The sequence below is a fragment of the Castanea sativa genome, chromosome 7 (assembly GCF_040712315.1).
Source record: "Castanea sativa cultivar Marrone di Chiusa Pesio chromosome 7, ASM4071231v1".
Classification (NCBI taxonomy): Eukaryota; Viridiplantae; Streptophyta; class Magnoliopsida; order Fagales; family Fagaceae; genus Castanea; species Castanea sativa.
In genome coordinates, this window is record NC_134019.1 from 39,979,080 (window position 1) to 40,051,168 (window position 72,089).

The 72,089-nt window shown below is 35.7% G+C and overlaps 1 protein-coding gene and 3 pseudogenes across 2 annotated transcripts; 2 read left to right on the top strand and 2 right to left on the bottom strand.

Annotated features, from left to right (window-relative positions):
- Positions 1-2,671: 2,671 nt before the first annotated feature.
- Positions 2,672-8,475, top strand: LOC142605369 (protein XAP5 CIRCADIAN TIMEKEEPER-like). Of its 2 annotated transcripts, XM_075776835.1 has the most exons (12): positions 2,674-2,936; positions 3,819-3,884; positions 4,388-4,452; positions 4,578-4,690; positions 5,562-5,640; positions 5,741-5,817; positions 5,905-5,966; positions 6,125-6,256; positions 6,364-6,417; positions 7,077-7,142; positions 7,527-7,601; positions 7,908-8,475. In XM_075776835.1, the coding sequence occupies exons 1-12, from the start codon at positions 2,766-2,768 to the stop codon at positions 7,956-7,958; spliced, it is 1,011 nt and encodes a 336-aa protein (XP_075632950.1). In that variant the 5' UTR covers positions 2,674-2,765; the 3' UTR covers positions 7,959-8,475. The 2 variants fall into 2 exon arrangements, with proteins under 2 accessions (XP_075632951.1, XP_075632950.1); XM_075776836.1 differs by lacking the exons at positions 7,077-7,142; positions 7,527-7,601; positions 7,908-8,475 and adding an exon at positions 6,922-7,070 and having other exon boundaries at positions 2,672-2,936.
- Positions 8,476-9,953: 1,478 nt separating this feature from the next.
- LOC142644450 (putative disease resistance RPP8-like protein 2) lies at positions 9,954-12,850 on the bottom strand (annotated as a pseudogene).
- Positions 12,851-13,886: 1,036 nt separating this feature from the next.
- LOC142644451 (putative disease resistance protein At1g50180) lies at positions 13,887-16,975 on the bottom strand (annotated as a pseudogene).
- A 3,741-nt stretch (positions 16,976-20,716) lies between these two features.
- On the top strand, positions 20,717-45,052 carry LOC142644452 (protein XAP5 CIRCADIAN TIMEKEEPER-like; annotated as a pseudogene).
- The last annotated feature ends 27,037 nt before the right edge of the window (positions 45,053-72,089 follow it).

The following is a 72,089-nucleotide window of genomic DNA, read 5'->3' on the forward strand; positions in this document are numbered from 1 at the left end:
TTTTTTTCTTCAAAAAAAAAAAAAAAAAAAAAAACAAACATGAGATGAGATTAAGGGAAATCGGGTATTGAAAAAAAAAGTTAAGTTTTTTTTTTATAAATATTTTATGCAAAGAAAAAAACAGTTAAGTCTTGGTAAAGGAAGGAAAAAAAAAAACTGAAAGAAAGAAAAGTGAAAACCTGGAGTAATGCTTGGAGTTAAAGGTGGGAGTTAAATATTCCCTATTTTGTAGGCAAAGTTATAGGTGAGAGTTAAAGATGTATTTTTACTATGTTATCCTCAAGTTTTATATCTACATAAATTTAGGTTGCAAGGGTATTTTTTGGGGAAAAAAATCTGGTCCAAATAGGGAGAAGCCGCTTAAATAATAGTGTAGATATCTATTCATTTTTAGTATTAGTACTGAATTCACTCCAATGTTTGTAGGCATATCTAATCTATCCCTTTTTTTCCCAGTGAAGAATAGAAAATGAATACTATATATATATATATATATATATATATATATATATATATAAAATCCAATACCAAACAGCATCAAAAAAATGAAGAAAGAGAGTAACAGTAAGTAAATTGTACAGTGGCTTCGATATAGAAGTAGAAGAAGGGTTTGATAATTCAGGGGTCGGTGGCTTTTCTTCCTTGAGTTTAGTCCTTGAACGCAATGGGTAACGTTGAAGCTTCAGTTTCCCCAATCCTGCAATGTCTCCTTAAACAAACATACAACACCACAACCTTAGTACCCAAAAAAAAAATACTGAGAAAGAGAGAGGGTGTTGTTGTTGAATACCAAGAAGTGGAGTCTGGGTTTGTTCCTTGACTGGGTCTTCCATGGCTATGGCTCTATGGCTGTTGGGTGTCTCTGCTTTTCAGATATTTTTATTCTTTCTATTTTTGGGCACAGAGAAAAAAAATACAGGATTCTTTCGGAGAAAACTGAAGCAACTACACAACACTCAAAATCAAATGACTTAAAATTTTTTTTTGAGGAATAAATCTGACCGAGTGGATTTTATATAGAGGCTTTTTTTTGGTTAAGTTAATCATTTTCATTTATCATTAGCCTCATCACACGCGCTTCGCGTGTGCGATGAGGCTTTTTTTTTTAGTGGTCATAGCAAAAAAAAATCTATGTTTTTTAATTTTATATATATATATATAATTTTTATTTTAAGAATCTAATTTATAAATAGATAAAGAAATTTGAACATAAAACTTGATTGTGTATTTCTTGAGTTTTGTCCTTATGATTGCACGAATCTGGAGTCATCTTCTCCATAGGCTCCTTTTTAATGATTTCCATCAATTCATTTGTTTCAAATTGACAAAACTTTTTGTCAGGTAAAACATGTTAAACGATCACCATAATTCATGACGAAAAATATAGCTTTTGAGAAGAAGAAGAAATAACCGCTGCATGCCCAACAAACACGAATAGAACATATAACTGCAGTAGATACAAACCATTTTGACAGTCCCGCTTCTCAGAAATCTTAGGAATAGCAAAGGACTCTAACATTGCAAATTTCTGTGTAGCCGATCAAGTTGAGAAAAAGTACGATCGTTTCGAGGGAAAAAAATATTCGGTACCAAATAAATAGCAGTTGGTTATAAAAAAATCTAATGATTGAGAGATATGTGCAAAATAACTCTGTCAGCATTCCACCACGATGTTAGTGGGTGGTTAAATAAATTTGAAAATCAACAGAAGAGTGACCCTATTTTTTAGGCAATGTTTTAGTGGAAGTTAGGGTTGTATTTTTACCAGATTATCCTTTAGTTTTGTCTCTACTTAAACATAGGGATGTAGGGGTATTTTAGAACAAAAAAAAAATTCCGATCTAAACAGGGGAAGCTCCTTAAATAGTAGTATAGATAGATACGTGCAAAATAACTCTATCAGCATTCCACCATGATATTAGTGGGTGGTTAAATAAATTTGAAAATCAACAGAAGAGTGACCCTATTTTTTAGGCAATATTTAAGTGAAAGTTAGGGTTGTATTTTTACCAGATTGTATAAAAAAAAAAGTGATCCTATTTTGTAGGGAGTTAGTGAGTAGAAGTAGGAATTTAAATCAACCTAAAAGTATGAGTTTAGTAGAAGCAGGAAGACATTTCAACGTAGAAGTAAAAATTTATTATTTTTGTCAAGAGAGGTATTTTTTACCGTAAAAAAAGTAATAACTAACTTTCTTTTGTCAATTTATTATTTTGATCCTATTTTTAAGATGTTAGTTAATTAATTTAAGGGTATTTTTTACAGGAAAAAAAATAATAACTAACTTTCTAAATCCTCTTAATATATACAGATATATACAGATATATGGCATTATGGATGTAACATTTATGATATCACTAGTTTCTAAAAACAAAAAACAAAAACAAAAATTGTAACATTCCTCTCATAATATGAACCGGGTTTTTGCTCTCTTATGAATGAGGATATTGTACACAAAAATTATGCAAAATAATATATTATATTATGAATTCATATTATTTATTGCTCAAGTCATTGTTTTCCCAACTATTAAATTAAAAAAATAATAAAACTAAAAAGAAAATCAAGAAAATAAACCGTAGCTAAAAGACGATCCAAATAATATCCCTACACCGGGCTGTACTTTATCACACCACACCATCCCCTATATATATATGCTAAACACCGAGGCGGTTCTCATTCGCTCTCAATTTTCTCAACACAAAAGCAAAAACAGAGTATTTTTGAGAGTCAGAAAAGCGAATAGCTCAAAAAGAGGGAAAAAAATGTCGGGTATGGGAGACGGGTACGTGGGCACGGCCCAAGACGCCGTGAGGATCCGAAAGCTCGAGAAGCAGAGAGAAGCCGAGCGCCGCAAAATCCAAGAGCTCAAAGACAAGTCCGCCTCCTCCAAAGGCCAGCCAGGTCTCCTCCAGTTCGGCAAAAGTCGTGCCGAGGTCCGTCTCTTTTTTGTTTTTCTTTTTAGGGTTTCTCAGTTTCCTCAATTTTCACTTTTCTAGGGTTTCTATTTGCTGTGCCATATACAATTTTTACTTCAAATGCAATTATAAATTGAAAATTTTGACATGATTATATGATTATTTGAAGCTTGTGCTCGTAAATTTAGGGTTCGAATTCAGAACCTCATGCTCGTAAATTCGTATAATCATGGACACGACACGGGACACTGTGAAACCACAATTGTTGAAAAATTAGGAATCTAGGGATTCAACAATATGGCTAAATTTATTTCAAGTTTTCGAAAATTTTTATTTATAAGTAGTAATTTTTGTTGAACAAAAGGATCGAGTACACGGGGAGTGTACTCAATGAATAACATGGCTAGAAATGATATGTTCTCGAAGCCAATATCCACTCGAACAACATTCTGAAAACTTAGAGCTTCAAGTGTGAAATAGTCCGTTCACACCCCTCAACATAACGAGGAAGTGCTTGCAGAATGTGTCTTGTGGTGTCTGACCCGTCAGGGGTTTTGAAGTGTCTGTGCTTCCTATGATAAAATTATCGCTTAAGTTGTAGGTCTAATACTTCCTCTCAAACTCACTCCCCTAAAACCCAACATGTGGGATCTTTAAGGTAGATTGTAGACAAGGTTTGAAACCAGACCACCTTTAAGGTAAGGTGGAGACAACGTTTGAACTTAGACCACATGTTTTGATACTATGATAAATTATTACTTATACCAAAACTTTAAGTTGTTAGAAAATGATGAACTTAATAATTTAATCATTATTCTAACAAAATTTTTCTTTTGATTTTTTTGTTTAGGTTATTGTAAGCTAACTAATGTCTTTTTTTCTTTTGAATGGGTGTATCAGATTCTTGAAACTGCGTTTAAGAAGGAAACCGTGGGTTTGGTGACAAGAGAGGAGTATGTTGAGAAGGTATTGTGATATATATATATATATATATATATATATATAGAAATATAAATTTATATATAAATGGTAACTGCACATGCAGTTGATGGGTTTTGAACCCATGACCTCATTATCCAACTTGCTTGTACAAGTGGAGGAGTTGTCATTTGTGCTAGAGCTCATTGGCGGTATTGTGATATACGAATTAAGATCCTTTAGGGTTATTAGGGTAACTCCTCCATATAGTTCTTAAAATTTGCCCATCCATTTTGAAATGAGTGGATTGAATTTTGCTACATCATCAATAACCTAAATAGATACCAAAATGATGATAGCCAACATTTGTTTAAATGTTGATGATGTGGCAAAATTCAACCTACGAATTTCTAAATAGATGAATAGGATTTTAGGAAAATCATATTGGAGTTACTCTAACAACTCTATAAGATCCTAATCGTTGTGATACACACGAGTAGTTTTGTTTATGTTGATGAATGCGATTGAGGAGATGTGTACTTTTATTGTAGAGAATTAATATTCGGACCAAAATTGAAGAGGAAGAGAAGGAGAAGCTTCAGAAGCAGCAGCAAGAGTGAGTTTGAATCTTATGGCTTTTGTGTTAAATTTGTGAAAGTTTGTGTATTTTTTACTAGGGCCCTTTTGTGTTTGTGAGTTGTGTGATATTTAGTTTTTTGGTGGTGTTCCTTATTGTTACAGGGAGGAGGAGCTTCAATTAAAAAAGCGTAAACAGAGGAAGATAAAGGGGAATTCTCGGTTATCGTTTACTGATGATATCGAGAATGGTAGTGAAGAGGAGGAGGATGAGAATGGTAATATTCGCTGACTTTAAAACTGAAGTATTATTGTTCTTTGATACGAGAAATTGCTACCCATAATTATAAAATTTTACTTATTATCTTTATGCCACTACATTATGGTAATCAAGGGCTTTGTAGAATTTAGCTAGCTTCCAGTAGTTTCCCTCCCATCCCTTTTAATTCTGATGCTTAAATCTTGATCATCATTCTTGTGAAGTTGTGCTGCATTATATTCCCTGGGTTGGTTCTTAATTAAATATTTTTAAAAATTGCATAGTTTACTGAAGCAGAGTACTTCTCTTCTATTTGACCATGTTGAAGTTTAGGTGCCAGTAGTCTTTCTTCAGCAAGTTCAGGTTCTCATTGAATTATATTCCATTTCATAGGATTCATGAGGAATTCACTTGTTGAATAAGGTTGATGGGGATGGGCCTACCTTTTTTACAAAAATCATGAAAAGTGCTAGTTATTTAGATGGTTTACTTGTTGCCTATTCACATTGTTTCATTTGTTGAAAAGAGATCTAGTGAACCACTGATGCATAGTCAAATCTGAATCTGCATGTGATCACTCAGCTGTGAATTGTTCCTTGATGAAGCGAATGCATCAAATCTGTTGGAGTTTATATCCCGGGGAACACAAAATATCTAGAAATTCTGAATAAGCATGTAAAAAGTTTTATATTTTTAAACTCTTGATTGTTGTCATGAACGTTGTTGACTTTCAATTTCAATTCAGATCCTCAATATTGAAGTTATGTCTAAGAGATGTTTGAATGTATTTTCCTTCTGAAAATTAGAACTTGGATGGATGCCAAGCGTTAGGAATTTTATTTCTGGTTCTCTTTATTTTTCCTATAATTTTACTTTGATTTTTTTTGCAGAAACTTCACAATCAAAGAAATTTCGACATGGCAAATATGGTAAAGATCCAACAGTGGAGACTAGCTTTCTGCCTGACAGGTGTGGTATCTCTCTCTCCTCCTTCCCCCTAGCTCTCTCTCTCCCTCTGTGGTTTTGGTACTAACGTGTGATCTTAGAGGTGATGAGGATACGCTTTCAGTGAGAGGGAGGCAGAGGAGCAAGCTGAACGTGAAAGGCTGCAGAGACGGTGGTTTCTTGAGCAGGAGCAGATTCGAAGTAATTATGTGTTCTGATACCTGATAAAATTAACGTGAATGCATGAAAACTAAGTTCCTACTGAATCAAGCTTTTTGTGTATTTCAGATGAGCCTCTTCAAATTACTTACAGCTACTGGGATGGAGCTGGGCATAGGCGGGTGCTTCAGGTGTGTAGTGGTTACCTGAACTGCATATTATTAAAACTGCTTGTAGTTCTCTCTTTCTCAAATTTTTTAGGTGATTGATGTTAGTGTACCCTAAAGAAAAAAGAAATGAGAGAGAGATCATAATATTCTTCTTCCTGGCCCGTTTTCTAATCATTTAGGTACGGAAGGGCGATACCATAGGAGAGTTCCTTCGGGCTGTACAGCAGCAACTTGCACCTGAATTTCGAGAAATTAGGACAACCTCAGTGGAGAATTTGCTTTATGTGAAAGAAGATCTTATCATTCCCCATGGAAGATACTATTGAAAACAAGAATTTAGTTATGGCGGTGATATTCTGCTGCTGAACAAGTACTAACTAATTCGATTCCATTTGTTCCCATGATTTTGTAATTGCAGCAGCATAGTTTCTATGAGCTAATCGTGAACAAGGCTAGGGGCAAAAGTGGACCGGTATCAACTTTTTCAAATTTACTCCTCTTTTAATTTGTTGTGTGTTCTTATTTTCCTGTTTTGGTTTTTGGAATTAAAAGTGGGGTTGGGGGGGGGGGGGAGGGGGACCCTGTGTTCGCACATGCTATCTTGCTGGTTGTTTTACCCACGTTTCAACTAGTAACTGAATTAACCAAGGAGAAAAATAAGAGAAGAGTATTTTGTATTCTGTTTGAGTATCTTGCAAATATAATTTTACTCGCTTATGCCTTATTTTGGGTTTTATAGTGGGTTTCAGCTTGCAACACTTGGTTTGTGTTAGATTCACACTTTCATGACAACCTAACAAGTGAAAAGTAATGGTGTTGTGTGCTTTTGGAAGTCTTACATTCTTGTTTTCTAAGATTTAAGGAAAATAAAGTTTTATGCAGCAGTATATGACTGATAAATGAGAAGATTTTGTAAGATGGTGGATTTTTAGTTGCCAGTCAGGTTTTGTTACATCAAAACTTAATTCATTTGCAGATGACCGAGAAATTGGGCTCTATAACTAAAACAAGCGGCTGTGGGCTTTTTAAAACAATTCTTTAGCTCTCTCTCCCTCTCTCTTGTTGCAGGGTTTATAGTTTGTATTTGATTGGGGTGACTTATTTATCATTTTTTGGGGGGGTTCTGTGCAGCTTTTCCACTTTGATGTGCATGAGGACGTGCGAACAATTGCTGATGCAACAATAGAAAAGGATGAGGTACATTTCATTCCTGCCTTATCATTATCTATCTCTTATATTTTGTAAATTTAACATTTCCAGAATCGAATATTGAAACACATGCACAACCAAGCCTGAAATATGGCTTCGATGATGTAAACATGGTGGTTAGGGCCATTTAGGAAATTCCCAATGCTGTGTGTGTGTGTGTGTGGGCCCTGACAGTATAGTATCGGGTGAGAGATCATGGGTTCTAATCTCTTGGGGTGAGTTAAATTATAAAGCAAAATAAGGAAAAAAAGAAGGGGGGGCGGGGGGCATGTAAGGTTGGAGCATCTGTGTTGAATCTTCCCTATTATGTGTAATTAAAATTTCTTGCATCTCTTTGTGTCAATTCACTAATATTTTTGAACCTTCTGACAGTCTCATGCTGGGAAAGTTGTCGAGAGGCACTGGTACGAAAAGAACAAGCATATTTTCCCTGCTTCAAGATGGGAGGTGTGTTTTTCACTCAGTCATAAATTTTAGATTTGACCTATCACTGCATGTATGGCACCCTCAGCTGTCAATCTAGGTTGTCTATAACTACCCCAGCATCTCAGTTCTCATTCTAGAACAATTGTTTCAGAAATATCCACTTGACTTCAATCTGTTCAGGAGCTTAGATAGTTAGTGTGATTACTTTTGTTTGGAGTGCTTATATCTTATCTGAAGAGTGCTACTCGTCTGGGAGTGCAATGGACAAGCAGCATGATGCTCCTTAGATGTTTTCTAATCACTTCTTTTTTATCTTTGTTTTGGCAGATATATGACCCAACGAGAAAATGGGAGCGTTATACCATCCATGGGGATTGATTATTTGTCAAAGACATTACCAGATCAAGAACTTTATGATACGTTTCGAAAGCAGTAGAACCCTATTTTATCATCAGTTGTTTGGGCTCGATTTTTGAATTGTTATGACTTACCTACCAGTTAAGAATGGGAGGTTTAGTTCCTTTACTCTTTTAAGTAATTCGCATACAGATCATGGAAAATGCTTGAAATAGATTGTAGAGACCGTTATTAGTTATAATCTTCTCCCACTCTTCTGTTTTGTGCTTATAATCTGCCCGCCTTCTGCAAGTGTTACCATACGGGAAAGAAGGAATTTATGTCAGAGAAACATATAGACAATACTGGTATGATCAGACTAATTTTGTTTGTGGAAGGATGCTATTCAAAATATTCATAATTGAAGGTTTTGAAACGGTTTTCTTAAAAGGGATTCAATCACATTACCGTTCAAGTGAAGCATCTGCCCTAGAAATTGTTGTGGAAGACTTATTTTTGGCTTTATTAAGAAATAAATTGCACTGAACATTTTGTGATATTTAAGCATATATAATAAATAAGATTAGTTCATGATTAATTTTGAACTCACCACATTAGTCCCCTAGCCTGGATGACCCTCAACTCTGGTCACCGAGTTTACAAGAAGAATTTCACAGCTCATATTCACCTAACGCTATTCAACTAGAACTATTTACCTTATCAAAAAAAAAAAAACTAGAACTATTTAAATTATTAATAAGAGCAACCAAATAACGTCTTAATTATTGCTCCATTATGTATGTTGTAGAATGTCAAGAACTCCAATTATGGCATAAAATGTAAAAGGAATAAAAATTCATCTAACATAATTTGTCAACATAATTGTTTATTTCCTTCTCAATTTCACATAACCAGTGCTTTAGTAGCTGTAAAGATAAGGAAAGAGCAGTGATTCCATCCAGGCTATTTGATTTTCCCAGCTCACTAAGATACACTGCTTCTGTTTAACAAAGGATAGACTGACACCAACCCGTACAAGTTGCAAAGTACTGAAAATATTTTGTTGATTTTTCATAGGTTGAAGCAGAGTAGAAACTTTTGCACCAAGGATGATTTCACTTGCTATAAAAAAAAAACACGGATTAAAATGAAAACCAACTAAAATGATTAAGCTAAAAAACGAATTAAAATGAAATATGCTGTAGCCTATAGACATGAACTCAGTAAGTAAGATTTAGAAAACCAATATATTCATGCTGTTGAAATGAAAAGAAAAAGTAGGACCCAAAAAACAGAAGTAGTTAAGACCCTAAACTGTCACAAACTCGTACAAAGTTGCAAAGCAGTGAAAATATTTATGTTGATTTTTCATTTGTTGAAGCAGAGTAGAAACTTTTGCTCCACGGTTAATTTCACCTGCCAAAAAAAAAAAAAAAAAAAGCAAAGGAGAATAGAGAGAGACAACCAACTAAAATGATTAAAGCCCAAAACATCAAAAATGAATTAAAATGAATATGTAGTGTACATAAACTCATTAAAACAACATTTAGAACTATGTTTGTGCCGTTAACCAATACATTTAAGCTGTAGAAATTAAAAGGAAAAAAGTAGAAGGACCAAAAAATAATCAGAAAGACCCCAAAAAAGGGGAGAAGAAGGAAGAACAAACTGTGAAATAAAACTCATTGCTTAATTTGTTGATAACAGAGGCAAAAATTAAGAGTCCACCACAAGATGAAGCAGAAAAGAATTTACCTGTAATATAATAAGCAAATAGGTTGTGGGTTCAAAGCATAATAAATAATTGAAAAGAATAGATAAGAGCTTCATTCTAATCAAAAGAAGAATTACCCTTACATTGATTAGGGAAATATTTTGCTGTAAATATTATTAGGGAAAAAATTGAATTAATTGGAGGGAGAGATTTGAAATAAAAGAAAGGTCCATAAGATATTTTAATAATGCAAGTGCAGGAATTTATTGTTCTTAGCTAATGGTGATTATCATTACCTTTCAATGTCACAGATTTGAAGAGAATTAGTGAGTTTCTAGAAGTTTCTTAATACGGTAGTTTACATATAGCTTATACATACGTGGACAACTTGAAACTAGTATTTGTACTAGATGGGGGCTCTTCACCATCGACTTGATATAGGATGCCAAGAATCCGAAGATAGTTGAATCAGAAACTTGTGGGCATTTTGATGGTTTCGGGCCCAACATTCAGCAATGTTTGCAAATAACATAGATTACCCAATTCTAACTCCTCACTTACCCAATAATCGTAGGGTAGGTAAAGATGCCTCAACTGTTCCATCTCCTTAAAAACATTTGGCACTCTCACGTTGATATAACCAACCCGTAAATCAAGTGTCTGCAAGCACCTCAAATTGCCAAGGAATGATGGCACCTTATTTATATTGGTATTTTCCAAAGATAAAAATCTCAAATGGATAAAACGTCCAATGTCTTTAGATAAGTTTTTTCCTTAGTAATTTTTCAGATTTAAGACTCTAAGCAACTTGGATTTCTTGAAATAAAATTCTTTAGGAGGCACAAAGTAGAGAAGAGACCTGAGGTAAGGATATTCATTGAGGTAATTATCATTTGATTCTAAAGTGATAGCAAGTCTTCTAATTTTACCAATATGCCGTAGGCTTCCTTCCATGGAGTGAATATTTTTCTTGGTGATTTGGAGGAAATTTTCTTGTTGGGCTTTTGAAATGCAAAAGTCTCGCATAAGATCATGGATTCTGCAAGTTTTGATCCTTCCAAGTATGCTACTTTCCCCTACCTGAACCATGGACCATGGACCTCTGCATTAACTCTCTCAAATATTGCTCTCCTTCATGCTCCATTGTATCCTCACTATCTTCTCCAAGCCAAATAAAACCTTCTCCCATCCACATTTGTATTAATTCCTCTGTCAGTATCTCCAAATCCTCTAAAAAATGTCTAAATATAGAAAACATGGTTTTAAGTGGCAAGGTAAATCGTTGTAACTTAATCCTAACCCTTTATTGACTCCTACGCCATGCTTAAGGAAGATACTAATATTTGACTTTTATCCAATATAAAGGCTCTCGACTGGTATCAAATTAATTTTACTAAATTATTTAAAATGCAATTACAATTAATTCAAATTCAAATTCTTTATTTTTAACTTTTATGTGGTAATATTTTTCTCAATTATTTTGGAAGCATTCGCCAATTTGCTAATATATTAATAATATAAAAGTATTAGTCAAACCATTTTCTTTTCGAATTACTATTATTTTTCATTCTTTGGCCAAATTTTGAATTATTCAAGTTTCTCGTACTAACTATTACGAGTGTATTCACACAAAAATAAAAAATAAAAATAAAAACTAATACAAGTGTAAGTTTCTAGAATTATCATTGGTTGGCGTAGGGCTAGTTTAAATGTGAAATTCAAGTTTGACCATCTTGCAATTTTAACTTCGGAGTGGAAAAACTTGTTCAATAAACCTCTTTTCTTTTTGAAAGTAGTATAGAGCTACATTTTCCCACGAAACTTCCCCTTTTTATATACCTATAATAATATACGTAATAGATTCAAATTAAAGTTTGTAACTTAACTAACATCTTTTAGTGTTTCCAACAGTGTCTAAGGTACAAATTCCTCATTTTTCATTGTTATAGTGATTTTTTTTTTGAGATTTTTTTTTTTTGTGGTGATTGAATTTTATATATATATATATATATATATATATATATATATATATATATATATATATATAGACACACATACACATACACAAACACTTTTTTGGACCAAATGATATTGAAAAAGATAAAATTATATAACCAACATTTACGTGCACTTGGTCCAAAAGTTTAGAGAAATATTTCTATATATTTTATCATTCATATTGAATATATCTATTTTTGTGTCACCAAATACCAATATTTTAAAAATTGAACAGTTCAAAGAACTAAAAAAAAAAGATAAGTTCAAGATTTTGATGTCGGACCGAACCTCAACTAGAGTTTAAAATGTGATAATGTCACAAGTTATTTAATAATTAATCGAGATAAAAAAAATGAATTAAATTTATAAATATTAACAAAATTAAGTGAAAATCAAATCTAAATGAATTTAACCAACTTTCAAATATATTTTCACCACTTTTGTAAGGTAAATAAAAAATAATGAAGCATAAACAAACCTATCTTTGTAATATACTTATTAGCTCTTCAAGTACAAAACATTTTAATATGAAATAAGGTATTTTCAAAATAAATATGTATTTATTGTTCATTAACTAATATATTATTATTATTTATTTGTTTATGTATATGGCCAACTAGAGATGACAATTTTGCCTTGCCCCGCCTTGACTTACCCTTCCCAACCCCACTCCCTAGGTGGAGCGGGAATGAGACAAGATTTTAGCCGCCGCCACAGGGCAGGGTGAGGATGGGCTTAGATATTTTAGCCTTGCCTTGTCCTGCCTCGTGTTGGTAAGGGATATAATTGTATATTTTTCATACCCTAATCCCTACTTTAAACAAACAAATCAATTCAGGCTCAAATTTAAATGCATGGGTATTAAAATATTTGTTTTTGTTGTGATACCGTCTTTTTAAACACTTGGATAATATTATTCAGCTCTTATTAAAAATTAGTTTGATTTGATGGAATAGATTTAGCTGTAATTTCAAATATATTTATATTAATGATACAGGTTTTATTAAAAAGAGTTGTAATAATTGTGGGACAAATTAGCACAAAGTAGAATTTTACGGAGCGGGGCGGGGTCTTGCATGGGCCCCAAGGGGTGGCGATAGGGTAAGGAAGTTTTTCCCATCATGCAGGGCGGGGCGAGGCGAGGCAAGAGTGGAGCAAGACAAAACCATGTAGGGCGGGAGTGAAGATCACATCCTTTGATCCGACCCCTCTCCATTGCCATCCCTATAGCCAACTATATTATTATTATGGACAAAACTTAGATACAATACCTTAGGTGCTGTTCCTTAGGTTCTCCATTTAAGATTGAGCCATGTGGCTACTTAACTAAAAAATACAATTCCATTCTATGGGAACCTAAAGAACAACACCTAAATACTGTATCGAAGTCTTGCCCAATTATTATTATTTTGGGAAGGGAATAATTATGACGGTTGGGTGTGGAATATATATAATTCTCTTAAAAAGCTTACATAAGGAAAGCTGATACCTTAGTGATTAACATTTCACTCTCCAAATAGGTAGGTTAAAGGTTAAAGGTTAAAGCTGATACCATAGTGCCAATTTTTTTTTTTTTTTATTATTATTTTTTTTTTAAGGACTGAAATGGCAGTTTTTGGAGATTTAAAAATTGGCCTAACGGCCGATCATGGGTAACCCGTTCAGATTGCATTTATTTATCTATCGTAGCTCAATTTGCACCTCCAAATACAATTCTCGGTTCCTTTTTGTTGTAGACTTGTAGTGGTTGAATTATTAAATAAATAATTAAAAAACTATTGTTAAAAGTACTTTTTGGACCATAATTATGAATAAGATAAAATTTCATAATCAACATATTACATTTACGTACGCTTGGTCCAAAGTTTTAGAGAAATATTTCTCTATATATTTTATATTTTTGTGTCATCAAATACTAGTTAAAGATACCAAAAGAAAATTGAAATAAGACTTTTTTTTCCCCTAGAGGTTATATTTGGTTTAAATTGGAGGATTAAGTATCTGCTATCTACATTCACATGCAGCAAATACAAATTAATATTAGATACATAGGTGCCCACACATACATAAACAGACGCATATAATTATATATTAAAATTTATTAAACCTCTAATATCTTACAATTAAAAATTTATATCTAGATAAATTTATTATTTCCAAGTTATTATTTATTTTTACTTTTAAAATTTTTTATTAATAGTTCGTGTTTCATTCAAATTAATTAAGAAATAAAATAAAAGAAATATTCTTCAAATTAATTACCAAAGGAGAAAATTAGTTGCAATACCTTTTCTCCGAGAGATTGCTATCTTCTCAAGCAATTCCCAACTCCTTTCCTCATTTAGACAATGTAGTTTGTGGTGGAAACCTATAGGATCCACATACAAAGCTACATCTCCATTATGAGATGTAAGCAATATCTTACTGCTAGTACTCTTCATGGGGAAGGCTTCACATAGAATGTTCCAGGTCTCAATATCCCAAATATCATCTAAAATTACCAAACACTTTTTCTCACATAGAAGTTCACGAAGTTTCCCAACGATCTCTGCATCTACCAACTTTTGAATTCCATCCCTTTCCTTTTCGTCAAGCTTGATCAGAATTTCTTCCCAAATACGTCTTCTTTGACATTGTTGTGAGATATACGATCAACTGCAGCAATCACATTGTTGTTTGATTTTGTGGTGGTTTTGAACCATCTTGGCTAGAGTGGTCTTCCCAATACCACCCATTCCGCATACGGAAGTAACTCTCTTACCTTCTTCATCTCTTAGCAAAAACTCTACCAATTTATTTAGATCATCATCAAACCCAACAACGTCATGTTCAAGATGAGAAAATGTTTGTTTAAGCTCTTGTTCCCTCTAATTCGAAGAACTAGACTCACCTCCTTGAATTATAGATTCTTTTATGCCAAAGTCTCGAAAAATCGTTTTCAAATTAGTAATTTTTATTTTGATATTTTCAATCTTTGACCCAACATTGTATGCTGTAATTCCTTCACTCAAGATGGTTGCAAACCTTTGCATGCCTCCTCCCTTTCTAGATACAACTTTGAGGGCATATGTCACAATGACATCTTTGGCTTCATAAGCAAGATCTCTTGTTTTAGCAACCCACTGTCTTAAAGCCACTGATTCATCCTGCCTCGCATCTGCATCCTTTAATAAGCCTTGCATTTGTTTGAGCTTAGTTTGTAGCTGCTCAACTTGGGTACTCACCCCACACAAGAAGTTCACTTCTTGTATAAGCGAGTTGCCAAGCCTTTCTGCCACACCGGATAAATTTAGATTCAAGACAACTGCCAATCACATAGCATAAAAAGCATGTTAGGAAATGGATTAGCTGGAAAATGTAAGTATGAAGATAAGCAAAATTCTAGATATATAGTTTTTGCATTTTTTTTTACCCTTTTGCTACATGAATAAGGGGTGAGGGGGAGAATGGGTTTGTGCGTTACAATTAACAATTAACAAGTAATTGCAATTGTAATTTATTTAGATCATCGTCAAACCCAACAACATCATGTTCAAAATGAGAAAATGTTTGCCTGCGCTCTCGTTCCCTCTCATTCAAAGAACTGGACCCACCTCCTTGTATTATAGATTCTTTTATGCCGTAGTCTCGAAAATTCGTTTTCAAATTAGTAATTTTCATCTTGATACTTTCAATCTCTGACCCAATGTTGTGTGCTGCAATTCCTTCACTCAAGATGGTTGCAAACCTTTGCATGCCTCCTCCCTTTCTGGATCCAACTTTGAGGGCATATGTCCCAATGACATCTTCGGCATCATAAGTAAGCTCTCTTGCATCAGCAACCCACTGTCTTACAGCCTCTAATTCATCATGCCTCGCATCTGCATCCTTTAATAAGCCTTGCATCTGTTTGAGCTCAGTTTTTAGCAGCTCAATTTAGGTACTCACCCCACACAAGAAGTTCGCTTCTTGTATGAGCGAGTTGCCAAGCCTTTCTGCCACACCAGATAAATTTAGATTCAAGACAACTGCCAATCACATAGCATAAAAAGCATGTTAGGAAATGGATTAGCTGGAAAATGTAAGTATGAAGATAAGCAAAATTCTAGATATATAGTTTTTGCATTTTTTTTTACCCTTTTGCTACATGAATAAGGGGTGAGGGGGAGAATGGGTTTGTGTGTTACAATTAACAATTAACAAGTAATTGTAATTGTAATTGTAATATTGTAATTGTACTTGTAATTGTAATTGTAATTATTTAGATCATCGTCAAACCCAACAACATCATGTTCAAAATGAGAAAATGTTTGCCTGCGCTCTCATTCCCTCTCATTCGAAGAACTGGACCCACCTCCTTGTATTATAGATTCTTTTATGCCGTAGTCTCGAAAAATCGTTTTCAAATTAGTAATTTTCATCTTGATATTTTCAATCTCTGACCCAACGTTGTGTGTTGTAATTCCTTCACTCAAGATGGTTGCAAACCTTTGCATGCCTCCTCCCTTTCTAGATCCAACTTTGAGGGCATATGTCGCAATGACATCTTCGACATCACAAGCAAGATCTCTTGCATCAGCAACCCACTGTCTTACAGCCTCTGATTCATCCTGCCTCGCATCTACATCCTTTAATAATCCTTGCATCTGTATGAGCTCAGTTTTTAGCAGCTCAACTTTGGTACTCACCCCTGACAAGAAGTTCGCTTCTTGTATGAGCGAGTTGCCAAGCCTTTCTGCCACACCGGATAAATTTAGATTCAAGACAACTGCCAATCACATAGCATAAAAAGCATATTAGGAAATGGATTAGTTGGAAAATGTAAGTATGAAGATAAGCAAAATTCTAGATATATGGTTTTTGCATTTTTTTTTTACCCTATTGCTACATGAATAAGGGGTGAGGGGGAGAATGGGTTTGTGTGTTAGAATTAACAATTAACAAGTAATTGTAATTGTAATTGTAATTGTAATTGTAATTTATTTAGATCATCGTCAAACCCAACAACATCATGTTCAAAATGAGAAAATGTTTGCCTGCGCTCTCGTTCCCTCTCATTCGAAGAACTGGACCCACCTCCTTGTATTATAGATTCTTTTATGTCGTTGTCTCGAAAATTCGTTTTCAAATTAGTAATTTTCATCTTGATACTTTCAATCTCTGACCCAATGTTGTGTGCTGCAATTCCTTCACTCAAGATGGTTGCAAACCTTTGCATGCCTCCTCCCTTTCTGGATCCAACTTCGAGGGTATATGTCGTAATGACATCTTCGGCATCATAAGCAAGCTCTCTTGCATCAGCAACCCACTGTCTTACAACCTCTGATTCATCTTGTCTTGCATCTGCATCCTTTAATAAGCCTTGCATCTGTTTAAGCTCAGTTTTTAGCAGCTCAACTTGGGTACTCACTCCACACAAGAAGTTTGCTTCTTGTATGAGTGAGTTGCCAAGCCATTTCTTTTTTGTGAAAACAAGTGAGAGATGATCTGAAAGCAACAAATGGCTGTGAAGGATAAGATGGAGGAACCAAGGAAATTGTGGAGCTTGTAAATTGAATATTGAAGAAAAAGTAGTAGATGACTATGATGGGGATGGAAGGAATAAAGGACATTTCCTTGTGCTTATCGGAACGAAAAGAAAGAGAGAAGAAGACAGAAGTTGGGATGTGAGAAACAAGATCGAAAAGAAAGAAAGAAGAAGACAGTGGTTTAGGATGGGAGAAACAAGATCAAGAAGGAAAAGAGAAGAAGAAATACCTGTTGAAAAAGCATGATTGCCCAGAAGCTTCTCATGGAGAAAGAGCATAAAGGAAGGGGGCGGCTGAAGATAAGAGTAGGGTTTTAAAAATTTAAATAGTAAAACGTCCTGAAAACTGAAAATACTGTAGTAACATAATTTTTAAATGTGTAAATAGTACCGTGGGACCCACTATTAATAAAATTTTTGGTGAAAAAGAGGTTTGTGGGTTCCGTGAATGGTGCACAGGATCCACAAACTTGACAGAAACACGCTTCTTTAAAAAAAGAAAAAAGAAAAAGCAAAAACGCAAACGCTGGACGCACATCAGCGCTATCCAAACGCTACTTTAAACTTGAGATCAGTTGGCCAAAACACGCGAAGCATACCACTAAGCTATTGATTCAATTATGTCTTAAAGTTACATAATTATATATATACAATTTGTTTCGGTCAGTTTTGTTGTCCAAAAATCTAGCACTGCCAACAATTTTTTTGAAATTTGAAAACCAAAATCAGAGAAAACCGACATATATATATATATATATATATATATAATGCCCTCATCAATGACCAACCCAGAAAAAATGAGATCTTCAAGTTACTAGAACTTGACCACTCTGACAGCGAGTCTTTTAGCAGTGCTAGTGACAGTGAGCTTAGGCAAATATACAGGTCATCCTCTGATTCCTCTAGTACCAGTACCTCTAGTGGCCCGGATGAACCTACGCCATGCAAAGATGGTTGTTGCAAAAACAAAACCATCAATGTGTTGAACAGACAAGAAGAACTTCTTTTAGACCTCATAGAGGCTATAGAAGACCCTATTATCAAAGCCCAGAAGCTTACCCTTTTCCATCAGACCTTAGTGAGGGAAACCAGTAAGCCTGCCCTTAAAATCCAGCAACCTAAGGTAGACTTAGAGCAAATTTACAATAGGTTTACCCAGTCCAAGAAGGAAGTTACAGTCAACGACCTTCAGAGACACAATCATTCCGAAATACTATTGCTTTCGGTGGAAACAGCTTTCACCTCAGTAAAAGCAATTTACTCTCCGGATTTTCAGCAATCATCCAGCAGCATCCAAGGCCTCCTCCAGCCTATTTAAGGAAGCCATTCCTCCATTCTGAGGCAGGTCCAATTTTGTGAGAAAACAAGGTCCAGTCTTGAGAGCAACTCCAAAATTCCCTCCTCTTCCAGCCAAGAGTTTAATTTTCAGTTGTAATCCAGTGACTCAGTCATTGTAACCAAATAGCCTTAGTCGGCTTTCATTTGTTTTTATCTTTTATCTTCCACACACTGGCCTCAACCGGCCTTAGCCTGTAACTTACCCCCTTATGGTATCAGAGCCAAGTTTGGCCCGGTCAGATTGTAAGTTACTGTTTATCATATAATCAAGTTGGTCGGCACTGCCGCCATAGTTATCCAGATTATTTTGGCATTATAATTATTTTGAATTATTTTCATGAATATATCTCCCATACCCCATATTTTGTTTTACATCTATTTCATGATAACTCTTCCGTTCCCTTTTATTTATTTCTTCGTCTGCTATTATTTCATCATTTTCTATTACATCTGCAAATGGTAGGCTGAGCCTCCTTCTAACCATTCTATTTGTTATTCTGTGATTATTTGTTCAGATTAACCTTTGCTTCCCTGTTATCCCTATTCTTCCTATTTTGTGTTTAGCCCTAAAGTTTGTTGCAGATTTATACCTGTGAGATTTGTTACCGAAATCTGTGTGGATCTCCAAGCCCTAAGACGACCGAAAATCTTCCTAAGTTTGGTTTGGTCAGCCCGTGTGAAGCCGAGAGAAGGCGTGTAAGGGTGGTCCCCATTATTGGAGGAGAGTCCGGTAGGTAGGAGTTCACAGATCAGGTGTCTATCCCATAGTTGTACTTTTGCTTCAGATCTAAAGGTTAGATCCAGAAGTTTGAGGATAAAGGTGACTAGGTTGTGATCGTTGATTTAAACTTGTAACCCCAGAATCATGAATAGGTTGTTTAGAAGTTACTCTTCCACCAGCAATAAATGTTCCCAACCCACATCTATACCAGATATCCCAGCAGACGTAGGAGCAATTAATTCGGAGACTTATGAGCTATCTGATTTAGATCTAGACATAGGAGATTGGAATATCCCAAAGGTTTCTACCAGCCAATTCTATAAGTCTTCATGGTCTTTGAAAACATCTTTCAAAACAGACTACCATGTCAAGACCATAGAACAAGTCTATGGAATCAACAAGGAGTACGAAACGTGCTACTTGTTATCCCCTTCAGCTATCCAGAAGCATAAAGACAAAGGACATAACTTCCTACACATAGGATTAGTCCAAGTTGGAGTGAAACCACTCACCAGAAGAGGTTTGAACAGCTCAATGTTGGAGCACTTGATAGGAGACAAAAAGGTGAGACAACCCTCATCCAGACCACGGACCCTAGCGCTAAAATCAGGATTCCTAGAACCCTTAAATGGTCTGAAATCACTTTCCCAGCCAATTGGAAGCTTGTGCTCATAAATTTAGGACCTTGTGCTCATAAATTTATATAATCATGGACACGACAGGGGACACTGTGAAACCACAATTGTTGAAAAATTAGGACACTAAGGATTCAACAATATGGCTATATTTATTTCAAGTTTTCAAAAAAAAAATTATAATTTGTAATTTTTGTTGAACAAAATGATCAAGTACAAGGGGAGTATACTTAATGAATAGCATGGCTAGAAATGATATGTTCTTGAAGTCAATATCCACTCGAACAACATTATGAAAACTTGGAGCTTCAAGTGCGAAATAGTCCGTTCACACCCCTAAAAAATTTGAAATAAATAATAACTATCAAAATCTTTAAAAACACATTTAGAATCAAAAGTCTTTTTTTTTCCTTCCAACATAATGAGGATGCGCTTGCAGATTGTGTCTTGTTGTGTTTGACCCGTCAGGGGTTTTGAAGTGTCTGTGCTTCCTATGATAAATTATCACTTAAGTTGTAGGTCTAATACTCCCTCTCAAACTCCCCTAAAACCCAACATGTGGGATCTTTAGGGAAGATTGTGGACAAGGTTTGAAACCAAACCACCTTTAATGCTCTGTTTGTTTCAGCAATGACGTTTTCTAGAAAACAAGTCATTTTTCAAGAAGTATTTTCTATAAAACTATCTCATTTTCTAATATTTGGTAGCAACGTTAAATGAGTTGAAAAACAACCTCCTAACTTCTTTTATTTAGCTTGCTGTGAGATATAGTTGTTTTCCAAAAAAAATTAATGGAAAACAATCTTTAAAAATAAACTATACTTTTTATGTTGACCAAAGATAGTTTTCCTTGACTCATCTTTTTTATGCTACCAAACACTAGAAAACATGGAAAACTATCTTTACACAAAGTTTTCCATCGAAACAAACGGGCGTAAGGTAGGGTGGAGATAACATTTGAACTTAGACCACATGTTTTCATACTATGATAAATTATCACTTATGCCAAAACTTTAAGTTGTTAGAAAATGATGATTTAATAATTTAACCATTATTCTAACAAAATTGTTCTTTTGATTTTTTTTTTTTTTTGGTTATTGTAAGCTAATGTCTTTTTCTTTTTTTTTGAATGGGTGTATCGGATTCTTGAAACTGCGTTTAAGAAGGAAACCATGGGTTTGGTTACAAGAGAGGAGTATATCGAGAAGGTATTGTGATATATATATATATATATATATATATATATATATATATATATTCGGTCCACTTAAATTTGGTCCATTTTTTCATCAACCGTGTCCAAATATTCCACACCGACACTAATTGTAGTTCTCCTTTACTTTACCGTTGGGCCCCTCCCAGAAAAAAATGTTTTGCTCTACCTTTTGGAATTTGGGATTGAGACGTGGAATAAGTATTCAACCTAGTAATTAATGGCTTTTAATCTCAATTATTAAGTAAAATATATTTTAAAAAAAGTTAAAAAATTATAATTAATAACTAAAAAATGTAAAAAAAAATTGTGAAAGAAAGTAGGTAAATTGGATCAGGTGTGTTAATAACATTTTATGTAATTGGTTAATCCTTTGACAAAATGCACTTTACTTGTAATTGGATAAATCTAGGGTGAGTTTAGTACTTCAAGAAACTAGAGTTCAAGTCAAGTGTTAAAGACATGAAGATTGGATCAAGAAACAAGTAAAGAAAAGCTGTTTATTAAAACTCAACAAATACCTCAACAAAAACAGTATCTATCGAGATTTAAGAACGAAACTCGACAGAAGCTGAATCTGTCAAAATCTATGCCAAAACTTTATGTTGTTAGAAAATGATGATTTAATAATTTAATCATTATTCTAACGAAATTGTTCTTTTGATTTTTTTTTTTTGGGTTATTGTAAGCTAATGTCTTTTTTTCTTTTGAATGGGTATATCGGATTCTTGAAACTGCGTTTAAGAAGGAAACCATGGGTTTGGTTACGAGAGAGGAGTATATCGAGAAGGTATTGTGATATATATTCGGTCCACTTAAATTTGGTCCATTTTTTCGTCAACCATGTCCAAATATTCCACACTAACACTGATTGTAGTTCTCCTTTACTTTACCGTTGGGCCCCTCCCAAAAAAAAAAAAAAAAAGTTTTGCTCTACCTTTTGGAATTTGGGATTGAGACATGGAATGAGTATTCAACTTAGTAATCAATGGCTTTTAATCTCAATTATTAAGTAAAATATATTTAAAAAAAGTTAAAAAATTATAATTAATAACTAAAAAATGTAAAAAAATTTGTGAAAGAAAGTGGGTAAATTGCATCAGGTGTTAATAACATTTTATGTAATTGGCTAATCCTTTAACAAAATACACGTTACTTGTAATTGGATAAATCTAGAATGTGTTTAGTACTTCAAGAAACAAGAGTTCAAGTCAAGTGTTAAAGGCATGAAGATTGGATCAAGAAACAAGTAAAGAAAAGCTGTTCATTAAAACTCAACAAATACCTCAACAAAAATAATATCTATCGAGATTTAAGAACGAAACTCGACAGAAGCTGAATCTGTCGAAATCTATGAAATCAGAATTTTCAGATCTGATTTTCAGCCTAAGTTGATGTGTATGTGTAGAGTTTCTTTTCTCACAACCCTAGACATATATAAAGCTTATTTTAAAGGTAGTCATACATGAAGAACACATGCAGAAAGTGACCTAGTACCTTATTCTCTCTGCAAGAAGTTATTGCGTCTTTTGCGCCATAAGGTTTTATAACCAAGTACTTCTTGATGTTCATTGTTGATGAAGTGAAGAACTTTGCAGTTAACTACAACAATCAAAGGGTTGCTGTGGAGTTAGTTACATACTAACATCCGTGCATCATTGGTGGCGTTCGTATACTAGAGAGTTTAGAGGTTCTGAAGCGGTATAAGGTTTCTGCTGTAAGTTCATCTATCGAGATTTAAGAATGAAACTCGACAGAAGCTGAATCTGTCGAAATCTACGAAATCAGAATTTCCAGATCTGATTTTCAGCCTAAGCAGATGTGTATGTGTAGGGTTTCTTTTCTCACAATCCTAGACATATATAAAGCTTATTTTAAAGGACGTCATATATGGAGAACACATGCAGAAAGTGACCTAGTGCCTTATTCTCTCTGCAAGAAGTTATTGCGTCTTTTGCGCCATAAGGTTTTATAACCAAGTACTTCTTGATGTTCATTGTTGATGAAGTGAAGAACTTTGCAGTCAACTACAATAATCAAAGAGTTGTTGTGGAGTTAGTCATGTACTGGGATCTGTGCATCATGGTGGCGTTCGTATACTAGAGAGTTCAGAGGTTCTGAAGCAAATTAAGATTTCTGCTGTAAGTTCATTTACTGGGATTGTAGAGTCTAGGGACAAAGGTTTTGTACTAGATCTGAAAATTCTCTTTACTATAGTGAATTATTTTTCGGGAAGTTTTCCCCCCAAGTTTTTTACTGTAAAATGAGTTTGTTTCATTGATTTTCCTAGGTCATCATATCTTGTCTTATTTACTTTTCTGCTGTGCATAATATTGACATGATATTGACGTTTGTTTGTTTTAACAAGATTTATTCATAATAAATGTAATTAACAATTTGGATTTAAAACTTGTTAATTCTATCAATTGAGGTTTAAATTTCCCAACAAGGTGCAATACTCAATCCTGGGAATTGTGCGTTTTCACTTGCAATCTAACAATTTTGTGTCAAATCAAATGCCAGTGCCCAATGAAAAGTGCTTTGGACTTTTGTGACGTGTTAGCAGAAGTTTCAACAAAGTAGAAAATGTGAACTATGCTAGCCTCAATTATTCATCTTATCGTATTGAGATACAGCTAACTTCGTTACTGTTTTTTTGGCTGGATGCTAACTTAATTATTGTGTCAAAAGAAAAAGGTCTCCATCTAATCTGATACGGGGTAAATCAATTATCAAAAATAATGTGCAGGTGAACTGGTGAAGCTTTGGGGGTGTTTGGTTGTGTTATTCAAACAACGATTTTCGTTGTTTAAACAACACATGTTACTGTAACAATATTATCAAACAAGCCCGAACTGTGCTCATTTTTTTGTGACAATCATTTTTATACTTTGGCTTGTTGAAATGGAAAATTCCCATCTTTGTTTTTTCCTTCAAGTTTGAAAAGGAAAAAGAATTTTTAATTTTTTTTCCAGATTTTTGTTAATGCTTAAATTTTTTGAAAACTTTGCCACAAAAACATGGCAATGAACCTATTTTTTAGTGGTGACTCTAAGGGTCAATACTTGCATCTTGGCCAGATGTAATAATCATTACAGTAAGGATAGGTTTGGATTGGGCTGAAATGCAGTGCGTTTGATTTCAGCCCTTTTTTTTTCCTAGACGCGCACCATTTACTGTTCATTTTCCATGAACAGTGATTTTAGGCCAATGAACAGTGATTTTAAGCGTGAACAGTGTTTTTCACCTATTAAAAAATTATTTTGTTACAGTGTTTTTTAGTTTTCAATTTTCAGCTGTATCCAAACGGAACCTTAAATTACTGAGAATCAAAGGAGAAAGCGCTTTTAATGGAATTTCTTAGGTCCAATTCACATGGCGGGAAGGGAAATAAGTGGCACATCTGTCTACTAAGGAGGCACGAGTAGGTGAAGCTGAGAAAATCTGACTGGGAAACCTGATTTGTATTGACATCCAAGTAAGTTAATCATGATGATAGGCCCAATGCTTCTGGTACCTAATGGATGTTTGGATTGCTGTACCGCTATCCCATTAGCCATTACAATTTAAATGAAATTTCTCTTTTGACTTAATCCCAAAAAAAAAAAAAATTGTAAAATATTTATCATTTCATTCAAATTTTAAAATTTCTTGTCTAGATGTACTTAACTTTTTTAACCCCTCAAATGAAGATTTTTAATAAGAAAAAACTGTTTGCATCTACAATCAACTTAATACATGATTCCCCTAAAAAAAAAAAAAAAAACTTAATACATGATTGTCATAATTTTTGAGTAAAATTTATGGTGTGATTTTATGTTAGAACTTCTTTTCCTCCTCCTTGTGTGTACAAATGGAGTCACTCTCGAACAAAGAAAATAATTAGATACACTAAGAGAATACTCCCTCCCTCTCACATAGGAGCAAACCCCATGATGTGTAGGACTCATCCTTATGTAAGAGGGAGGGAGTATACTCCCAGAGTACCTAATAACAATCTCTTGGACAATAAGCGGCATACCCATCAGAAAATTAAATATTTTTCCTTTTTACCTTTTGTTTTGGTTTTGGTGTTTTTTTTTTCTTCTTAATTTGAATCTCAACGTAACTATTTGATTTTCTACTCCAGTGTTTGTTGTTGTTGTATGTCAATTTGTGTGTGTGTGATGATTGTTGATTTTATTAGGTTACATTATGGTCGGCCACGAGATCTTTCATGTAAAATTTTAAAATTTTGGATTTGTTAGAGCATTCATAGCAAGGGAACTAAAAAATTTAGCTTTTACCAACTTAAAAACCGACTTTATTTATTTTAATAACATAATTTACAATACACCCAACATCAAAAATTCTATTTTAACATCCACCACATTAAAATAATATACAAACTAATAAAATAAATATAATAATCAACCTTAATAGCCCACTGCCACCATCATCCACAACACACAAACACCCACTCCAGCCCACTGCCACCATAAACCACAACCCATAAACACTCATCGCAACCCACTGCCACCATCACCCACCGCAAACCACTGCCTCCATCAGCCACCACAATTCATAAACACCCACAACAACCACTACCACCATAAAAACCAACACAACAAGAACAACCACTTCCACCACCTCTAGCATCAGCCCACCAACCACAACCATAAACCGCAGCAAATGAAAAACACACACACACAAAATCCAGCACCAACACAGCACCACTAACACAACATAGCCACCACCAACAAACCCACAATCACCACAAAATAAACCCATAGTCAAAATATGATACTTAAAACACAACATATGGTACTAATAACAAACACAAGTAAATGCAAGTAATATAAAGTAACACACAACTTCAGCTCGTCCAGGGCGACCAAAACGTCTAGGATGGTCTCGTCTAGGATGATGCTCGTCCAGGCTAATGTCCTACTGATAATATCTTCTTAAATGCTCAACATTCCAGGGGTGCTCTAGCTTTCTCCCGTCTAGGGCTTCTAAATAATATGATCATTGTCTCTTGCAATTAATAACCTTGTAGGGTCCTTCCCAATTAGATCCCAATTTCCCATGGGCTGGGTTTTTGGTTGCCAAAGAGACCATTTTTAGGACGAGGTCCCTAATGTTAAAGCACTTGGGTTTCAGCATTGCATCATATTGTCTAGCCATGAGGTTTTTTATACCTTAATGTCCTTTGCTCCTCATTCACCCTTACCTCGTCTATCAGATCAAGGAGTTGTTCTTCGTTATCCTTGTCTTGATACTTCATCACCATGTGGTTTTCCATGTGCACTTTCGCATGTATAACTATTTCACTTCCATAAGCTAGCTTGAAAGGAGTTTCCCCTATGGGGGTCCTTACAGTTATCCTATAAGTCCATAAAACTCCTAGTAGCTCGTCTGGCCATACTCCATTTGCCCTCTCAAGTCGAGTCTTGATGATTTTCAATAAGGATCGGTTTGTAACTTCTACTTGTCCATTTGCTTGTGGATAAAAGGGTGAGGAATAATGATTCTTGATTCCAAATGACTCGCAAAAGTCTCTAAAAGGTGTGTTGTCCAATTGCTGTCCATTGTTTGACACTAGTACCCTAGGTACCCCAAACATGCATACAATACTCTTCCAAACGAAATTTTTGACATTCTGCTGTGTGATCTTTGCTAAGAGTTTGGCTTCCACCCACTTAGTAAAGTAATCGATCCCTACTACCAAAAACTTCATCTGTTTGGCTCCAAGTGGAAAGGGACCTAAGATATCCAATCTCCATTGTGCAAAGGGCCATTGGGCCATCACCGGGGTGAGATACTCCGACGGTTGTCTAGGGACATTACTGAATCATTGACATTAGTCACACACCTTGACATAAGCCTGAGTGGTTTCCACATGCTCCTTTATGAACCTCCCTTGACACATAGTTTGACTCGTCTGGAGCTAAGCACCTTAAGAAGGGCTGAGAAAAGCCTATTTTATATAATACCTCGTCTATGAGGACATACTTGGTAACTTTGATCCTTAACTTTCTAGCCTCGTCCTTGTTCTCCGGAAGCCTTCCATCTTTAAGGTAAACTACTATTGGAGTCATCCAATTTTCTTCTCCTTTAATTTGCTGTACCTCTAGAAAATCTATGCTTGGCATGTACTGGACTTTGTCATACTTGACCATAGCCCCTTCTGCTAAAGCTGCTTTCGCGAAAGCATCTGCTTCCATGTTTTCCTCCTTTGGGATTTGAACAAAATCGGCTTCTTTAAATTTTTTGACAAGCCGCTTCACCTTATCAAGATACCTTTTCATACAATCTTCCTTAACTTTAATAGGCCAAGAATGTATTGACCCCTTGTGATGAATTAATTGATTAATTAGTTAAGTTTATTAATTAATCAAGTTAACATGCAATGTACGTGGCAGCACAAACAAATCACCAACTAAAATAAAATGCAGTGGAAAATAAAGTTGACAAGGTGATTTGTTTTCAAATGGAGAAAACCTCCAAGGTAAAAACCTCATCGGGTGATTTTAAAATCACCACTCCCGAGAATTCACTATTATCACAACAAGCGGTTACAAGTAAAGGAATCCCAATACTTTATACTAACCTACAGTTGAACCCTTACCCCAATAGGCCAATACCCAATTGGACTTGTTCTGTAGTGACGATCTCTCTTCTTAATGCACGGCTCCCAGTACGTGACTAACCAATAGATGCGCGGATTCTAGTATGCGACTTAATCACCAACTTAAGAAGGATGTTGGCTGTAAAGTTCTTCAGTTCATCACACGATGAAGAACGCGAAGTTGCTTGGTCATAAAACTCTACGATATACAAACACAGTAGCTTCTTCAAGAAGAATTAGGGCAAACTTGGTTTCCGATCACAATTTGCATGAACAACTCTTTTCTTTACACTCGTGCAACCTGTGACGGCCCTTAAAATAATCCTTATATATGTTTAGGGTTGTGAGAAAAGAAAACCCAAACACATACTCACGGATTGGAATGAAATTAGAACTGAAAATCTGATTTTCATAATTCTCGATAGATACCCTATCTGTTGAGCAGCTGTCGAGCTTCGGGCTTAGATAGCTTTTTAAACCACGATAGATACTAGCTGTCAAGTTTTAAAAACCAGCACTTCATCACTTAATTCTTGGACAGACTTGCATGGCTTTAACACTTGAACTTGAAACCTTGTTCCTTGAAGCATTAAACACATCATAAATCTATCCAATTACAAGTAAAGTGCATTTTGTCAAAGGATTAGTCAATACATGATGACATATGTTCCTAACATGAATCACATATGTCCTAACAAACTTCACATACTCCATTCACTTGATTTATGATTAACTGAGAATCTCCTTGGACGACTATTAACTCTGCCCCTAAGGACTTAGCCAATTCCAACCCTTTAAGGAAAGCTTCATATTCAACTTCATTGTTGGTTGTTTGATATTGTAGACGAGATGCATATTTCAATTTGTCCCCTTCAGGGGAGTTTAGCACAACTCCAATTCCTCCTGCATATCATGTGGACGAACCATGCACATAGACGATCCACTTCTAAGCTCCATCGACCTCGTCTAACTCACCTTGGTTGGGAGTGAACTTTGTAATAAAATCTGCCAATACTTGAGCTTTTATCGCGCTTCTTGGTTTGTACTTGACATCAAACTCACTAAGTTCTACGGCCCATTGGATTAGTCGTCCCGCGGCTTCCAACTTGTTCATCACCTTCTTAAGTGAATGATCTGTCAAGACGTTAATGACATGAGCCTAAAAATAATGTCGTAACTTCCTAGAAGTTGTGACCAAAGCAAAGACTCACTTTTTTTATTATGGGATATTATCCTTCCGCTCCTCTTAGCGCTCGGCTTGTATAATAAACTGGCTTCTGTATCTTCCCCTCTTCTCTAATTAATGCTGAGCTCACTGCATGTGGAGACATTACCAAATACAAGTATAATTCTTCACCTGGTATAGACGGGCTTAGTAGAGGAGCTGTTGTGAGGTAGGTCTTGAGGTCCAAGAAGGCCTTTTGACACTCGTCCGTCCATTCAAATGCCTTCTTAAGAACCTTAAAAAATGGTAAACACTTGTCAGTAGCTTTAGAGACGAACTTGTTAAGGGCAGTAACTCGCCCAGTGAGAGACTGGACTTCTTTGATATTCCTTGGTGGCTCCATATCCAGTATCGCTTGAATCTTATCAGGATTTTCTTCAATTTGCCTATGTGAAACCATGAACCCAAGAAATTTTCCTAACGAAACTTCAAAAGCACACTTGCTCGGATTCAACTTCATGTTATATTATCTAAGCGTATCGAAGGTCTCTTGAAGGTCGTCCAAATGCTTTTTCTCATCCAAGCTCTTTACCAACATATCATCTACCTAAACTTCCACATTTCATCCAATATGTGGACGAAACATATGGTTAACCAGCCTTTGATAAGTTGCCCTCACGTTTTTCAAACTGAAGGCATCACCTTGTAGCAAAACAGGTCTTGACTAATAATGAATGATGTCTTCTCTTGATCCATCTTGCCCATCCTTATTTGATTGTAACCTGAGAAGGCGTCCATGAAACTTAGCAATTTATGACCCGCAGTTGAGTCCACTAGCTGATCAATGCGTGGTAATGGATAGTTATCCTCGGTGAAGTCCACGCACATCCTCTATTTGCTATTAGCCTTCTTGACCATCACCACATTAGCCAACCAGTTCGGGTAATAAACTTCCCGTATAAATTTTGTCATGGTCAACTTCTGGACTTCTTCTTTAATGGCATTATCTCGTTCAGGAGCAAACACTCTTTTCTTTTGATGTACGGGCTTGAAGAAAGGATACACGTTTAGAAGATGGGTAATGACGCTTGGGTCAATACCTGGCATGTCCTCATGACTCCATGCGAACACATCAATGCTCTTCTTTAAGAACTGGACAAGCTCTTGCTTCGTTTTCCTTTCCATGCATGCTCCAATCCTTGTATATTTTCAGGGTTATTCTCGTCCAAAGGAATGTCTTCTAGCACTTCTGTAGGTTCCGCGGCAACCTTTCTCTCATCTATATTCATCGTCTGCACATGCTCGTCCATAGCCAACACGGCTAGATAGCATTCTCTGGTGGCTAATGGATCTCCTTGCACTTGACCTACTCCATAATCTGTTGGGAACTTGATAGATCAATGGTAGGTAAATGTTACCGCCTTCCAATTGTTTAAAGTCGTTCTTCCAATGATGGCGCTGTATGAAGACGAACAGTCCACAACAAGGAAATTTACTTCTTTGGTTATCTGTTGTGGATATGCTCCTACCACCACAGGTAATGTAATGATACCCACGGGTTGCACTTTCATCCCCCCAAATCCTACCAAGGGCAAATTTACTGGACAAAATTGATCTCGTCCAGGCCTCATTTGTTGGAAGGCAGGGTAGTATAAGATGTCTGCTAAACTCCCATTGTCTACCAACACTCTTCTAGTCGTATAATCAGCAATAAGCAAAGTGATGACGATCGCATCGTCATTTGGGTGGTGAACCTTTTCAGCATCCTCGTCCGTGAATGTAATGGCTTGCTTATCTGCCCCCTTCATCTTTGGGGGTCGTCCAGAGAGTTGGACATCTTGCACCACCTTCAAGTATGTCTTCCTTGACTTGGAAGATTGATCTGCTAAGGTTTCTCCAATAATAACTCTTATTTCTCCAAGTGGGGGCCGTGACGACTCTTCTACTTTTCCTTTCAACTTCTCATCCTTGTGATCTTGTCTGAGAAAGCTTCTCAATTTTCCTTGCCTAATGAGATTCTCTATCTGTTGCTTCAAGTCAAAACACTCATCCGTGTCATGCCCGTGATCTCTGTGGAAGAGGCAATACTTGTTCATATTGCACTTGTTGGGATCTCCCTTCATTTTTTTCAGCCACTTCAAGGACAGGTCGTCCTTGATTTGCATAAGCACTTGTTCAAGTGGAGTGTTCAAAGGCGTACAGTGTTGACCCCTTGCTGAAGACAAACTTGCCTTCCTATTGTCTCAATCTTTCTTTTCTCCCGTCCGAGCCTTCTTTGGACGAAGACCCTATTCAGGATGGCGTGGGAGATCTGCTTCCATTTGTTCATCTCTCTTCCTATTCTTAGCAATGATTGCATTATCTGCATTCATAAAGCTTTGGGCTGAATGGACGAGTTTAGCCATGGTCTGTGGCTCTTGATCATAGAGTTTGTGAATGAAACAAATTGGAACTAACTCCATTATGGAAGGTTGCCAATAACAACTTGTCGTCCATCTCATCTACTATTAGGGCTTCTCTGTTAAAACGAGCAATGAAGGACCGTAAGCTTTCATTTTCCCTTTGTTCTATGGTCAACGGGCTAGACGAGGAGCGTTTATGCCTTTGTCCTCCGATAAAGTTGTTGACAAACAACTTACTCAATTTTTCAAAAGAACCCACAGTGTTTAAAGGTATCTTGCTAAGCCACACTCGTGCTGGCCCTTTAAGGGTGGTAGGGAAGGCCCTACGCATAATCTCATCTAGAACCCCTTGAAGATGCATTGTAGTCTTGAAGGTTGCGATATGATCACACGGGTCGCACGTTCCATTATATGAGTCCAAGGAAGGCATCTTGAACTTAGAAGGCAGGGGATGGCTATTGATGGAAGCTGTGAACAGGGAATCAGTTCGATGAACTAAATCATCTATGAGATTCGCCATTCTAATGTTCTCCCTTATCTCGTCCATGGCTTTCCTCATTTCATCCATCTCCCTCTCAAAGTGTGGTACTCTTCGTGAAGTGGTACCCCTTGACTGGTTCTCCTACTCAGCGTTTTCTCCTTCTCTAACTTCTTGTCTTTAGGCTTGGCCTTCCATATATCTTTCATAACGTTGTCTCCTTAGAGTAATTTCCCTGGTCAACTCTTGGTTCTGACGGGTTTATTCCGCCACGATGGCTGTCATGGATTGCACTTGTTGTATGGAAGGCAGTTGTATAACAAGTGCTGACTGGCGATCACGGTTAGGATGACTAGAAGCGTTCCCACTCTCCTGGTGGCCTAGACTAGTGGTCATTGATCTTGTTCGAACCATGTAGCCTTTTGTCAGAGAAAGATAAATTGCAAAACGCAAGTTTAATCCTTTCCACAGACGGCGCCAACTAATGATGCAAAGAAAATTAGTAGATTGAATGCTCTAGACTTCAATGGGCTAGTGGTTACTTGGAAGACTTGAAAAGAAAAAGACACAAGATCAAAGGTGACCGGGGTGAACCGGCCAAGAACTCTCTAATGCTTAAGTTAGTTTTTTCTCTAAAACTTAAGAATTTCAACTTTAGGAGTCGTGGAAACTTATTTCCATTTGATGTGGATGAGTTCTTATATAATGAGCTTTGGAGTGGTTACTTGTTTCGTAACTTCCCCAAGATTTGTGAAAGTTAGAAGGTTCAAACTTAACTTCCACAACTGCTATAGAAGTTAGAATGTTCAATCTTATCTTCTACAACTGCCATTGAAAGTTAAGTACTTAGTAGGAAGTTATAGTAATGAACAAGGATCTTTCTCATGTTTCAAAATAGTAGCACGTGGTCCGATTTACAAGCTTTTGTAGATAAATCCATTTCTGAAAATTTCCTAAGTGTTGGGGGTCGTCAAGGAGCTTTCTTGATGGACAACTCTCCTAAGAAGGATGACCTTCTTATGTTAGGATAACCTTTCTAATCTGGACGACTCTTATGGAAGAATTGGAGTTGGTTCAATTTTTTAGTTCACCATCACTTGTGATACACACACAAGAGTAGTTTTTGTTTATCTATACTACTATTTAAGGAGCTTTTCCTATTTGGACCTGATTTTTTTTTGTTCCAAAATACCCATATTTCCCCAGGTTCAAGTAAAGACAAAACTAAAGGATAATTTGGTAAAACTATGTCTTTAACAGTTGTCTATACTACTATTTAAGGGACTTCCCCTGTTTGGACCGGACTTTTTTTTGTTCCAAAATACCTCTATTTCCCTAGGTTCAAGTAGAGACAAAACTAAAGGATAATTTGGTAAAACTACATCTTTTAACTCTTGCAAAAACATTGCCTATAAAATAGGTCCACTCCCTCTTCGTTTTCAAATTCAAATTGAACTTCAAATTTTTTTCTTTTTTACAATTTCAAACCAAAAAAAAAAATCCTAAATTTTAGGATTTTAGAATCCTATGCTATGATAGACTACTAACTAGCACGGTTTTGCAAAAAATTTTTAAGCACACGTTTTAGGTATCCCCCCTCCCCCCCCCCCCCCCCCCAAAGTTAGCCTATTAGTTTTTTGTTTTTGTTTTTGAGGAACTGTCTATTAGTATTTAGAAGCAATTATCTCCATGATTTTATAATTTTATTTTTAAAGAAAAGAAGAAGAAGAAAAACCCACGTTTTGGGTTTTCTCCTAAAAGTTAGCCTATTATTTAGAAGCAGTTTTCTCCATGACTTTATAATTTTATCTTTAAAGATAACTTCCCCCAAATATCATTTTTTTTTCAAATATGTATCATTTAAAGTCCATCTATTACCTTCCTTCTTCTTTTTTCAAATTGTTGCAAATCCATATAATCTCTATATCTCTTCCCTATCTCTTCTTCTCTACATATCTTATCTTTATATATTAAGAGTGTTGGGAAATTTAGACCCCGGTTTATAGAATTAACAAGTTTTAAATCCAAGTTGTTAATTAGATTTATTATGCATAAACTTGTTAAAACAAACAAACATCAATATCATGTCAAAACTAAGTGCAGCGGAAAAATAGATAAGACAAGATATGATGACTCAGGAAAACCAATGAAACCAACCCGTTTCACAGTAAAAAACCTGGGGGGAAACCTTCTCGAAAAGCAATTCACTATAGTAAAGAGAAGTTTTAGATCTAGTACAAAACTTTTGTCCCTAGACTCTACAATCCCCGTAGATGAACTCATAGCAGAAACCTTCTACTGCTTCAGAACCTATGAACTCTTCAATATATGAACGCCACCCTTTGATGCACGAATCCCAATACGTGACTAACTAATTAGGCGGATCCTAGTACGCAACTTCAATCACCAACTAGAGAAGTAAATGTTGGTTGCAAAGTTCTTCACTTCATCAACAATAAAAATCAAGAAGCACTTGGTTACAAAACCCTAAGGCGCAAAGACGCAGTAACTTCTTTTTGAGAGAATAAGGTTTCGGTCACCTTTTGCATATGTTCTTCTTGTATTCTCTTATGTGATGGCCTCCAAAATAAGCCTTATATATGCCTAGGGTTGTGAGAAAAGAAACCCTACCCAAATACAACTAAAGTGCGTTTTGTCAAAGGATTAGCCAACTACATAATATGTCCTTAACAATCTCCCCCTTTGGCAATCCATGACAAAACCACAACAAACAAATGAACATATGAGAGAAGTCATAAATCACTCAACTCATATTCACTTGTTGAATACAATAAAATCTACCCTAACACAAACTCTTGAAAAACTTTGCAAGAAGAGAGTTCATGGCATGAAAGACTTTGACAACCTGTATTTCTGAAACACTTTAAACAAAACTTATCAAGGCATCTTAATGTGAGACAGAAATAATAGATTGCATACAAATCAAAGAAACATGTGTATAAAGATAGAAAAGAAACAACACGTGTAGAGATAGGTGAAGAAAACATACATCATCACATATACCACTTTATAAGCACAATGTATGTAAACATGGTCACAAGACCTAAGGTACAAGAACAAGAAGCTAAAAGTAGCTCCTACAACAACAATGAGGTAAACACTCCCCCTAACAAGATGAAACACATCTCTCTCTTATAAGGAATGTATTTCTCCCCCTAACTTGTAAAATCTTAAAGAAAGAAACCACACAAATTCTCCAATTTCTCCCCTTTTTTGTCACGATAGACAAAGAGTATAAGAAACTATAAAGCTTTACCCGAGAAACATAAAGATGATCAAGGGGGCACAAAGAATCCATAAAAATGCATGAATGTAATGAAATAAGATGCTACGGACACAAAGAGAAAAAAATGCAAAACAAAGAAAAATGAAATGCATGCAAGGCTATCGATCGATCGAGAGGTGTCAAGAAGCTATTGAGACAACCTCGATGGATCGAGAAAGTGTCAAGGATCTATCGAGCAGACATGAGATATCTTGATCGATCCACCTAACTATTGAGAGGTGTCGAGATTGCGATAAGATGCAACAGAAGAGCTCGACAGATAAGTCAGATATCAAGAGGTGTCGAGAAGGTGTCGAGATGGCTTAAAAACAATTTTTCAAGAAGGAAAAAACACAGAGATGAATGCAATCAAACATGCAACACAGCCAATGAACCAACCAACATTTTGAACTCTCAAAAATATCTCTCAACCAACAAAGAGGTAAGCATTTAGCTCCCAAAAACACACACACACACACACACACACACACACACACACACACACTAAACCAATCTAACCAATTTTTTATTTCAAAAACAAGTTAAGACAGTTTAGTGAGCATACATCAACACATGTAAACCTTGTGATGGTCAAATCACATTGTACCTGCACATGTATCAAAAGTAGCAAAGAATATTGTGTGTTGTGTTTGAAAAAAATTGCAAGATTACATAAGTGTCCCAATGTTATGACGATTTGAGATATGAGAAAATCACTTTAACTCACACATAATCATAACTGTTTGATGGGGACTATCACATTTGAGGTACATCCTATAACTCCCACATCTTCTAGAAAACACGCTTGCAATCATATTTAAAGCATTTTTGTTCTTTTTGCTTTTATTTTATTTGCAAATTTTCTTTTTATTTAGCAAATCATGCATGGGTATACAAAGGAGAGAAAAGAAATACTCAATTAGGTTAAACTTTTTGACATTGCACTTTTGCTATGCCGAAACATACAGATGTCATATCATGATTGGCGGGCAACAATGGTGAGATGGTTATTTATGCTTTTTTTTTAGGATTTTCTAGTCCCACCCGTCAAAAAGAGTGATACAAGTGTTAAGTACAAGAGATTACTTAACCTTACTCATCACAAACAAAGAGCCACAAAGCTCACTTGCTTAGTTGTGCATAGAAATACTCATCTAAGTTACAAGAGATACAAAGTTTGGAAAACTCTATTTCAATGGCCATTTTAAGGTTCACAAGAACCGATGTACACAAATACACACTGTTTTTGTATTTTTCAATTTTTCAATTTTTTTTTATTTTGAAAATAAAACAAAATAAAAATTAAACAATCAAACAAAAACAGATAAACAATCATGAAAGCATGAAAGAAAAATGCAAATGCATGAAGGCATGATAGAAGAATGCAGATGCATGAAAGCATGATTCTAAAGACAGAAAAGAAATCAAGCAAAGAGAGTCATGCTTTAGATAGAAAGAATTAAAGCAGAGGACAAACAGAAAAGACACTTTAGTTTTAGGCTCCTTTCTCACCCACACAGCATGAGTCTTTGGCCGTGAAGATGAAAAAACACGTGTTCTAGTATGACTACTAAAGGACAGAGGAATTAGAATTCCCCTTAAATTGAGTTAAAAAGCTCAAAACTTTTAATAACTCACCAAAAGTTTCCAAGACAATGGGGGTCAAGGATCACACTCAGGAAATTAATCCAATCAGAGTGTACCTGCTTTGATACCACTTGTTGGGAAATTTAGACCTCGATTGATAGAATTAACAAGTTTTAAATCCAAGTTGTTAATTAGATTTATTATGCATAAACTTGTTAAAACAAACAAACATCAATATCATGTCAAAACTAAGTGCAGCGAAAAAATAAATAAGACAAGATATGATGACCTAGGAAAACCAATAAAACCAACCAGTTTCACAATAAAAAACCTAGGGAGAAACCTTCCCGAAAAGCAATTCACTATAGTAAAGCGAAGTTTCAGATCTAGTACAAAACCTTTGTCCCTAGACTCTACAATCCCCGTAGATGAACTCACAGCAGAAACTTTCTACCGCTTTAGAACTTCTGAACTCTTCAATATATGAACGTCACCCTTTGATGCACGAATCCCAGTACGCGACTAATCAATTGCGTGGATCCCAGTACGCAACTTCAATCACCAACTAGAGAAATAGATGTTGGTTGCAAAGTTCTTCACTTCATCAACAATTAAGATCAAGAAGCACTTGGTTACAAAACCCTAAGGCGCAAAGAAGCAGTAGCTTCTTTTTGAGAGAATAAAACTTCAGTCACTTTTTGCATATGTTCTCCTTGTATTCTCTTATGTGATGGCCTCTAAAATAAGCCTTATATATGCCTAGGGTTGTGAGAAAAGAAACCCTACACAAATACAAAAGCCTGGCCCAAAAATCAGATTTGAAAATTCTAATTTCCATAACCTCGATAGATACCTCGATAGATAGTATCTGTCGAGCCTCATTAAACCTCGATAGATAGTATCTGTCGAGCAGTTGTCCAGCATCTGTCCAGCACATGTCCAGCTTTAGTAAACACATTTTCTTCACTTGTTTCTTGGTCCAATCTTTATGGCTTTAATACTATTCTTGAACAACATGTTCTTTGAAGTATTAAACACATTCTAGATCTACCCAAATACAAGTAAAGTGCGTTTTGTCAAAGGATTAGCCAACTACATAAAATATGTCCTTAACAAAGAAAATTTAGAAAGTTAGTTACCCTTTAACTACAATGTCTAAAATAACCCTAAAATTTATTAAGCACTACTCTAAACAAAAAATAACTAAGTGTATAAAAGTAATTTGAACTACATATATTTAAGAAACATTTAATTTAAACTCAATCTAACACTTGAATTCTGCTCCCCACATTCTCAAAAAAAAAAAAAAAAAAAAAAAGAATTCTACTCCCCACGTTTTACTCCTAAAAATCCTCCTTATTAACTTCTTTTATATAATTGGATTTTTAAACCCAACTAATCACAAAAGTTAGCCAACAGGGCAAGTGGCCAAACTCCGCAAATGGGTGTTCTCCTTCACTCAGGATCTTCATTAGAGAGGAAACTTTATTCTTAAAAGTTATACTTTGTAAACTAAGGACAGTCGTGAACTCAGTACAGTACTGCTTGGGCACTTATCTCTTCCAAAATTGAGTCAATAAAGATTGAATATCAAAACCTCCTTACTGTTTTGGTTGTTGTGTGGTTTGTTTAGCCACTTATTGGTTTTGCTGAATGAGCATAGGTGGCCATGTGGGTTACTATGCCCAACTTGAACCATTATTTATTTATATATTTATTTATCTGACCAAATGCTTCATAGTAGTTTAATTTTAGAATGACGGTTTTCATATGTAGGGTTTGTCCCCTTTTTTTTAAAAAATAAATCAAGGTGTTTATGTGTTTATTTATTTTTGTTCGGTTATTTTGCTTATTATTTACAACTAGAATTTTAGTTTTATGGAATGGACTAGAAACATCTTTATATTTATATTTTTGTTAGAAATTATTTATGTGATATTTAGAAGTCTATTACTATGTATTAACCTCTTAGCATACACTAACGCACATAGAGAGTCTCCTCTTTTTTTCTTTTTCTTTTTTTTTCTTTCTAAAGGTTAGTAATTTTAATTTAGAGTTGTTGTATTTTTCAATCACAAAAATACCTAGGTGTGTGATGAAATTTATATACTTAAAAATTATTTCACCAATATCATTTCGATGCTATTTTAGTGTTCTTTTATTATCATATTAATTGATTTTAGTAATTAATTTTTAATGTTGACGAGTTTAAATTTTAAATATCTATTAATTGTGCTAATTGAAATCCATAAAAGAAAAAAAAAATGAAAAGAATAAGTGAATGTACGGCGTTGGACATTATAGAATTTTAGCCGCATGCAAATTGCAAAACGGCGCCGTGGATCGGCGTTGTTGAAATTGGCCATGTAAGTGGCAAGTGGTAGTAACTAGTAACGCGCACATTGGTTTGGCCCCCGGTCTATATCGTTCATGGAGCTTCCGTTCGACTAAAACGACAAGAGACAGAAAGAAGAAAGAAGAAGAAATTTGACAAATTATGGTGTGGGCTCTCTTTCTTGTAGACCTTGTGTTGATGAATGCGATTGAGGAGATGTGTACTTTTATTGTAGAGAATTAATATTCGGACCAAAATTGAAGAGGAAGAGAAGGAGAAGCTTCAGAAGCAGCAGCAAGAGTGAGTTTGAATCTTTATAGCTTTTGTGTTAAATTTGTGAAAGTTAGTGTATTTTTTACTAGGGCCCTTTTGTGTTTGTGTGTTGTGTGAGATTTAGTTTTTTGATGGTGTTTCTTATTGTTACAGGGAGGAGGTGAGATTTTCTTAAAGGATTGTGTAGTACAATCTTAGTGTTAAACCGTGCTTGAATCAAGGTTAAGATCTGTTTGTGTGAAGAGAAAATTTCAAAAGACAAGAAAGAAAAGAGTAATAGAGAGAGAGAGAGAGAGAGAGAGAGTGAGATACACTAAGAGAAAAATAGACTTTCTTGCTTAAATGAGAAAACTGAGAGTACAATCATATCTATAACCCAATCTGACTAAGAAGCTGAATAACAAATTAATCCAAACTATACAGATCAATTCTGTGAAATTAGGAAATGAAACTAACTACCCAACTAACTGATCTTTGCGCCAGAACTGAGGGATCCTTCACACAGCAAGACGACATTGTTCTGTCCTTTGTAGCTTAAATATCAAATACATAAAAATGGTGCGTTGCTCATCTTCTTTAGTGAAACGGTGCGTTGCGCCTATATTTAAAACTAAACGAACATCCTTAAATGTAGTCATCTTCAACCTCGTGCCTACTGTGCAATTCAACCACAACTGTGTGCAAATCATTTCTTTAACTGCTCTGAATTAGAACCACCACGATCATAGTGAAGGAGCTTCAATTAAAAAAGCGTAAACAGAGGAAGATAAAGGGGAATTCTCGGTTATCGTTTATTGATGATATCGAGAATGGTAGTGAAGAGGAGGAGGATGAGAATGGTAATATTCGTTGACTTAAAAACTGAAGTATTATTGTTCTTTGATTACGAGAAATTGCTACCCATAATTATAAATGTTTACTTATTATCTTTATGCCACTATATTATGGTAATCGAGTGCTTTGTAGAATTTAGCTAGCTTCCAATAGTTTCCCCCCTATCCCTTTTAATCCTGATGCTTAACTCTTGATTATCATTCTTGTGAAGTTGTGCTGCATTATATTCCCAGGGTTGATTCTTAATTAAATATTTTTAAAAATTGCATAGTTTACTGTGTTGAGAGTAGTTCCAGAAGAAGTCCCAAAGGTCAACAGAGCATGCCCAACGGCTAGTTTCCAACGGCTACTTCAGCAATTCATCAGAACGATGTCGTTCCAGTGACACGAAGACTCGTGAATATATTTACTGAAACGCTGTGTTGTATGTCTGTTATAATTCCTATGCTACGCTGCGTTTTGTATAGCTATTGTTGGGCAAGCTCAGTCTGTTAGGTAGTTATTAACAGTTGCTTAGTTCTTAATTTCTCTCCACACTTTACGGATCAATGCCGTGAATTTAGGGATCTCTGATGAGGCTGTTGTTGATCCTTGTGTGTATATATATATATATATTGTACATCTCTTCTATTTGACCATGTTGAAGTTTAGGTGCCAGTAGTCTTTCTTCATAGCAAGTTCAGGTGCTCATTGATTTATATTCCATTTCATAGGAGTCATGAGGAATTCACTTGTTGAATGAGGTTGATGGCCCTACCTTATTTACAAAAATCATGAAAATCTCTAGTTATTTAGATGGTTAACTTGTTGCCTATTCACATTGCTTCATTTGTTGAAAAGAGATCTAGTGAACCACTGATGCACTAGGTTGCATCGACACGCCATTTTTGGCAACGTACTGGTGTCCGACACGTGTCGGATACGGATACCGACACGACTCGCCAGACTCCGGTGTCCAACCGGTGTCTTTTTTTTTTGCTTCTCCAACACAACACCAACACGGTAGACACTCCAGCAGTGAAAAAAAAAAAAAAACTAAAAATCACAAATTTTGACAGTCGCTGGTGAAAATTGAAACCCATAGACAGTCGCCGTCAACGCCGTGCCCTCTCTCTCTCTCTCTCTCGGCGTGGACAAGTCTGAGTCCGACCTCTTCTCCTTTCTCCCTCTATTGTTGTTGTTGTTTTTTTTTTTTTCTTTCTTTCAGATAACGCATTTTTTATCATGCGTATATATTGTTTTAGTGACTTTTTTGGGCTAAGTCACTGTTAGCCCCAAAAAGACAGTGACTTAGCCCATATTAGCCCATGATATAAAAATATAGTGACTTAGTGTATTGTTAGTGACTTAGCCCATATTAGTGCCTTAATGTACTATTAGTGACTTAGCAAAATTATATCACTTAAGTTATAACTCGTTTTTTTTTTAATCCCTCTCTCACTACATATATATATATATATATATTAATTTTTTTTTAATCCCAAAAGTTTAGAGCTTGTTTTCCTTTTATGTTTTTAGTTTGGTGTTGAATGTAGACTATTTAAACTTTTGGTTTGTACTTTAAACATTTTATGTGTATTATTGTACTACTTTGGGTGTTAGTTTACTTATTTGTAGTTCTTACATAATTTAAATTCTAGATATAAACGTATTTTATGTCTAAAAATATTTAAAAATATGTCTAAATATAAAATTTAATTAATTATTTAATTGACGTATCCATGCCATGTCGTGTCCTTATTTTTCTAAAATTGCTGTATCGCCGTGTCTGTGTCCATGCATCATAGCTGATGCATAGTCAAATCTGAATCTGCATGTGATCGCTCAGCAGTGAATTGTTCATTGATGAAGCGTATGCATCAAATCTGTTGGAGTTTATATCCTGGGGAACACAAAATATCTAGAAATTCTTTTTTTTTTTTGACTGAACTAGAAATTCTGAATAAGCATGTAAAAAGTTTTATATTCTTAAACTCTTGATTGTTGTCATGAACGTTGTTGACTTTCAATTTGAATTCAGATCCTCAATATTGAAGTTATGTCTAAGAGATGTTTGAATGTATTTTCCTTTTGAAAATTAGAACTTGGATGGATGACAAGCGTTAGGAATTTTATTTCTGGTTCTCTTTATTTCCTATAATTTTACTTTGATTTTTTTTTGCAGAAACTTCACAATCAAAGAAATTTCGACATGGCAAATATGGTAAAGATCCAACAGTGGAGACTAGCTTTCTGCCTGACAGGTGTGGTATCTCTCTCCCCTCCTTCCCCTTGGCTCTCTCTTTCCCTCTGGTTTTGGTACTAACGTGTGATCGTAGAGGTGATGAGGATACGCTTCAGTGAGAGGGAGGCAGAGGAACAAGCTGAACGTGAAAGGCTGCAGAGACAGTGGATTCTTGAGCAGGAGCAGATTCGAAGTAATTATGTGTTCTGATACCCATAAAATTAACGTGAATGCATGAAAACTAAGTTCCTATTGAATCAAGCTTTTTGTGTATTTCAAATGAGCCTCTTCAAATTACTTACAGCTACTGGGATGGAGCTGGGCATAGGCAGGTGCTTCAGGTGAGTAGTGGTTACCTGAACTGCATACCATTAAAACTGCTTGTAATTTTCTCTTTCTCAAATTTTTTAGGTGATTGATGTTAGTGTACCCTAAAGAAAAAAAGAAATGAGAGAGAGATCATAATATTCTTCTTCCTGGCCCGTTTTCTAATCATTTAGGTATGGAAGGGGGATACCTTAGGAGAGTTCCTTCGGGCTGTACAGCAGCAACTTGCACCTGAGTTTTGAGAAATTAGGACAACCTTAGTGGAGAATTTGCTTTATGTGAAAGAAGATCTTATCATTCCCCATGTAAGATACTATTGAAAACAAGAATTTAGTTATGGTTGTGATATTCTGCTGCTAAACATGTACTAACTAATTCGATTCCTCTTGTTTCCATGATTTTGTAATTGCAGCAGCATAGTTTCTATGAGCTAATCGTGAACAAGGTTAGGGGCAAAAGTGGACCGGTATCAATTTTTCAAATTTACTCCTCTTTTTAATTTGTTGTGTTCTAATTTTCCTTTTTTGGTTTTTGGAATTAAAAGTGGGGTTGGGGGGGGGGGGGGGGGGTGTCCTTGTGTTTGCACATGCTATCTTGCTGGTTGTTTTACCCATGTTTCAACTAGTAATTAAATTAACCAAGGAGAAAAATAAGAGATGAGTATTTTGTATTCTGTTTGAGTATCTTGCAATATAATTTTACTCGCTTATGCCTTATTTTGGGTTTTATAGTGGGTTTCAGCTTGCAACACTTGGTTTGTGTTAGATTCACACTTTCTTGACAACCTAACAAATGAAAATTTATGGTGTTGTGTGCTTTTGGAAGTCTTACATTCTTGTTTTCTAAGATTTAAGGAAAATAAAGTTTTATGCAGCAGAATATGACTGATAAATGAGAAGATTTTGTACGATGGTGGATTTTTAGTTGCCAGTTGTTTTTGTTTTATCAAAACTTAATTCATTTGCAGATGACCAAGAAATTGGGCTCTATAACTAAAACAAGCGGCTGTGGGCTTTTTTAAACAATTCTTTAGCTCTCTCTCTCTCTCTCTCTCTCTCTCTTGTTGCAGGGTTTATAGTTTGTATTTGATTGGGGTGACTTATTTATCATTTTTTGGGGGGGTTCTGTGCAGCTTTTCCACTTTGATGTGCATGAGGATGTGCGAACAATTGCTGATGCAACAATAGAAAAGGATGAGGTACATTTCATTCCAGCCTTATCGTTATCTATCTCTTATATTTTGTAAATTTAACATTGCCAGAATTGAAATTGAAACACATGCATAACCAAGCCTGAAATATGGCTTCGATGATGTAAACTTGGTGGTTAGGCCCATTTAGGAAATTCCTAATGCTGTATTTGCAATGTTATTGCAAATTTTTATCTTTTTGATTTTAAGGTCTGATTCTGGCAGCTCTTCTTCCACCCTTAATAATGTTTAGAATATATATATATATATATACACACACACTAGCCTCTAAGCACACGCTCATGCGCGTGCCTGGATGCTCTTCTAAATTTTTGGATTAAGGTTAATAATTTGCATTTATTATAATTTAGAAATATTTTTATTTTTATTTTTCAAACAAATAAAAAAAATAAACTTTAGAGATAAGCAGTAACTGTCATTTCTTTTTTGAATTGAAGGGTTAAAATCCTAAATTTTAGGAATTCTCTTTTTAAATTCAAAATGAAAATTGTTATTCGACATTTATAACCTCTTTCTAAATGAGATTACCTTGATTATTAAGGGTATTTTTGAACCACATGAAAGTCCAGAAAGAGGGGAATCCTCTTTTATATGTATGTATGTATCTTAAATTAGAAGCCACATGAAGTTACCAACAGTATAGTAGTGGGTGAAAGGTCATGGGTTCTAATCTCTTGGGGTGAGTTAAATTATAAAGCAAAATCAGGAAAAAAGGAGGGGGTTGGAGAGGAGGGGGAGGGGGCTGCATGTAAGGTTGGAGCTTCAATGTTGAATCTTCCCTATTATGTGTAATTAAAATTTCTTGCATCTCTTTGTGTCAATTCACTAATATTCCTACACCTTCTGATAGTCTCATGGTGTGAAAGTTGTCGAGAGGCACTGGTACGAAAAGAACAAGCATATTTTCCCTGCTTTAAGATGGGAGGTGTGTTTTTCTCTGAGTCATAAATTTTAGAATTGACCTATCACTGCATGTATGGCACCCTCAACTGTCAATCTAGGTTGTCTATAACTACCCCAGCATCTTAGTTCTCATTCTAGAACAGTTGTTTCAGAAATATCAACTTCACTTCAATCTGTTCAGGAGCTTAGATAGTTAGTGTGATTACTTTTGTTTGGAGTGCTTAGCTTATCTAAAGAGTGCTACTTGTCTAGGAGTGCAATGGACAAGCGGCGTGATGCTCCTTGGATGTTTTCTAATCACTTCTTTTTTATCTTTGTTTTGGCAGACATCTGACCCGACAAGAAAATGGGAGCGTTATACCATCCATGGGGATTGATTATTTGTCAAAGACATTACTGGATCAAGAACTTTATGATATGTTTTGAAAGCAGTAGAACCCTATTTTATCGTCAGTTGTTTGGGCTCAAATTTTGAATTGTTTTGACTTACCTACCAGTTAAGAATGGGAGTTCTAGTTTCTTTACTCTTTTGAGTAATTCACATACAGATAATGGAAAATGCTTGAAATAGATTGTAGAGACCGTTATTAGTTATAATCTTCTCCCACTCTTTTGTTTTGTGCTTATACAGATATGGTAAACAAACATCCGCCTGCCCTATTTTCCCATTGTTAAGTTGATCTCATGGTAATAATTGGATGGCAGTTTAATATGCCTAAATTGTAGCTGTCAGAATCATAAGTCAGCATGGCTAGCAATGGTTAAATTTATCAAATATCTTTGGAGATTGCCAAATTCTGCAAATTTTACCATTCAGGAAAGAAGGAATTTATTTCATAGAAACATATAGACAGTACTGGTATGATCAGACTAATTTTGTTTGTGGAAGGATGCTATTCAAAATATTCATAATTGAAGGTTTTGAAACAGTTTTCTTAAAAGGGATTCAACCACTTTACCGTTCAAGAGAAGCACCTGCCCTAGAAATTGTTGTGGAAGACTTATTTCTGGCTTATTTAAGAAATGAATTGCACTAAACATTTTGTGATATTTAAGCATATATAATAAATAAGATCAGGTCATGATTAATTTTGAACTCGGTGCACCACATTAGTCACCTAGCCTGGATAACCCTCAACTCTGGGCACCTAGTTTACAAGAAGAATTTCACAGCTCAAATTCACCTGACACTCTTCAACTAGAACTATTTAAATTATTATTAAGAGCAAACAAATTCCCGCTTAATGATTGCTCCATTATGTATGTTGTAGAATGTCAAGAACTCCAATTATGGCATAAAATCTAAAAGGAATAGAAGTTCATCTAACATAATTTGTAAACATAATTGTTTATTTCTCAATTTCACATAACTAGTGCTTTAGTAGCTGTAAAGATATGGAAAGAGCAATGATTCCATCCATGCTATTTGATTTTCCCAGCTCAATGAGATACACTGCTACTGTTTAACAAAAGGACAGACTGAACTAGCTTCACAATAAACAATATGCATCTAAACTGCCGTGAGATAAACATAGCTTAATGAAATATAAGAACCCCAAATTAAATGAAGAATTATTTTTCTCCTCCAATGAGACATTGGTTTCTAATATTCAACAGGATACATGAACAAAGGGCGCAATAATAGCAAAGCAATAATAAAACAAACAAACAATTCTTTGCAGCACTATACATAAGCATCAGAGAATATGTTTAATAAGTCTGTGCAATCAAATCCAATTGTATAAATGACACCAACCCGTACAAGTTGCAAAGTAGTGAAAATATTTTGTTGATTTTTCATGGGTTGAAGCAGAGTAGAAACTTTTGCACCATGGATGATTTCACCTGCCAAAAAAAAAAAACACACACACACACGCACGCAAACTAAAATGATTAAGCTCAAAAAACGAATTAAAATGAAATATGCTATAGCCTATAGACATGAACTCAATAAGTAAGATTTAGAACTATATTTAGAAAACCAATATAGTCATGCCATTGAAACGAAAAGAAAAAGTAGGACCCAAAAAACAAAAGTAGTTAAGACCCCAAACTGTCACAAACTCATACAAAGTTGCAAAGCAGTGAAAATATTTTGTTGATTTTTTATTAGTTGAAGCAGAGTAGAAACTTTTGCTCCATGGTTAATTTCACCTGCCAAAAAAAAAAAAAAAAAAAAGCAAAGGAGAATAGAGGGAGACAACCAACTAAAATGATTAAAGCCCAAAACATCAAAAATGAATTAAAATCAATATGCAGTGTACATAACATCAAAAATGAATTAAAATGAATATGCAGTGTACATAAACTCATTAAAGCAACATTTAGAACTATGTTTGTGCCGTTAACCAATACATTTAAGCTGTAGATATTAAAAGGAAAAAAGCAGAAGGACCAAAAAATAATTTGAAAGAGCCCAAAAAAGGGGAGAAGAAGGAAGAACAAACTGTGAAATAAAACTCATTGCTTAATGTATTGATAACAGAGGCAAAAATTAAGAGTCCACCACAAGATGAAGCAGAAAAGAATTTACCTGTTTTATAATGAGCAGATAAGTTGTAGGTTCAAAAAGGCCTAATAAAAAAGTGAAAAGAATAAATAAGAGCTTCATTCTAATCAAAAAAAGAATTGCCCTTACATTGATTAGGGAAATATTTTGCTGTAAATACTATTAGGGAAAAATTGAATTAATTGGAGCGCGATAAGATATTTCAATAATGCAAGTGCAGGAATTCATTGTTCTTAGCTAATGATGATTATCATTACCAGTCACTGTCACAGTGTTCAAATACAAGGGAATGCACATGTTTGACTTCGTCAAAGGGGATATTTGCAAACTAGCTGTGTAAGGGTCTACAATGTAGTAAGTTAACACGTGTTTGAATTGTATAAGCAAACTCGCATCTGGAGTTTTAGAAACTCAAGATCTATATTAAAACTTGAGTCTCAGAGACTCGCTTTGCGAGTTTGTGCTGGATGAGCTGGACAGAAAATGCCACATAAAAAAGCAAAAACGACTCTCTAAGACTCGATTTTGGTACTTGAAGAGCCTTACACCTAAAGAACAAGAAGAACGAAAAAGGAATGATCTGAGAAAGAACAGAGACGAACGATGGGTGTACAAAGACGAACAGAGAAGACGAACAATCTAACGAAGAAAACGATCTGATTGAACGTTGGGTGGTCTTCAATGATCTGACGAAGAACAAGATCGATCGCTGGGTGTACAGAGACGAACAGAGAAGACGAACTATCTGACGAAGTGGAACGATCTGATTGAACGCTGGGTGGTCTTCAACGATCTGACGAAGAATAAGAACGATCTGATTGAACGCTAGGTGGTCTTATCTGCACAAAGAAGAACTTAGATGAACGCGAGGAAGAAGAAGTAAAACTCGAGTCTTTCAAACTCGAGTTTTAAAAAGTGAAGCTCGAGTTCCACGTGGATTTTCCCTCTTACAAATCGAGTCTTAAAAACTCGAGTTTTATCTTGGAACTCCACCTTCTATGCTAGTTTCCAACATTATTTTCAAACGTGACAACTAACTAAATTTTTTTATTTAATGTTATTTGGAAAAAAAATTCCTTTGTCAAAATCTAGTCCTCCTTCGTCAAGCCTATCTTTGAATGACTTCAGCATGTGATGGATCTCCAATTCCCGGAGGGTTGTGACGAACCTCAATACATCTAGAATAGCCTCCAAGCTCGAGCATCGATTAATTTCCAAATGGCAGAGACTGGGCATGGCTCCTTCCTTCACTTTCCACTCCTTTAAGAAGAATAACATAGAAAGGAGAAGATACTGAAGCAAAGGAAATCCTCCTTCAGGACAAACCATATCCTTCCCTACGAAAGAGTCATAAATGAGGCAAAGAATTTTTAAGTTGTGCAACTTCTCTAAGGTTGGCATAGGGTCTTCTTCAAGACCAGTAAATCTTAATTCCAACTCAGCTAGATTTGGAGAGAATTGGCGAGTTTTTGGAAGTTTCTTGATGATGCCGAAAATCGTCAGTAAGCCACACGGTCCTCACGTGCTCTTGATGAAGAACCTGCACAACACGAAAGCTGAAGACCTTAAGAGGAGTACCAGTGTGGTACCGGCCAAATACCCTCCGACGGTCAAGTTAGAGAAAATCTCTTATTTGCAACTCTAAAGTGTTAGAGCTGAGGTGAATTATGCGTACCTTAGTTTATGAGGGTTTTGGGATATTTATAGTAGTGTAGGGCCGAAATCTGCGTCTTGGCCAAGAAGTACTTTCCTTCTAAGAGAGTAACTCGTGGATTTTGCGTATCTCCTAGAGCTCTTTTCCTTAAAGGACTCTTTTTAATTAGGATTAAACGTGTCACGCAAGAACTCTTCTTACTCACGTATGCGTGGGAACCAAGCAATGTTATGGACGGGTTCGTTTGTCTTCTTCAGCCTTTGTTCCCATCAGCTTGCCAAGTTGTCCATTTCATAAGGTCGTCAGCGTATGTTATTGATTCCCGTAAGGTTGTCAGCCTACAACCTTCAGCTTCATGTCGTCAGTTCTCTCCCTTCAGCTAAGGTCGTCAATTCTTTCCCTTCAGCCTGCCAGGAGTGTTGTATTCGTCACCTTTCATTCCGTCATGAGTTAATTATAAAATTATCCTCATCATTTCTTAATACGGTATAATACAACTAGATGATATAAATGTGGACAGCTTGATGCTAGCATTTGTATTAAATGGGCCCTTCCTCATAGACTTGATTTTTGAAGCCAAGAATCCGAAGATAGTTGAATCGGAAACTTGTGGGCATTTTGATGGTTTCAGGCCCAACATTCAGCAATGTTTGCAAATAACAAAGATTACCCAATTCTAACTTCTCACTTAACCAATACTGATAGGGTAGGTAAAGATGCCTCAACTGTTCCATCTCCTTAAAAACATTTGGCACTCTCACATTGTATTCAAGCCATAAATCAAGTGTCTGCAAGTACCTCAAATTGCCAAGGAATGATGGCACCTGATTTATATTGCTATATTTCAAAGATAAAAATCTCAAATGGATGAAACGTCCAATGTCTTTAGGTAAGTTTTCTCCATTGTAATTGTTCAGATTTAAGACTTTAAGCAACTTGGATTTCTTGAAATAAAATTCTTTAGAAGGCATAAAGTGTTAGGATTTATGCCCTTAAATCTTATTGTATGATGCTATGTATGATATTATGTATAACATTATGTATGACATGATGTATGACTTAATATTGTGATTGATAAAGTTATTTTATTATTATCTAAAATAATGATAACATGAATATGGAACATTATCATATAATCCATAAGGTGATTTATGTGATTTAGTCACAGAAAATATAAGTCACAAGTTCTTTATAAACTCAGAATTTATAGTTCGTAGTCAGTGATGATATGTTGATATGTTTTAAGAGTTAAGACATATTGAACTGGACCGCTGTGAGATTTATTATTCTCCTAACGACTGTCAAATGAATAATAAATCTCACGACTTCTATTTGCATGAACTCTTAATCCTGAGAGAATAATGGACCTGATCATGACGTGTAGGTTGTTTTGATATATCAGGAGTGAAATCTAAAGTAACGGTCAAAACCTCAATATGTTGGGCAGCCACATTTAGTGTTGATGGAACATATATTCTCAAGATAGAATTCATAATCTCTTAACAGAGATATAAAATATTCCCTTGAGATAAGTTTAATGGGTTTGGTTATTCAGAGTATTAGGCCTAACCACTTTGGTAAGAAATTACTAAAGTATATATTTATGAAATTGGATTTCATAAATATATAATGAATAACTTTAAAGGATTAAACCGAGTACTCAAGGAGTAAGATATAGTAATTTACAAAATGACAGTCTACGTTTATGACTTTGTGTTACTACAAATATTTTATGAAGGGATTGCGTATATAATAAAGTCTTGGGATATAATTTATTAATAAGGCCTAGAGTGCAATTATATTTATATAGTGGTATTAAATATAATTAATGGTAACTTTGAACTTGTCAAGAGTTGACGGAAAAGCCCAAGGCCCATTGGAGCTAGTGTTTTATTGGTCCCTTTTGATCCCACTCCAAGTCACACACTGAAGCCCAATTGGAAAGGCCCAATAGGCCAGCCCAATTAGATAATCAGTTAGTTATAAAGGGAGAAACATACAGAATTTTTATTAGTGAAAAATAAAAAACGGTGTATGTGAGAGTGAGACACACTTTCATTCTCCCTTGAAAACTGATTGAGAGACCACACATCTTGGGCGTAAAGTGGAATTGGAATGAAGATTAAAAGTATTCCCAAGTGCTTCTAATCTTTGTTTTGAATTTCTCCACACCAAGGTACGCTATCTTGTTCTTAAATTCTGGAATTTACATAGTGCACGTTATCAATCATGAATTAAATAGATCCTTATTTGTTGCTTCCGCTATGTGTTTTGTATGAGATACAAAACCAGTTTTTTCTTTCAATTGGTATCAGAGCTAGGTTTTCATCTCATAATTGTATATTATGTGATTGAATTTTAGAATTTAAGAAAACTATTATCTTAGTGTAGACATGATTTGATAATCATTGTTTTATGAATTAACGTTATTAGCCATTACAATTCTGCACGGCAACATTCAATATATATGGCCATGATGTACATTCGAATGGAGGATACAGTTACTGAATATAATAACTGCCAAGTGTGTGATTTTGGTCATTGAATTGCTTGGACTATTATGTACCATTTGGCTTATTGTACGGCTGTATATATGGTTATTGAATGAAAGTTATTGAATGGTTATGGCTTGGAGTTAATGCACTGCTTGGTGAATTCTTGCATGGCTTTGTTTTCTTTGCATGGCTTGAACTTAAATGAATGGCTTGACTTTATTTGCACGGCTTGGTTATCTTGTACTTTTGAAAAGTTGAATCCGTATTTTATATATAGGATTCCAACAATCTGATAGTTATATATATAATATAATATAGTTTTGTAATATATGAGTTTATATTGCGTTATATATATATATATATATATATATATATATATATATATATATATATATATATATATATATATATTAGGATTATGAAATTTATTTCTAATGAGATTAGGATTATGTTTTTCACGTGTCTAGCATTATTATGGTTCTTGACCTTAAAAACCTTTAATTTAAAATATCTAGTAGGAGAGAGATAAAAGGGTTGGATCTCACGGCCTCCATTATCGGTTTATAGTAGTGTGGATAAACACCTCATCTTGGCGTATATGCCTCGCGATCCCAAAGGAGGGTGTTTATTTCATGGTATTACAAGATTGAACTTATCCGTTTAAAATAGTGTGGACAAACACCTCGTCTTGGCGTATATGCCTTGCGATCCCAAAGGAGGGTGTTTTGTTTCATGGTACTACAAGTTTAAACACTATAAAAGGGAGATGAAATGTGGCTACACATGACTCTTGATAATGGTGTACACTAGACTAAGTGTAATGTTAACCTCCCAAAGAAGCTATGTCATTATTACTTAGAGGCTAAAGGCAATACGGCATATTGTTAGTGTTTGATAAGAGTTATCATGATAGCACTAATAATGAGAATAGTTCTCAACCAATTAATGTGTTTATAATAAACTTGCTACCAAGGAATTATAGAAATAGATTGGGTTGTCGTTGTATATATTATTTTATGGTTTTATTAAGGTTTCATATTATATGCTTATATGCTAAATTGATAATGTCTAGTTTACTTATTATATTCATATTTATTATTTTCAAATTTATAGCATGGCATCATTTAACCCACTTGTTGCTATTCTTAATCAAAACAAACTGACTGAATTAAACTACGTTGACTGGAAAAGAAATTGGACATTGTTCTTACAGTTGAAGAGCACAAATATGTGCTTACTCAACCATGTCCTAACTTTCCTTCATTAGATGCTCCTCTTGAGGAAAAACAGCGATATGATCGTTAGCAGAAATCTAATGAAATGGCTAAGTGCTATAGCTTAGCATCTATTTCAAATGTTCTACAGCATCAAATGCAGGATGTAAAACTTGCTTCGGATATAATGCATAGTCTGAAGGAGATGTTTGGTGAGCTAGGCCATTCTGCAAGGCAAGAAACCATGAGGCAAATTTATAATACCAAAATGGCTGCAGGAAGTTCAGTGAGGGAGCATTGTCTTAGGATGATTGCTAATCTGAACACATTAGAAGTTTTAGGTGCCGACATTAATGGAGAATCCCAAGTGGATATGATACTCCAGTCACTACCGGAATCATTCAAGGAATTCAAACTCAATTATAATATGAACAAAAAGATTTATTTTTTGTCTGAATTAATGAATGAGTTAGTGGCAGCAGAAGGCATCCTTGGTACTTCTAGTGTTGAAGCCAATGTGGGTGAAGCTTCTACTTCCCAACCTAAGTCGAAAGGCAAGGGTAAGAAGAAGAAGAAGAAGAAGAAGGATTTCACTAAGAAAGATGGTAAACAAATTGTCTTAGGAGTTGCCAACAAAGGAAAGAAAACCAAAGGAAAGTATTTCCATTGTGGTGAGAAAGGACATTGGAAGAGGAATTGTCCAACATTCAAGGCTGCCAAGAATAAGGGTATGAAAAGTTCATTTCTTCTTGAAATATGTTTGGTACAGAATCCAACGGATTCCTGGTGTGTGGATTCAGGTTGTACTAATCATATTTGCAATTCTTTGCAAGGGTTCCAAGAGACCAGAAAGTTGAATGAGGGACAACTATTTCTTACTTTGGCTGATGGGAGCAAGATTCCGATTGAAGCTGTTAAAGTGTTTAATTTATGTTTTATGTCTAGAGTTTTAATATTGGAAGACTGTTTGTATGTACCTAATGTTCGTAAGAATTTAATTTATGCAACTTACTTAGGTAAACATGGATATTGTGTTATCCTCAAAGACAATGTTGTAATAAAGAAGGATAAAATGTTTATCTGTTCTGGCAATATTGTGGATGATCTTTATATTTTAACTCCTGATAAGCATGAATTATACAATTCTGAATTAGATAGTAGCTCTCATGTAAATTCATTAAAGAAAAAGTTTCCTTCTACTAGTGATACATATCTATGGCAATTGCGTTTGGGTTATATTAATTCAAATAAGATTCAAAGACTAATCAAAGATGGACTTTTACAGCCCATGGACTTTGATGGATTTCCAGTTTGCGAATCTTGTTTGGAAGGTAAGATGACCAAACGACCTTTTAATGCAGAAGGTAGAAGAGCCCAAGAGTTGCTTGAATTAGTTCATACAGATGTATGTGGTCCTATGTCAACCCAAGCAAAAGGAGGTTATGAGTATTTCATCACTTTTACGGATGATTACTCAAGATATGGTTATGTGTACCTAATGAAAGGAAGTCCGAAGCCCTTGAAAAGTTCAAAGAGTTTAGGGCTAAAGTTGAAAATCAATTGGGTAAACGCATAAAGGTCATTCGATCTGATCGAGGTGACAAATACCTTCTTGGGGATTTCAAGGATTACCTAATTCAAAATGGGATTGTCTTCCAATTGACTGCACTTGGAACTCCCCAACAAAATGGTGTAGCGGAAAGAAGGAATAGGACTCTTTTGGAAATAGTTAGGTCCATGATGAGTTACTCAACTTTACCAGTTTCCTTTTGGGGATATGCATTAAAAACTGCTATGCATATTTTGAATTTAGTTCCATCAAAATCTGTTCCTAACACACCTAAGGAATTGTGGAGTAAGTGTAAGCCTAGTATGAAATATCTCCACATTTGGGGATGTCCAGCACATATGTTGAAAGGGAAGTCTATTAAGTTGGAAGCTAAAACGGATGTATGCATGTTTTTAGGGTATTCAAAAGAAACCAAGGGTTATGTATTCAAAAGAAACCAAGGGTTATTTATTCTATAATCATAAGGATAACAAAGTGTTTGTTAGCACCCATGCCAAATTTTTGGAAGATGATTATGTGAATAATTTTAATCCTAGGAGTAAAGTTGTATTGGCTGAATTAGATGAACCTGTAGTCGAACAACCAATGGATGAAACTAGGGATGATGTGGTTGTATTAGATACACCACAAGATATTACTCATAAGATGTCTAGTACACAGATGCCTCGTCGTAGTGGGAGAATTGTTCAACCTCCTGTGAGATTTATAGGTTTGGGTAAACTTATGAAGCTATCTCAGAAGAGGCTGAATCGGATCCTTACACTTATGATGAGGCAATGAATGATATAGATGCACATCATTGGGTCATAGCTATGAAATCTGAATTGGATTCTATGTATTCCAATCATGTATGGGATATTGTAAAGGTGCCTAACGACATTAAACCTGTTGGTTGCAAATGGGTTTATAAGAGGAAGAGAGGGATAGATGGAAAGGTTGAAACCTTTAAAGCAAGACTAGTGGCGAAAGGGTATACACAAAAAGAAGGTATTGATTATGATGAAAATTTTTCGCCAGTAGCCATGCTTAAATCTATCAGAATTCTCTTATCCATTGATGCTCATTATGATTATGAGATTTGGCAAATAGATGTTAAGACGGCATTTCTTAATGGCAATCTTGAAGAAGAAATATACATGATGCAACCGGAAGGTTTCATAACAAAGAACCAAGAGCATATGGTATGCAATTTGAATAGGTCCATTTATGGACTTAAGCAAGCATCTAGGTCATGGAACATCAGATTTGATCAAGCAATCAAGTCGTTTGGCTTTGAACAAAATCTTGATGAACCATGTGTGTACAAAAGACACCAAGACAAAGTAGTAATGTTCCTAGTGCTTTATGTTGATGATATTCTACTCATTGAGAATGATGTAGGGGTAATGTCATCGGTTAAAGTTTAGTTGTCAAGCCAATTCGATATGAAGGACTTGGGTGAGGCTAACTTTATTCTAAGGATCAAGCTTCAGTAAGATCGCAAGAATAAGATGTTAGGCTTATCACAAGCTAGATATATAGATAAGGTCCTAGAACGGTTTACCATGCAAAACTCCAAGAAATGATTACTTTCTTTTAGACATGGAGTTCCTCTGTCTAATGACCAAAGGCCTAAGACTCAAGAGGAAGAAAATATGATGAGACAAGTTCCTTATGCTTCTGCTGTGGGAAGTCTCATGTATGCCATGCTTTGTACTAGACCAGATATTTTTTATTCAGTTGGTATGGTCAGCCAATATCAATCAAATCTAGGACCAAAACATTGGCAAGCTGTAAAGCATATTCTCAAGTATCTACGGAGAACAAGAGATTATATGCTTGTTTACCATAGTGAGGATTTGATTCTCATTGGCTATACAGATTCAGACTTTCAGTCAGATCTAGATTTCAAAAAATCCACTTCAGGATGTGTTTTCACCTTGGGAGGAGGAGCCATAAGTTGGAAGAGTGTTAAGCAATCTTGTATTGCGGACTCCACAATAGAAGCTGAGTACGTTGCTGCTTGTGAAGCAGCAAAGGAAGCTGTTTGGCTCAAGAAATTCCTTTCTGATCTTGGTGTTATGAGAATGGAGCAAGTTCCCATCGCATTGTTTTGCGACAATAGTGGAGCGGTTGCACAATCCAAAGATCCAAGGAATCACAAGAAATGAAAGCACATTGAGAGGAAGTACCACATCATTCGAGACATTGTTACTCGTGGAGATGTTGTGATAGCAAAGATTGAAAGTGCAAATAATCTAGCAGACCATTTTACCAAAGCCTTGCCTCAAAGGACTTTCGAGTCACATTTGGAGAGAATGGGAGTTAGATTAGTGCACAATAGTCTTTAGGGCAAGTGGGAAATTATTAGGATTTATGCCCTTAAATCCTATTGTATGATGCTATGTATGATATTATGTATGACATGATGTATGACTTAATATTGTGATTGATAAAGTTATTTTATTATTATCTAAAATAATGATAACATGAATATGAGACATTATCATATAGTCTATGAGATGTATAGTATGTGATTTATGTGATTTAGTCACAGAAGATATAAGTCACAAGTTCTTTGTAAACTCAGAATTTATAGTTCGTAGTCAGTGATGAAATTGGGCGTTTCATCTGCGAAGACTATAACGTATCAACTAAGATGATTTGTCTTGATTATAGAAGTGGAGACTTTTAGTTGATATGTTGATATGTTTTAAGAGTTAAGACATATTGAACTGGACCACTGTGAGATTTATTATTCTCCTAACAACTGTCAAATGAATAATAAATCTCACGACTTCTATTTGCATGAACTCTTAATCTTGAGAGAATAATGGACATGATCATGACGTATAGGTTGCTTTGATATATCAGGAGTGAAATCTAAAGTAACAGTCAAAACCTCAGTATGTTGGACAGCCACATTTAGTGTTGATGGAACATATATTCTCAAGATGGAATTCATAATCTCTTAACAGAGATATAAAATATTCCCTTGAGATAAGTTTAATGGGTTTTGTTATTCAGAGTATTAGGCCTAACCACTTTGGTAAGAAATTACTAAAGTATATATTTATGAAATTGGATTTCATAAATATATAATGAATAACTTTAAAGGATTAAACCGGGTACTCAAGGAGTAAAATGTAGTAATTTACAAAGTGGCAATCTACGTTTATAACTTTGTGTTACTACAAATATTTTATAAAGGGGTTGCGTGTATAATAAAGTCTTGGGATATAATTTATTAATAAGGCCTAGAGTGCAATTATATTTATATAGTGGTATTAAATATAATTAATGGTAACTTTGAACTTGTCAAGAGTTGACGGAAAAGCCCAAGGCCCATTGGAGTTAGTGTCTTATTGGTCCCTTTTGATCCCACTCCAAGCCACACACTAAAACCCAATTGGAAATGCCCAATAGGCCAACCCAATTAGATAATTAGTTAGTTATAAAGGGAGAAACATACAGAATTTTTATTAGTAAAAAATAAGAAACGGCGTATGTGAAAGTGAGACACTTTCATTCTCCCTTGAAACTGATTGAGAGACCACACATCTTGGGCGTAAAGTGGAATTGGAGTGAAGATTAAAAGTGTTCCGAAGCGCTTCTAATCTTTGTTTTGAATTTCTCCACACCAAGGTACGCTATCTTGTTCTTAAATTCTAAAATTTACATAGTGCACGTTATCAATCATGAATTAAATAGATCTTTATTTGTTGCTTCCGCTATGTGTTTTGTTTGATATACAAAACCAGTTTTTTTCCTTCATAAAGTAGAGAAGGGAACTGAGATAAGGATACTCATTGAGGTAATTATCATTTGATTCCAAAGTGATAGCAAGTCTTCTAATTTTACCAATATGTCCTTGGCTTCCTTCCATAGAGTGAATATTTTTCTTGGGATGGTTTATTATTTGCAGCAGCATAGTTTCTATGAGCTAATCGGAACACTCTTTCCAAATAACATTACTGTGCTAAAGATTTCGTTAGTTGGCTGGGTTTGGAAGAAAATGGGAAACTAACAACTCAAGTTTCTAAAACTCGAGATTGAAACAAAAATCGAGTTTTTAGTACTCGATTATGGGGTTTTTCATTTACTGACGTGGACAAATTTTTCCATGTGGATTCTTGCAAAATCGAGTTTCTAAAACTCGGTATTCAACTAAAATCGAGTTTTTAGTACTCAATTATGGGGTTTTTCATTTACTGACGTGGACAAATTTTTCCATGTGGATTCTTGCAAAATTGAGTTTCTAAAACTCGGTATTCAACTAAAAATCGAGTTTTTAGTACTCGATTATGTTTACAAAATCGAGTTTCTAAAACTCGATATCTAATCATCGTTTTTAAACGCCCCTTTCAGAAACACGTTTTTGACCGCTTAAAACCTAAAATCTCACCTATACCTGTCTAGAGCTCTCTCCTCACTCCCACTCAGTTACTCTCACTCGACTCGCTCTCTTTGATTCTCACTCTAACGGATACTCTCCTCATTCTATTCTCACACCAGACCCTTCAAGATTCAGTCTTTCTCTCCGATTCGGTTGATTCCATAGTATTTGTACCAAGGTAAATCCTTTTCAAATTTTCGCTCTTGAATGCTAAGAAAGTTTGATCATTGAAAGTTTGGTATACACCGTTGCTTGTTGTTTGATTGTTGTTTATATTTTTCATCAAGCCTAATCAAGCATTACTTATTATTATTATTTCTGTGCGCCTCTCCCATGCTCATTCCCGGGTAAGCCACCATTGTTTGCTTTTGCAACCCCAAGCTTTTGCTTTTGTTTTAGTTTCTTTTTTTCTTTTTCAAATTTTGATTGAGTTGGAGAGTGGAGACCCAGTACAAATGAGGAAAGAAAGGATTTTTAGTTCAGTGTTGTTTTTCTGATTTGGGTCTTGTTTATAATGGGTCGAGTACTTCCTTTGGAATGAGAGTTTCCGTTTAGTCGTCGGAGAGTGTTGTTATAGAATAAAATAATACTAATAATTCGAAATTTGGAATTAGAGTGGTCGAAGAGAGTTTTTTTATTTAGATATCTCAATGTTTCAGAAGCAAATCATTACAACTAGTTTTTTTTGCCGTTGTTTTCTTTTCAGCTTAGCCCTCCATTTGGGCAGAGGGTAGAAATTGTTGTTATTAGGGTGAAATGCCACTCAAACCCAAAGATAGATGATTTTCCTTGAAATGTGTTCAGGCACATTAGTTGATTGGACATTAGGGGCAAAGCATTGTTTTTGTGCAGGTCTCGAGAGTGGTACTAATTCAAGGAAAACTCTTAATACTAAATATGATCTCAAAATAACAGGGATCAACTTATCACACATAAAAATTGGCAAATTCTCTATCACAAAATTCAGGTGGAACAAACCTTGATGAGAAGATTTTCTTTCCTATCAGCTATAATTATGTAGTATTGCCAACAACAGAATGTGAAAAAATAAAAAACTTCCTTAGCAAATCTGCTTGCCATAAACATGAAAAACCCACCACTTGGCACACCTATTACTTGGTATTAACTATTAAATCAACAAGGAATGGTTCATATACATGGCACTAGAGTCCTTTTATTGTAGCAACAAAAATTTTAAACACTAAATACAAAGCTCTTGGGCACTAGCTTATGTGATTCATATGCATATGTTGCAAAAGTTTACAAGAAAATAACCAAAACATCCTTACGTAAGTGCTTAGTTGCATTAATAAGGGTGTAATTGAAAAGGGAAACTAGATGTATTAGTCAGTTTATGTTGAGGAACATTTTTAGGAGAGGGCTTGGATACAGGTATTGGCAAGCAAGTTTTAAAGCATTTGCATGTAGAAGTGACAAGACAATCGTGATTTACAATTTATCAGCAAGTAGATTGTTCCAGGGAGATTTTATTCAAAAATATAATGCAGCTTATTCAACCATGCAGGGGGGTCAACTTTTTCATATTTATATTGAAGACAATAGTTGCTTATTTTTTGATCAAATTAAGACAACCCTTATGGAATTCTACTCTAGACTCTAGTGGATTTGTTTATTCACAAGGTTGTATTTGATGATTTTATGTGACAAAGCAATTTGAGATGGTGTTATTATTAATTTGTATATATATAAAAAAGGAACTGATAAATGCAGCTAAGAAGGCATTGTTCAAATTGAATCTCCTCTTAACAGTTATGTTATGGTTTCATCTTATTTTAGTGACTTCAACATCTTACCTAACCAAAAAAAAAAAAAAAAAACCCATCAAACTTTCATGGGATTTTTTAATTGCACAAGCTCTAGATTTCTCCATAGGAATCCATTAAAAAGATGGCCATAATGAAGCAGTAACTAAATTAGAGTGCTTACTCACAATTACCAAATTATCCTATTAACCAGCTTGAGACATCAAAATTTTTACTGTTTCAGTCACTAAGTAACAAATGTCAAATGAAACCAATTCAGAAATAATTAAAAAGTCTGCAAACCCAGATAGGATCAATTCAGTAAATTCAAAAAACATCCACACAAAAAAAAAAAAAAGTGAATAGGTAAACATAGGAACATAAAAGATCAAGGCTGTACTTCTTCTTGCTTTCCATTCTTTTAGCATCCTTTTTTAAATAATGCCAATAAGCTGCTCTTCAGTATAGATTTTCGTTGCATGTAGAATAGCATTCCTTTGCCCCCGCACTATTAATGATCTCACAGTTGAGTATCTGAATGTTTGCAGTATGGAGCCTCGGATTGATGACGAGCCACAGATCTTGCACCCTGGTCCGCTTGATGAGTCATTGTTGACGCGATAACGATATCATCGATCAGAGGACATTTGGAATGGTGAGGTGAAATATCTAGCTCTAACAACCACTTTAATTTTTACGTTGTCTTTGACTTTTAGTTAGCAAGTTCTTTCAAAGTTTTATTTGTAGTTGTAACAACTGCTATAATTTTTATGGATTTTGCAGGACCCGGGCCCACTTACGTGCCGTGGTCGCACTAAGGAGATGGCAAGCATTCAGATGGGAGATAATCGGGTGATTGATATTATCAAATTGCTAAGGCTGGAAGGATTGTTTAGGGCCCCTTCCAGAGAGATAGATCATTGCCTAATATCGGCCCTAGTTGGGCGATGGCGGCCGGAGACGCATACGTTCCATCTTCCACATGGTGAGATGTCAATCACCCTACAAGATGTGGAGGTCATTTTCGGACTTCCTATAGACGGTGAGGTCTTAGTTGGGCCGACTGCTGTGGTGGATGGGGATTGGCGAGATCTGTGCATGGAGTTGCTTGGTTTTACTCCTGCGAATGACAACAAAACTTTGATGGGGCAAAGAATTCTCATCAGCCGCCTTGTTGACGCCATTGCAGAACCACTGCCTCATGACGCAACGGAGATGCAGATACACCAGTATGCCCGGTGCTATATTTTAGCGCTGCTAGGGGATAAGCTTTTCATGGACAAGTCGGGAGATAGGGTGCATTTGATGTTCTTGGCGTTCTTGCGTGACCTTCGTGATCCGCCACAGTATAGTTGGGGTAGTGGTTGCTTGGCTTGGTTGTACAGAGAGTTGTGTCAGGCAAGCGAGAAAGGGGCATCACAGATTGGTGGGGCGTGCATATTGATCCAGTATTGGGCATGGGCAAGGTTGCCATTCTTGTGCCCGAGGATAGAGCCCCCATCTGGATGTGATTATGGCCCATGGCCATATGCTCCACTTGCATTTAAGTAAGTAGTTTTCTGATATTGTGTGTGTTCTGCAATGTACTCTTCTTAGTAACTACAACATGGGTATTATCTTATTTTATGTTATTCGCTCGTAACTGTAGGTGGGTGCGGGTGCCAAGCTCGAAGAGTAGGCCATCCGGCATGGCCTTGATCCACTATCGCGAGCAACAACGAACAACAGGGAAAAAATGAGCAAGTGATTTCCTATCAACTTAGCCAAAAGTAATGAACAATTCATCTTTAGATTTGCAAAAGGTGCACGTACAATAGGATCATTTGCCCTCACGATCAACAACATTTTGTATTGCACAAAACGTGTAGACATCAACAACACATTGAATGTTCGTAGGTAGAAATTTTTGGAAGTCATCATTGCTTGAATCTGAGAAGTCTGAAATGTCACTTTCATCATCTAACGCAGTAATTTCATTAATAGACTTCATGGCTCGCTCTTGCGCCTTCCCCTTTAGATGCTTCCTAGCTTTTTGGACTGCATGAAAACGGTCTAGCCGCCTTTGCATTTGATTGTTCTCTTGTTCAAGGCGAGCAAGTATGTTGGTAGGTTCATCTCTAGGTAACTCGGCTGAGCGTGCCTTAGGAACTCATAACCCGTGCCATCGACAATACACCTCCAACTCACACCTCTTCTCGTATAGGGTTGACCATGGTGGTTCTGCTACGGTGAACTCCATTGCGGTGGTATCTGTACTTAGTTTTGTAGGTTTGCCGACCATGATTTGGCCAACGCTTCCAAGACTCTCGTACGTGTATATTGGCATATTAACGAAATCTCTCTTCTTTCCAACCCATTTCCCTCCATAGTGGTCTGTGTATGTTTGTAGTTGTTGATCTGCTGGAACTTGTGATAATTCATTTGTTGAAGTAGATTGAAACTTATTTCTACGTGTACGAGATGATGTTGAGGCGTTGCGACTCATAGCTTACTCAACCTACAAAGTTAGTGGTGTAGGAATAAGAAAAAAATTGTGGTACATTTATAACCTCATTCCACTGTGTATTCAATAATAAAATTTAACATATTCAGGCTTGTCATGTCAATACAGGCTGGAAAACCACGATACGAATTTTTTGTTCAAATGTTCCCAATGTCACAGTGAGATTCTCTTGTTCTGGGCAGTAGTTGCAGTGTACTGCCACGACTATTTAGCTGAACAGTATTCATATGAAGAGTATTTAGCATGCTTGTGTTTCATCTGACATGAACTTGACAAGACAATACTGAGTTGTGTTAAATGCATCTTAAACTTTTCAGGGGTCTTCTGCATCCTTGAAAACAGTGCATTGCAAAAGGATGTAGATCTGTGTATTGACGTGAGTGTGAATGATATGACTAGATAGGGTTCAACAATGTCGAGCTATTGAGCAGCACATGTAGCACTGCGAACATCAGTGTAGCAATGATGGACAGCTGACCCCCAAACTCGAGAATTTGTTTTAATAAATTTAAATTTAGAATAAGGGCTCTCAACCTAAACCTGTTGTCTCCAATTATATATGTAAGTACACAAAGATGGATCGAAACTGACCAAAATGGAACAAAGTGGTCTGAATGGACCAAATTAGACCAACTAGAATCGAATGACTGAATAAATCCAACGTGGACCAAATAGGACCAAAGAAGATTTCAAGGACCGAATTGGGACCAAATTAAACTGAATGGACCGATTTTATTTTCCAGTACAACTCAATTCTCTAAAACTCGAGTTTAGTGGGAATTTTTCTTAACTAAACTCGAGTATTAAAGAATCGAGATTGCCCAAAGGAACTCGAGTTTCTAAAACTTGATTTCCACTGGGCAAATTTTTTTTCCCCAACAGAAGCATGCTCTGTTTCAGGCAGAAAGGCATGCCCTGTTTCAGCAATATTGCCCAGTGGAACTCGAGTCTCTAAAACTCGATTTTCACTAGGCAAATTTTTTTCCCCTAGCAGAAGCATGCTCTGTTTCAGGCAAAAAGGCATGCCCTGTTTCAAAAAAATTTGCCCAGTGGAACTCGAGTCTCTAAAACTCGATTTTCACTGGGCAAATTTTTTTTTCCCCCAGCAGAAGCATGCTCTGTTTCAGGCAGAGAGCAATGCTCTGTTCCCCCCTGCCCCCCCCCCCCCAAAACATGCAGCAAACCAAAAATTGAAATGTGTGCACACAGCTGCTGGGAAACATAGATAGAGAAGCTAAAAATGTAATCTACAAATACTCATTGAGAGGTAGACAAGTTGAGAATGTAAATGCACTTAAATTACATCAAAAGGCATTCTCATTAGGCACCAAACTATAGAAATTGTTACGGTCTTTGCATAACCATAGTTTTACAATGTAAATGCACTCAAATCACAACAAAAGTCATTCTCAATATATCACCATTCTAAACATGTCCAACCACGCTTAATTTGCAATTCTAACCATACTACTCAAATCACAATCTTTATAGAGGTACATTGGATAGAGAATTACAAGTACATTCAACAACAATCAAAAAGTTCACATAGAGCCAATACAACGTAGTCACTTTTCCTAAGATTAGCGGTCCGCATGACAAAAACGTCGTCCATGGAAGGATGCTTGAAAAACGTAGAGTATTTACGTTAGGAGACAAGATAGTAAACATTAGGTAAACATCGAATGAACAACAATTATTTAACCGATGCATAACTTTTTGCCATCTACCTACCTAGTGTGGAACATGGCCGCCTGTGGAAGCGCCACGGGACTGTGGACATTTTCTGCGGTTATGCCCGGAAGCATGACACAATCCACATGTCTACTTGGGTTGACTCTCTATCAAATCTGCTTCCTCCCTCCGCCATCCCGGTTCTTGATCCTTATTCCTCACTCCATCCATCTCATTCCTTATTCGTGACTTCACCGGTCGACCTTTGGCCCGCAACAATGCCGGATTAGGCAACCACTTTGGCCCCATGGGATCCCTCCATAATGACTGTGACTTAGGAACCACAAATGCATGCTCATAAGTGTTAAGGGCATGGTTCAAACCATAACATGGGTGAATATACGTGGTCGAATCAATATGTAAATAGTCACATACTCTAATTGCATGTGAACACGGGATCCCTATATTTTGCCATTTCCCACAACTGCATGTTTTTTCCCGTAACCGAACTTCGTAATTGTGGTTTCCCCCTCCTGCGCTACACATGTTGAGTTGGATAACTACTTGAAATATCAGCTCTTCATTGCTGAATGGCTTGAGATAGTGTTTCTCAGATTTACGCTTATTTCCATCCCACGTGGATAAGGCATATTCACTCCATTTCTTACCCTCTGACAACTCATAATGGTATTCTTTGTGCCGGTCGTGGAAATATTGAACAAGTTTGTTACAAGTGAACTCAACCAACATGGCAATAGGAAGGCCCCGTGCACCTTTCAGTACACCATTGAAACACTCTGATATATTGGTTGTCATTGCCCCAAAACGTCTCCCACCATCGTATGACTGGGTCCACATATCCACAGACTCGCTCATTAGGTATGTGTATGGAAGATAATCTTGATTCTTTTCCTTACCATCCCTCCCCGTCACCTTCTTCTTCTTCCTAATGGCCTCAATTTCCACCTGCTAAATGGAGTCCATTATGGTACCAAATTTAACTACCTGACTAGCATATCCCGCTTTCAACGCCGCTGACTTTAGAGTCGAGTTCTGAAAATGGGTGTTAAAGTTGCTAGCAACATGTCGAAGGCAATATTTATGAAATACCCCTGCTTTTCCATCATCCCTTCTAGGCCAGTTTGCAATGGCGTTTTTGATACTGAGATGTCGGTCAGAAATTATGCAAATGCCGTCGTCAGGTATCAGGTGGCCAATCGTTTCTCTAAGGCATCGTAAAAACCACCTCCAACTGGACCCTGACTCACAATCCACAACAGCAAAGGCGAGAGGGAATACCTTGTTGTTAGCATCGGTTGCCATTGCAACCAACAACTTTCCTTGATATTTACCATACAGATGGGTCCCATCAATACTGATAACCGGCTTGCAGTATTTGAATCCTGATATGCATGGACCGAAAGACCAAAACACATAATGCAACAATACGGTGTGATCTTCATCAGTGGGTGTGACACGATAGCAAAACTGGGTAGTCGGGTCCTGATCAATATACGCCATTAGCAACTTTTGCAGCCTTTGGTAAGATTCTTCCCAATCTCCAAACATAAGCGCAATCGCCTTTTGTTTCGCATCTCATACCTTGTAGTAAGAAGGCTTATGGCCATTATATTTCGTCTCTATCAGAGAGCTGAGATGCTTAATTTGAGTAGTGTGATCCTCACGTAACTTGTTATGAATTTCTGCTGCAATAAAATTACAACTCATCATTCTACCATCATTTCGCACCCTAGTCGGTATACACGTGTGAGGACCCACATACACGGTGACCATCCATAGATTTTGGAGCTCGGGCTTCATAACTGCGTAGACATACCACTTGCATGACTCATGCATGCATTTCACACAAAAATTTTTCCTCGTCGACCTAGTGATCTTAAAGTGTTTGTTTTCTTTGAGGGCACAAATTGTTAATACGCGCTTCACCTCCACTTTACTGGCAAAAGTCAACCCTTTGCACAAATTCATCCCCTCTCTCCAAGTAGACACAAATGGCACCTCAATATGCGAAGGATCAACCATATGTTCCCAAGTATTTGCAGAGAATGACAACGCAGGAGGTGCGTAGGCAGGGATTGTGTTCGTAATGTTTTGGACACTAATAACATTCTCTGCATCAGGTTCAGTACCGTTCAATGTCTCATCGTCATCAATGTCCCTCTCAAAGTCCCGAAAGTCCCCTCTGTCAATCATGTCTTCATACTCATCTTTATCGGCAAAATCTTCACCATTAATGGCAAGATTCTCATCAACATAGTCGTCGTCATCATCGTCATCATCATTGTTAACGACAGTAGTCTCATCAACATAGTCGTCGTCGTCGTCATCATCATCATCATCATCACCACCGGCATGAACATTATTATCCTCTACATGTGTAGAATACTCATATTGAGCATCCGGAATCATAACCTGTAAGCTTGTGGTTGTTTGTTGGATATCCTCTTGCCATACTGCACGCGGCTCCAACTGTATGTACAACTTAATGTTACTTACTTCAGCTATACTCTCCAACTTGTCAAACATGATCTTTACATGTTTGTCTGTTTCTATCACCATATACTTGTAATTAATACGGTGCTTGAAGATTTCATTTGACATACGATAAGTAATTTGTATGTTGTGCACATCAGGATTCTTACACAACTCTTCCATGACAAACATCTTCAATTTGTCAAGGGTTTTCAACCTATGATCAATTTGGGCATAATAGGTCTTCATACCCGGCCCCTCAAATGGCAATCCCTTGTTCGCATTGGGATTCTTAAGCGGACCACCATGGTATATGATTATAATAATATCAGGCATTGTGAACCTATTCAAGTCAAGTCCTATGTTAGTTAAATCACATAGTCGTAAAGTAAGGGAAAAAAGTAATGCAATCTTACCAATGAACATATTCAAGCCAGGTTATAGAGTGCCCATTAATATCTAAAGGCCAAGACGTAAACCTTCTAATCCTAGTGGATGGAGAGACGGAATTATCTATTACTCCATTGTGTGGTGACCTATAATGCCTAAAAGGGTTCTGAAAGAACTAGGTGGGTAGAGGAGCATGATTACATACTCATTCATTACATTCATTCACTACCCATTTCATACCCAAACCAATGATAAATAAAGTCAAAAAAACTTGAAAGATCATGATAAAAATAAAAGCCTAGAAATGATGAATAAAATTTTGATAATTACATACCCATTCCCATTCATTACATTCATTCACTACCCATTTCATATCCAAACCAATGATAAATAAAGTCAAAGAAATTTGTAAGATCATGATAAAAATAAAAACCTAGAAATGATGAATAAAATTTTGATAACAAAAACTATACAAATAAATACTCAAAAAATTAACACTAACAAAACAAAGTTCCATAATTCACAATATTGATAAATTAACTAAGTTATGTTAACTATCTACAAAATAAATGGTAAAACTCTTTAACCCACACCCATAGACAACATACCCAACTACAATGACAATCAAATTATGCAAACCCTTACCTGAGATATGAATTTGCTGAGAAGGAAGAGCAGTGAGAGTGGACAATGTGGTTTTGTGAGAGTGGACAATGTGGTTTTGTGAGAGTGAGTGGTGTGAGAGAGTTATGGGTGAGTGAGAGTTAGTGAGGGTGAGTGAGTGAGAGTTAGTGAGGCTGAGAGGAGCTCTGTTTTTAGGCTTTTTCTGTGAGTGTGTTAATGTGAGAGTCTTTGTAAGGGTTAATGCCACGGGCTGTGTTTTAAATATACTGTCTAGAGGAAATCGAGTCTATAAGACTCGAGTTACTCTACATAAAACTTGAGTCTCTAAGACTCGAGTTTCATGCGTATGATATCATAATTTAAAAATAAGATGTAGTAAAACTTAAGTTTTATAGACTCGAGTTTTATCTAGCGTAAAACGAGTTTTAGAGACTCGAGATCTAGGTGGCATTTTGTCCATCTCAGCAAGCGCAAAGCGAGCATAAAGCAAGTTTCTGAGACTCGAGTTTTTATGTAAATCTCGAGTTTCAAAAACTCGAGTTGTTATTTTCCTTTATAGTTTCAAACCATGCCTAACTTACTATATTGATGCCATCCACACCGCTAATCTGCACATTCCCCTAGCTAATCGTGAACAAGGCTAGGGGCAAAAGTGGACTGGTATCAATTTTTCAAATTTACTCTTTTAATTTGTTGTGTTTTCTTATTTCCCTTTTTGGTTTTTGGAAAAAAAAAGAGGGGGGGGGGGGGGGGCTGTGTTCGCACATGCTGTCTTGCTGGTTGTTTTACCCATGTTTGAACTAGTAACTAAATTAACTGGAGAGAAAAATAAGAGATGAGTATTTTGTATTCTGTTTTGAGTATCTTGCAAATATAATTTTACTCGCTTATGCCTTATTTGGGGTTTTATAGTGGGTTTCATCTTGCAACACTTTGTTTGTGTTAGATTCACACTTTCATGACAACCTAACAAGTGAAAAGTTATGGTGTTTGTGTGCTTTTGGAAATCTTACATTCTCGATTTCTAAGATTTAAGGAAAATAAAGTTTGAAGCAGCAATATGACTGATAAATGAGAAGATTTTGTAAAATGGTGGATTTTTAGTTGCCAGTCAGGTTTTGTTATATCAAAACTTAATTCATTTGCAGACGACCAAGAAATTGGGCTCTATAACTAAAACAAGCGGCTGTGGACTTTTTTGAACAATTCTCTAGCTCTCTCTCTCTCTCTCTCTCTCTCTCTCTCTCTCTCTCTCTCTCTCGTTGCAGGTTTGTATTTGATTTGGGTGGCTTATTTTATTTATCATTTTGGGGGGGGGGGGGTACTGTGCAGCTTTTCCACTTTGATGCATTAGGATGTGCGAAAAATTTCTGATGCAACAATAGAAAAGGATGAGGCACATTTCGTTTCTGCCTTATCATTATCTATCTCTTATATTTTGTAAATTTAACATTTCCAGAATTGATATTGAAACACATGCACAACCAAGCCTGAAATATGGCTTCGATGATGTAAACATGGTGGTTAGGGCCATTTAGGAAAATTCCCAATGCTGTATTTGCAATGTTATTGCAAATTTTTATCTTTTTGATTTTAAGGTCTGATTCTGGCAACTCTTCTTCCTCCCTTAAAAATGTATATAATATATATATGTATATGTGGGCCCTGATCTTTAATTAGAAGCTACATGAAGTTACCAACAGTATAGTAGCGGGTGAAAGGTCATGGGCTCTAATCTCTTGGGGTGAGTTAAATTATAAAGCAAAATCAGGAAAAAAAGAAGGGGGGTGGGTGGGGGGACATGGGGCATGTAAGGTTGGAGCATCTATGTTGAATCTTCCATATTATGTGTAATTAAAATTTCTTGCATCTCCGTGTCAATTCACTAATATTCTTGAACCTTCCAAGTTCTAACAGTTTCATGCTGGGAAAGTTGTTGAGAGATGCACTGGTACGAAAAGAACAAGCATATTTTCCCTGCTTCAAGATGGGAGGTGTGTTTTTCTGAGAGTCATAAATTTTAGATTTGACCTATCACTGCATGTATGGCACCCTCAGCTGTTAATCTAGGTATTGCACCTGGTGCAATTACACCACACCCACTCACATCAATTTTTAGCACTTTCATTTTTTAACTTTAACTTTTTTAACTCTTTTTTATTCAATGGTTTAGATTGAAAATTTATTTTTTGAACTTTCAATCTCAACCGCGTATTACTATTGCATCAGGTAAGGTATTGCACCTGATCTGAATCTGTTAATCTAGGTTGTCTATAACTACCCAGCATCTCAGTTCTCATTCTAGAACAATTGTTTCAGAAATATCCACTTGACTTCAATCTGTTCAGGAGCTTAGATAGTAGGTGTGATTACTTTTGTTTAGAGTGCTTAGCTTATCTGAAGAGTGCTACTTGTCTGGGAGCGCAATGGACAAGCGGCATTATGCTCCTTAGATGTTTTCTAATCACTTCTTTTTTATCTCTGTATTGGCAGCTATATGACCCAACGAGAAAATGGGAGCGTTATACCATCCATATTGTTATGACTTACATACTAGTTAAGAATGGGAGTTTTAGTTCATTTACTCTTTTAAGTAATTCGCATACAGATCATGGAAAATGCTTGAAATAGATTGTAGAGACCGTTATTAGTTATAATCTTCTCCCACTCTTTTGTTTTGTGCTTATTCAGATATGGTGAACCAACATCTCCGCCTGCCTTCTTTTCCCATTGTTAAGTTGATCTCATGATAATATTTGTGATGGCAGATTAAAATATGTCTAAATTGTAGCTGTCAGAATCATAAGTTAGTATGGCTAGCAATGGTTAAATTTAGCAAATATCTTTGGAGATTGCCAAATTCTGCAAGTTTTACCATTCAGGAAAGAAGGAATTTATGTCGTAGAGACATAGACAGTACTGGTATGATCAGACTAATTTTGTTTGTGGAAGGATGTTATTCAAAATATTCATAATTGAAGGTTTTGAAACGGTTTTCTTAAAAGGGATTCAATCACTTTACCGTTCAAGTGAAGCACCTACCCTAGAAATCGTTGTGGAAGACTTACTTTTGGCTTTATTAAGAAATAAATTGCACTAAACATTTTGTGAGATTTAAGCGTATATAATATATAAGATCAGGTCATAATTAATTTTGAACTTGGTGAACCACATTACATCTTATTCCGTTGTGGTTAATTTTGACTTTCTTTTTTTTTTTTTCTTCATGATCAACGAAGTGGGTAACTCTAAATTAATTTGCTCTTGGATGCCCAGGACAGTGACCTATTTTCCATTTAAACCAAACTTCCACATTCGAATAAAAGGGATTGTCATCGAAAATTTATCTATATCCTAACAACTACATTTTGTGCTCTCATTTTTAATATATGGGAAATTTGACCTTAATTTCTCTTTATGAGGTGAACAGGAACACAAAGCTATCAACAACTAATCAATTCATTTTTTTTTTCTTAGGGTAAACAACTAATCCATTCACATAAAATATATCATTTTTTTACACTTATATCCGTTTGGCAAAGATTATTTTTGCTAGTTTATTTTACTATTCAGTTTATTTTTACTATTATTCATGGGTCCTGCTGCACTTTTGGTACTATTTATGGGTCTCACTGTACTATTTTAGTTAACTTTTACTTATATCTATAGTACTTTCAACAAAAAATTTTCAGTTTCAGCAAAATAAGTGGATCCCAAACAAAGATGTAGTATTAATGGTTTATTCTTATTCAGCAAAAATAAATAAATAAATGTTTATTCTTTTCATGGTTTATTCTCTAGTGTTCATCAAATTGCAATCGCATGGAATAGAATAGAACCCATAAAATTGCATACTCATAAAATCATTTCTCTTATTTATTCAAAAAATGACTAACTCGATGTTGAATATATACATTTTATATTTAAATTAAATATTAAAAATTAAAAAATTAACTTAGTATCACATTATTAAAATCACAATGGTAAAAATGAACTTTCCCCAGTCTCTTCTTGTAGAAGTAGAACTATCAAATTGGATGTGCATAAAAGTACAGGGGTCAAACCAGCTAAGCCCTATAAGAATAGGTTGTTTGAATATAACAGCCCGATACAATTTATTTGATAGATAAAGGGTTTGCAAGGCCAACATTGG

Coding starts and splice junctions, on each gene's coding strand:
- LOC142605369 (XM_075776835.1), top strand. CDS start 2,766: ATGTCGGGTATGGGAGACGGGTACGTGGGCACGGCCCAAGACGCCGTG. Junction 3,885..4,387: donor GAGAGGAGTATGTTGAGAAG/GTATTGTGATAT, acceptor CTTTTATTGTAG/AGAATTAATATTCGGACCAA. Junction 5,818..5,904: donor TGAGCAGGAGCAGATTCGAA/GTAATTATGTGT, acceptor TGTGTATTTCAG/ATGAGCCTCTTCAAATTACT.